Below are 72089 nucleotides of genomic sequence, written 5' to 3'. Positions count from 1 at the left end.
CATTGGCAATTAAAAACAAGCTATTGGCATTAGTTTTGCGGATTTAAACAAATTAGGCATTGAGCTTTGGTTTCGGAAAGGATGTGGTCTCGATCGATGCTTCCCTAGCATGCTTGGAAGCAGTTCCAAATATATATACCAAATATCTATGACGAAAATCCGGTAGCATTTTGCCTTATTTTTGTGGCTGAAATCTAGTAGCACTTCTTCTCAAGTGCGTCATAGCACACAAAACACTATTCTCACCAAGCTTTCACTTGATAATATGGCAACAGAGGTGCCCAATTTTCGTGGTGAAAATCTGGCAGAGTTTCGTATTTAGTATGCTATAGCGCACCAGCAGGGTTTCATGCCTGTGTTTATAGCATGTGCCAACATGCTCATGCTAGAACTAGCCGAAGCCCTTCAAAGCATCAAACTTATTGATGTGTGTCACATTCACGGGGAACCAATGTCACTTGGTGACATGGATCGAGACAATCACACCACGATGATCGTGCATACAATATAGTGTGAATATGCACCTACAACAATGGCCTTGAGTACATACCCATAATACAAGGTCGAGTGCACTCATGACTAGACAGGGTCGCTCACATAACCATAAGAGTCAATCATACAAAGTGCATGATTATCCACGTACAAGCTTATATAGATATACGTACATCATGCACAATATTATCACACAGAATAGGAAAGTAAAGCATACATTGCCAACATTCCAAGGGTATGGCCCTACATGGTATAGGAAATGTTATAAAGCAAGATAAAGCAAAGGGTGTAGATTATAGCTAAAAAGCTACATCTACACCCTTAAAACCTCAAATCCAAGGTCTTAAGGCCAAGGAGAGGAAAAAGAGTGCAAGAACACTACCTCTTGATTGTTGAGAAAATAGAGAAATCAAAGGTTTTTTGATGTGTTTAGGAGAGAATATGGAGAGGTAAAGAGAGAGAATCTGCCCAAACAATGCTCCAAAAATGCCCGGAACCTTCTTTTTTTTGGGTCTGATAGGGGTCTAGGGGTATTTATAGGCCAAAAATGACCCTTCGGCTTCCAACAGCCACCGGTTAGGTCCGGCAGCCCTTTAGTGGTCGCTGGGCTTGATGCTGACATCAGCAATCCTAGCTTCTTCCTCGGTTTAGCTTCAGATGCATATTTGAAGGCCATCCCAAACTCTGATTGAGCTTATCTTGGTGTCCTTGAGAAGGTTTGGATGTGTACTTTCCAAAATACTAAAGAAACTAAAATTGTGACTGTCGGGTCTAAAGTTATGGCCTTGAGAAGTGAGCTGATGCGCTTAGCTTGATTTTTAGGATATCTCAATCATTATAACTCCAATTTTCGACCCATGAATAGTTGTTGGAAAAGGAATTCAATAATCTTTGCAATGAAGTTGACACATAGCCAGAACTAATCTATCGTCACAAAGATGGAACTCAACATCGTCACAAAGATGGAACTCATATGTCATCGCAAAGATGGAACTAATCTCCCGTCACAAAGATGGAACTCAATAACCATCACAAAGATGGGTGCTAAGATACCAATGTCACATAGACTATAGTATCTAGCTAGGTAATCACACGTCACGACACAAGGGTAAAACATAAACAACTCACAAATTACATGAATTCAAAACACAATTCATTTCAACTACAAAACCTTTTAATATTCAAAGATATTCATAAGCTTCTTAAAGCCTTCAAACTCATTTCTTGTCAAGAAGATCTTGTATCAACTCTCCCAATTATCAAAGCATCTTTAAATTTTGCAAATAATGCAATAAATCCATAAAATCCATTCTCAAGAATTTAATCAAAGATGTTTTTCTTTTCCATGCCAAATACTCGTGCATTTTCCTATATGCAATATTAACTATGATGCACTTTTCATAAATAGTCATATACATTAAGGTTACAACACAATAGTTTTTAGGAAAATATAGTTTCCATAAGTAATTTCCAAAAATGTGTCTAACCCAAAAACAACATTTATGCAACATGGTTATTTTCCAAAAATTCCCATTAAAAAGCTACTTACCTCACAACCCACAAAAGCCTAGTTCCCCAAGCTCCAAAGGAGATTGATAATAGCTTAATTTTGCATGTTTATATCATTATTAGAAAGCATTATCATATTTATTTTGAGTTAATTCACGCATTTTAGTTGGTTTTGAAATAATGTTGAATAATCAATTTTGTGTCTAATTGAATTTTAATGTGTAAATTTGTCTTTTGTATGATAATGAAATTAAATAAGTACATTTGTGCAAAGAAGAAATTAAGCTAATGGACTTTATTTTTACACGGGACATGATGAAGTCAAAGAAGGCCAATCTAATTAAATTCAAGTCTAATTAGAGTAAGGAATCAAAGGAAATCTACACCAAATCCAAGTCCAATTTGGATTAGGATTCCAGCCCATACACCAGATAGTATTTGGAGCATAACTTTTGACTCAAATATCCAATAGAGATGATTCAAGTTGGGCTAGAAATTTAACTTAAAGCGATACAACTTTGTAGTTTACCAAAAGTCTGAATTCTAAAGTTAAATTGGCCGAAAATGTTGGTTAAATGAAGCCTAAATCCTGAGATTTTCTCCAAAGAGGAGTTCAACTTGTAATAGGATTTCTAGACCTATTTAAAGGCTCTTTAGGGAAAAATTCAGGGGAGAGCTGCTGTAGAACATAATTTAGGTTTTCTTAAAATTTCTTTACAATTTGTAGAGTTTTATTTGTGTTATGGCTTGGTAGAAGCCTTGCTTAGGTAAGGGGTGAAACCCAATTGTTTATTGGTATGTTCTTAGCAATTATTTTATGGTTTTAATGCTTATGTTATTATGTTTTTGATTGATTTACTCATCTCGAAAAGTGTTTAGTTCTGTATAATTCTTTGATTTATCGTAGACTCCGGCACATTAAGTGCTCAGCATTCCCTGCAAACTAATTTACTAGTTTTGTTTTGCCTAAAATCAATCAATTTCAATAAACTATCTTAGACAATTAATTCTTGAGGTTTTATTGTTAAATCATCCAACTAAGATCATCCTTCTTATGAATTTTAGTTGAATTATAATAGAAATATTGTTAAGACTACCAATAGATGTATTGTGTTTGAATCCCTAAACCTTAGCGCCTTAATATATTGTTATTTTCTCTCAATTTAAATTAATTTCACTAAAACATAAAAAAATCTCTTTAATTAAACTTTATTATTTTAGTTTTATTCTCTTTTGGTTTGCTAATCAATTCACTTTCCCCTATGGATTCTACCCTTGCACTTGGAACTTGAGATGATTTGCATTTGGTTTTATTTTATATTAAAAAAAATATATTGGGTTGTTTTTAGTGATTTTTGTTTTTGATTTTAGTCCAATTTTCAACCACCAAAAAAAAAAAAAGTTTTGCTTTAGCAAGAGTTTTAAGTCAAAATTCTTTATGATAGTTCCATCTAAAGAATTCCACTATTTTTTATGCTCAACTATTATGCACATGCACTTTAGCCACATGAACATGTTTCTTGGTTGAGAGATAGAGATGACTTTGAAAATCTTGAAAATAAAATGTAGAGACTATAACCCAAGTGAGTTCTTGAGCCATTCATTTTTTAAAGGGTTATTTTCTTTTAATCTCATTTTTCATTTGGAAGCACATAACTTTGTTGTTACTTGTCAAGGGTGTTTTTGCATGTAACCACATGTCTTCCATTGGAGGTGTGACTTTGCTAGACCCAGTTTTTTTTTTTTTTTTTTAGGAGTTCAATCCAGAACTCAACATTGAGCTGCATAGACCAATGGCTTCCAGTGCATTTTTAGGCCTACAAAATAGATAAAGCCCAAAGTCTTAGAATCATGATAATGGTTGAAATAAATAAATAATATGTTTAGCATAATAGATTTGATTAAATGGTGAGATGAACATTATTTTTATGTGTGTTAAGTGATGTCCATTAGAATGATTAATTAATTGTCATATGTCCAATAATGGGATGAGTCCAATAGTCCATATCCAGCTATGATAGAGTTCATGTTCAATATAATAAGGTTTGTCCAGCAATGGTCCATGTCCAAATAACATATATCCAACAATGGTTTATGTCCAAATATTATATATCTAGCTGTGGTTTATGTCCAAACATTACACATCCAGCAATGGTTCATGTCCAAGTAATATATGTCCATCGATGGTATATGTCCAAATAATATATGCCCATCGGTGATTTATGTTTGAATAATATATTCAGCAATGGTAGATCAATTTATTAATATATATGTTCATTAATGAGGTATTAGTGAGATCATGTTTTATTAAATAGTGAGATGATATTAAAGTAACTTGCATCCTGCGGTACAATGATAATGAGTTAACATATACTTAATAATGCAATTTCAAAGATGGAGAAAACATTAAATTATCTTTTATGTTTCTGACTCTAGTCGTATAGCATCATTTTATTCTTTATATGATTTGTGACTCTAGCCGTATAGCATTGGTGAGCTGATAACATTCAAGTGGCATAATAATAAAATAGAATATACTTAATAATGTAAATTTGGAGCTAAAGATATAGTGACTTATCTTCATAGTTTGTGGCTCCAGCCGTATAACATCAGTGGACTTATAACATTTCAGCAGCATGATAAAATGAGTCTAGCGACACGGTATGATATTGTGAGTCCTTTTATAGTGAGTTCATGATTGAAGGGGAAAAATAGGTGCAACTGGAGGGAAAGAGAATATGTCTAGCCGTGTACATAGGTTGGTTAAGTTTATCCCCTTTATCATGCGCTTAAATGATTTTTCCCATGTAATTCTTTTTTAGTTTTTAGTCAAATATGAGTGATATTGTCTTCCATGAGAAGGGCTTTTAGAACTATAAGTTTGTGTCTTTCATATGAAGGGTTTTTAGCATTATAATTATATGGCTTCCATGAAAAGGGCTTTTGTAACATGTTCTTGGAAGAGTGTTTGATATATTTTAAGATGTACTATGACTGTTGGAAATGGTCAAGAACTCCCTGTCACTCATATTGGTAGTGGTGAGCTATGTACTTCCTCTCACAACTTTAAACTTGATGGTATACTTTGAGTTCCTAATCTTGCTTCCAATTTGTTACTTGTCCATAAACCTTGTTTGCAAAACAATGTTGTTTTGCTATTTTGATGCTTATAGATTCTCTATCCAGGATTTACCTACGTGGAAGATCCTTTACGAAGGTTTGAGTAAAGATGGTATCTATCCACTTCTTGCACTATCTTCTTTGTGCTCATCCAATTCCACTGCTTATTCTACCTCCCAAGCTCATCAATCTCTATAGGCTTTTGTTAATTTTGCTCAAATTTCCCTTTGGCATAACAGACTTGGGCATGCAAGTGCCAAACTACTTCATTCTGCTATTCAATCTGTTAATCATGCTTTTACATTCAATAAGACTGAAGAATGTTGTTCTTCTTGTAAATCTTGTATAAGTGCAAAGATGCATAGACTTCCTTTGAGCAAACATGAAATTTAATCTACTTCTATGCTTCAAATTGTGCATTTTAATGTCTGGGGTCCAGCACCCATCTCTTCTTTGCTTGGTCATAATTACTATGTTGTGCTCATTGATGATTTCACTAGGTTTAATAGGTTCTTTCTTCTTAAAAAAAAAAAGAATGAGTTAGTTGTTGTGTTTAAGCATTTTAAGAATCTAGTGGAAAATCAATATTCCTCAAAAATCAAAGTGCTTAGGCCTGACAATGGTAAAGAATTTGTCAATTCCCAATTCCAAAACTTTTGTTCTGATCATGGAATCCTTCATCAAACCTCTTGCCCACACACTCCCTAATAGAATGGCATATAAAAAAGAAAACATAGACACATTGTGCAAACTAGTCTAGCTTTATTATATCCATCTCACATGCCATTGAATTTCTGGTCTTATGCTTTTCAACAGCCTCTTTTCTTATCAATAGGATTCCCACTTCTATCTTGAACTTTATTTCTCCTTGGGAAAAGATCAATTCTATTTCACCTCCTCTTTCAGCTCTTTAGACTTTTGGATGTGCTTCCTACCCATATCTTAGACCCTATAATAGGCATAAACTTCAACCTAGTTATAGGGAGTGTGTTCCTAGGCTATCCTCCTTTATCCAAAGGGTACATGTGTTTGGATCCCATTACCAATAAGGTCGATTCTAATTGTTATTGTTTGTTCAATGAAAATGTCTTTCCCTTTGCTGTTAACCCTAACCTTACAAATGCTCATATCCCTTTCTCTTCTGATGTTTCTTATGATCAATGGTTTTTTGCTAGCACTACTCCAGCTGGTTCACAATCTACCTCTTCTTTTTCTTCACCATCTTCCATTCCTGATTCCTTTCCTTTTGACCTTTTCGATCCTCATTCCCCATTTCCTAGGTGCTTGATCCTCCACTGGCTTCTTTTTCTACTTCTTCATCCTTTTAGTTCTATGCCTACTACCACTTCTCTTCCTAGTTCTTCCTCAACTCCTTCTAGTTCTATAATTTCTGTTTCTCCAATTGCTATATCTGATCCATCTAATTCCATTGTTCCTGTCAATACTCATTCTATGCTTACAAGATCAAAACTTGGTATCCATAAGCCTAAGGTCCTTAAGGTTGCCACTAATTACAACTACCAAGAACCTCCCTCCTTTGCTGTGGCTTTTAGACATCCTCAAGGGGTGGCTACTGTGGATTCAGAGTTTCATTCTCTTCTAAAGCAGCAAACATGGTCCCTTGTTCCCCCTTTTGCTAATAAGAACATTGTCACTTGTAAGTAAGTGTTTAAGCTTAAAAAGAATAGTGATGGGACAATAGCCAGGTATAATGCCAAGTTAGTTGCTAGAGGTTACCTTCAACAGTATGGCTTGGACTATGAAGAAACTTTTAGTCTTGTAGTTAAATTTACTACTGTTAGATTGCTCCTTGCTCTTGCTATGAACTATGGTTGGGTTTTGAAGCAGCTAGATGTAGGAAATGCCTTTTTACATGGAATTCTCAAGGAAGAGGTGTATATGGCCCAACCTCAAGACCTCAAGGCTATGTGGATCGATCCTATCTTGATCATGTTTTTCTGTTGCATAAGGCCATGCATGGTTTGAAACAGGTCCCTCAAGCTTGGCTTGAAAGGTTTAGTACTCAATTGTTTCATGTTGACTTTGTTACTTCTGGTGTAGATAGGAACTTGTTTATCTATAACCATGATGATCATATTATCTTCTTGTTGCTCTATGTGGATGATATTATCGATACTAGTAATCATCCCAACTTTATTGCCTCTGTTGTTGCCACATTAGGTCAAGGCTTTGATCTTAAGGACCTGGGCGGATTGCATTACTTCTTGGGGCTTCAGATTGATTATACTCCTGCTAGGCTATTTATGCATCAAACTAAGTATACACTTGATCTCCTTCACAAGTTTTCCATGTTTGATTGCAAGCCTTGCAAAACACCTTGTACTCCTAATGTTCATCCCTTGCCAATGACAGTCCTTTATTGCCTAATCCCATTGTCTATAGGAGTATGGTGGGGGCTTTACAATATCTTACTTTCACTCAGCCTGCTCTATCCTTTGTTTTGCAACAAGCTCGCCAGTTCAGTTCATGAGTTTCCCTACTTCTAATCATCTTCTACTTGCTAAGCGTATTTTGAAGTATTTGCAAGGGACAATTCATCAAGGCTTGGCTTTCACTCTCAGTCTTTTCACTCTCTCTGCCTACAGTGATGCAAACTGGGCTGGTGATCCTATGGATAGGAAGTCCATTTCTAAGTACAGGGTCCTAGCCAACTGAACTGTGTTGGATTCGTATATTGCTCAAGGATTTTGGTGTTTTTCTTCAAAATTCTCCAATTCTATGGTGTGATAATTTCTCTACTCTCGCATTGCCATTAATCCTGTTTTTCATGCTCGGACCAAGAATATAGACATTGATTACCACTTTGTCTGTGAGAGTCCTTCGCTATGATCTTCAAGTTAAATTTGTTTCTTCTCATGAACAATTGGCTAATATTCTGACTAAGGGCTTGGCATCTCCTTGGTTTCACTGGTTGGTTTCCATGCTCATGTGGTGTTTCCCCATGACCTTGAGGGGGGATGAAGAACGGAAGACTAGAAGACAGTGGAAACCATGTTGTCTTGAATCCCAATGATCAAACGCATTGTATCACTTGAAATTCCTAAGTTTTATAGTCAAGGGCTAAACGCATCGTTTCATTTATGTTTAGTTATTAGTTTTTAATCCTTGCTTTCTCACACGTGTAATAGGTGGTTAATTTGTTAATTTTGTTATAACAGAATCCCACCGTTTCAGCTAAGCTTACTCTCCTTTGTGATTATATAAACAGAGATGAACTCAATGATGTAATTAGCTAGCCATTTTATGCAATAGAGAAATCTTCCTATTTAGTTTTCTTCAATAATAATAATAATAATAAAAAGAAAAAAAGAAAAAAGAAAAAAGAAAAGGGGGGGCTAGAATCATCCACTTTATTTGAAGTGATAGATAAAAGGAATATTAAGAGATGCCGTGAGCCTATGACTTTGAGTTTCTTAAAGGGCAAGTTAGGGGAAAATTATTGGTTTAGAAATTAAAAATCAAACAAATTTTGACTGAGGGTGCTAATAAATGCACCTAAAAAATCGTGTGTTGAACTGTCACTCGAATACAGACATCACCATTAGTGAGTAATTGACATTAAACAAAGATGGAAGTAGAAGTACAATCTTCTCGGCCCTGCTCTACCTATACCTCTTCAATCGATGAAGGTAGAGCATTGGTCTACAAGTCAATTTAACGTGCCATCACATATTTCATTATTGTTATTATTTTGCTGAAATATTTCATTATAGCAGTTTAGTCCAAACCAGAATAATAAATAAAACTAATTAAATAAAAAATCAAACTTTGTTTGACTCCTTGTTGAGAATAAATACAAAATACACAATTTATAACAAAGTATTCTTTTAAAAGATCAAGTTGCAAGCTTGTGCATTCAGGTTAACTTAAAGGGTGTTTGGTAATGTTATTCTACTTATGTTGTTTGTATTTGTTAAAAAATATATGTGAGTGAAAAATTGTGTAAAAATATATGTAATGTTGTTTAAACACTGAAAACTGTTATTCTAGTTACATTACTAAACAGATTTTTATTAATTCATTTTGTTTATATGGTATTACAGGGCAACTGTATTTTAAAAAAACTATGTATTATCTCTTGAGGTGAAACAAAGCTTTTCCTAATGAAGCCTGTTATCTTTCCTTACCACTTTAGCTTGGCCCTCATGATTCGTGTCATTACGTTGAGTGCTTGTTCGGCATTAGCTTTTTAAACTTGCGTGTTAGCTTATTTTGTGCACTATTTGCAAACGCCACGTGGTTATTTTTTAGGAAAAAAAAGCTTATTTCAAGTTTCGGCTAGCTAGCTTATTTCTACCACTATTACATTTGCGTGTCTCAATTAGATTTTTTTTGGTCAAAAAGTCACTACTTCATGAATCTTACTCCTTGGTTTTCTCACAATTTTGTTTATTGCGGATCCACTATTTTGTTTTGGCTATAGTAATTTCAGTCAAGAAAAAAAAAAAAAAAACAATTTGACACTTTTTTATTTTGTTTTTTGTTTTTTGTTTTTTTCCTATAATATACTTTTAACCAAAAACTAAATAAATTGTTCCTAATAACCCTAATTCCAAATTTGATACACATAGGCTCCCCAGGCTAGCTAGCCTATATAAAGCAGTGCTAAGACTTGTCTTTCCAATTATTAATCACTCATGTCTTTTTCTAATGAGTGTATTTGCTCATGTATTCTGGAGGATTCTTTAATTAACTTACTCATCTCAATATAATGAATAAACTCATCCTCAACCACTGTTGCCCATTCTAACAAATGGTTTCCGCACCATCATAAAAAATACATCCAAAGAATTCTCTATTATCAAGACAACTGCACAAGCCGAAAGTGACGGTAGGAAATTCAATTCCATATAAATCAATGAAGATATAATCAACAAGTCATTAGTTTTTTAGTTGTTTCTTGATTGCAACTGCAATTTAAAATGTTTAAGAATTTCTATTCATAACCAAAACAATTGATGAAACCAAAAATCGTCAATTGGGTCACTCGTTTAATCTAAAACTTTTAAGGGGCTTCTAAGAACTGCAAGTCAAATGACCTTGCATTATTAGAGCATCCACACCAGCTCTTCTATAAATGTGTAAAATACACATTTTGACCATTTTTACATATTTTGAACCAAAAAACATACTACATTAGTCCATTTAAAATCATGTAAACTCATCTAAAATTTTCAACGAGCTACAGTACCCGTGTAAATTTACACGGGTACTTTAGCCTGTTTATCCCTTAAAATAATATTATCTGTATAGTATAATAAAAACCTCATTTTTGCTCTTTTTTTTCTCTCTCCTCTCACTGAGCACACCAACGCCTCTCTCAGGTCTCAGCTTCCCTCTCCCTTTTGAGTTCTTCCTCTCATATTACAGTCTGAATTCTTTTGCTCGTTCTTGTAAGGTTGAATTTAATCAACCATGTGTTGGCTTTATTCCGTGACATATTTGCTTGTAATACAGCACTTAGAAACCCTGTATTTAGGTGGGAATTATATAAGGGTAGTGTGTGAGAGAGTGTGAAGAAATACTCAAGATTGTGTAGTGAAGCAAGGACTCGCGGTAGGATCTCGCGGGTGACTCGCGGCTGCAAGCTGCCAGAAGCAGCACACGCGCAGAGCATGCAAGGGAGCTGAACAGTCATGCCAACTGAAGCACTACAGGACAAAAATCCAGACTAACCACTCAGTTAGCTCGTGGCTTGAACTCGCGACCCAGTCAAGTCGCAAGGTCAAGTCGCCAGCCAACCCTGTTTTAGAAAATCTGACTCTTCGCATTCCATTCTCACACCAGTATAAATACCCCTCATTCCCACAAAATATGTGTGGCTATTCAGAAAGAAAAAACCCTAAGAGAGGTTTCTTCAAAACACTCACCCAATTAGAGAGAGCTACTCATTCTTAGAGAGAAATATATGTAGTCTCTTCTCATTACCTCTCTCATTGTCATACCTATTCCAAACACTACCCACACCCATTTAGAGTGTGAGTGTTTTTGGAGTTTTGGAAAGCATTGGAAGATGCCAAGGATGGCGGATGCTATGGATTATAGCAGAATCCGGTAAGCTAGAAAAAAAAAAGGTTCGGCGCAACCTCGTTGGAGCAAGAAGTTTTGAAGGCTTAGGTACATCGGGTAGATTAAGCCTGGAGGGTTTATTGCTGTTCATGTATTCCAACTACATTTTCTAGTGGATTATTGACCGCTTGGAGGGCGGAAGAGAGGTTTTACGCCAAGGGCTTTGGTTTCCTCTTCGATAACACATCGCGTGTTGTCTTTGTGTTTGCATCTTCCTTCCCTTTTAATCTTTGCCTTTTATTATCTGCTGTGGGTTGTGATTTTAATTTGGTTTAGATTGTTTTCCAATTCTGTTTTATAGCTTTTGTTCATTTTCCGCACACTAGTTGTTTGACATAAAGTTTGAATTGGTTAATTTGTAAATTGGGGGTCTAAACGTTCAAGGGTGTTTTTACACTATTTGAATTTTCAGTTCTTATCAAGCCACGTGATCGCCGATCATCCATTGCCGCTGATCATCGAACCACGCCAATCACCAACCACGCCGATCAAATCATCAAACTAAGGCCTTTCCGATCATCAAACCATGCCAATCAAATCATCAAATCGTCAGTGGGTTTCAGGTTGGGTGGGTGATGATGGCTTGACTGGGTTTCAGGTTTGGTAGGTGATGAATGGGTTTGGGATTGACTAGGTTTCGGATTGAGTGAGTTGGTTTTTCTTGATGGTGCTGGTTGTGGAAGATTGGTGAATTAGTGGCCGGATTTTGTTGTTGTGGAAGATCAGTGAATCAGTGGCTGGATTTTGTGGAACGGTGGCTGGCTGGGTGTGGGTGTGGACGGAGAAGACGAGGTGATGAGTTTGTGCCAGAGAGGAGAGGGAATGAAATAATAAAAATTCTAAAAAGAATGAATATTTTATTAAATGAATGTGTAGAATAGATAAACTGATATGGGTGTTTTGTAAAAGTGAATGTGTAAAATAGAAAAAGTAGGTTTTTTTCTTGCAAAATAGACAGAAAATTTACACAAGCTGATGTGGTTGCTCTATAGTAGACCATCATGGAAAAATATGTAACCACTCATGCACATTCAACACATTAATGACAACCGTTACTCATCAACCTTAAACTCCTATTAAGACAAAGACTATTACACACAGGAAAATAATTACCTGCAATTATGTACATGAAAACATTTATAAGCACAACAGCTACCCAAGCTACCTATAAAATGGACAATCTGTCCATTTACTAAGGTACATAAAAAATACTACAAAATGCTATCTATATACAAAATATACGGGTGAATACTAACTCAAGCATCGAAGACTCCTCCACCTGGACTCACCCCGGTGGTCTCTTCAACCAATTTTATTTTTCATGCAGATCTCAGATGCTCGTCGAAGGCTCTTTGGACAAGTGACCCAACTAATGATTTTTGGTTTCATCAACAATGATACTAAAATAAATACTTAATAGCGAAAATGGCCTATCATACCGTCGATTTGTTTAATATATGAAATTGAATTAATGAAACTCCCTGGTTTGAGTTTTTTCCTATATTTATGGAGTGTGCTTATCTTGTTGCGCAATCCTTTATTTTCGTTTTATAATTTAATTTTTTTAATAAATATATATATATATATATATATATATATTTTAACTTTGGTGTGATTGTGTTTTTAGAGAAATATTCGAAGAATATAACTGATTGGCTAACGAACTAAGAAATCCATGCGGTAAGCCTACCACAGTGGGAACTATAAATTGATAAATTTTGAATAGCAAATAGTGTAAATTTGGTGTGCTTAAAAAGTAAGGTGATGAATAAATTTAAATAAGTCCCTAATAAATGATACAAGAGTTAGATGCTGTGTAATAAAATTCAAGAGTTAAATGCGTGGATAAGTTGAGATTGTGTGCTAGAAGAGTCCTTAGAAAGTCGTTCATTGCGGGCTAGCCAAAGTTGCCAAATTGACATGACAAAAAGAAGCTTCCAAAGTACCTTATGTGTCTGCTCAGAATGATTGGAGTTTGAGTTTATTTTGAACCAATTCTGAAGTGGCTCTTGGAAGAAATTTAAGGTAAAAATCCAGGAAGATGGTGCCAAAAATGAATTGCCCATGGTCAATCACGTAACACATGTAGAGAAGTCTCAATTTGGTTGCATCTAGGACAAGTTTGATCAATCCCACTTTGATGTAAAATTATAAAGTTTCAAGTGCGAAAACGATCATTAGTCACCACTTGTTCTTGTTCATGCAAGAACTTGTAGGCTGAGTAAACAGAGCAGATACCATTATTTCTAGACCAAACTAATTTACCTTGAGGAGAGTGGAATTGAGCAATAGGAATTCCTTTAGTAATATCCTTAGTTTGGCCAGGTAGTTGTAGGGTGAGATCTTTCATACTGCATGTGTGATTTTGTTTCCGCATGTCCACAGTTCTGGTTCCCTCGTGTTGCTGTTAAGGCCATGCTATTTGGTTCCTCAATGGGCCACCCAGTACCCAAGAGTCATACCATATGTTTACAAGATTACCTTCCCCTGTGATCCAATGCATACCTTTAATCTTAAAAAATATCTACTTCCCAGGTGGAAAGCTTTCCAAATGTGTGAAGCCAAGGGGGTCGTGTGGCTATCTTGAAGAGATATATGTGGAAAATATTTACTCTTTAATACTCTAGCCCATAAAGAATTTGGGGTTTTTCAGAGTCTCCAAGCTTCGTAGTAAGCATAGCAATATTCATATCTCGTATTTTTTTTTTTTTTTTTTTTTTTTAATTTTAAACCTCCTTCCTTTTTAGGCCTAGTGATCATGTCCCAACCACCTATGATTTCTAGTGTCCCCCCACAAAAAGTTACAATTCATCCTATGTATCGTTTTACATATTATTTGGGGGATCATAGCTGTTTGCATGGCATATATAGGAATAGCAGAAGGGGTTGATTTGATTTAAGTTGCCCTACCTGCTATAGATAAGAATTTAGTAAAGATAGGTGTTCCTAAATAAGTTCCCAGGTTGTTGATTGTAGGGATCTCAAATATTCCTTGAATAATCTCCTTAGCCCGCCTACTAGTATTTGGAGAAAAAGTTATCCTGGATTTCTAGGTACTAGTAATCTGTCCTGAACAAGCACTAAAACCGATCCAAAATATCCTTTAATTTTTGACAACCTTGTTGCTTTGCTTTCACAAATAAGAAAATATCATCTGCAAAGAACAGATGTGAGATTCTAATTTGTCCTCAAAATGTAGTAGTTTGTATCTGTTTTTTCCTAACTGCATCTTCCAACATGATAGATAACCTTTCCAAACATAAAATAAAGAGATAAGGAGATAGTGGATCCCCTTGTGTAATTAACCTACTGGGTAGGAACTCCGGCAGGACTACCATTCCATAAAATCTTAAATTAGGTGGATGTGATCGTATTCATGGTAAGCTTTCTAAGGGATTCAGGAATATGGAAGAATTCGGGTTTTTCTCTAATAAAATCCCATTTCAACCAATCATATGCTTTGCCTAGATCAAATTTCAACAAAGTAAATTTGAAGGCCAAAAAACAGATAAATCTCCATGTGAAATATTTGAATGGCTTCTTCAGTAATGCCATAAATTTGAGTATTTCAGTCATAATTTGATACAAACTCCATTTCTATGACATATAATGAATTATGGTGTCAAACATATTTGAGAAAGAAAATATTACAAAAAATTATATCTCTGATTATATATATGTAATCAGGAATTGAAAATGATGAAGAAAAGTATAGACCAATTCTCATCTACCCTGTTTGATAGCCTTACCAAGCATGGGTTTAGAAGCACTCACTGGTGAATTATCTATGTAACCCACCATGCTTGAACTTTCTGAATAGTCATAATAGATGCTAACAGTTCCTCTAGCTGCAACATCATTTCTTAAGCTTCTAGGATCATCAGATTTCCAGTCAGTCAAATATCCAGGCTTTGAAGTTACAGTGTTCACTTCAATGTCTCCTAAAAGCATTGCCACCACACGCGACATTGATGGCCGTAATGTAGGTGATGATTGAGTACACAAAAAAGATACTTGGATTACTCGTTTTACTTCTTCCTCATCGAATTCTGATAATTTGACATCGACAAGATCGACTTCACGGTTGTCTTCATGTAGTTGCCAAGCCTGAGAAAGATATTTTGTTACCAGGCTTCAGAATATAGTATATTCAATGAGTCAACCTTCTAATTGTTCAGAATATAGTACAAAGGTGGAGGAAAGGAGAAATCCAATTGTTCAAATGAGTCAAGGGGTTCAGCATATAGTCTCAAGGTATTGGCTGTGACAAGGACAGAGCTAGGATTTAGAGTGGTGGTGGTGTTTTTTTTTGGGGGGGGGGGGGGGGGGGGGGGGGGGGGGGTGGGGGGGGTGTGGTTGTTGGAGAGGGCAAAGTATGAAAAAACAAATTCATGAAAACAAACTTTTTAATATATTACAATACACTAATCTACTAAAAGGGAACTCGGCCTTCTTTTTGTTTTAATAATTTATCTATGATTATATACTAAATATTAGTGTATAAAATCAAGAATCCGTCAAGAGATCATCTTCCATTTTGATTTTGTAAGCCAAAGCCAATTTTACATCACTAGATGTGGTTGGGCTATTTTAAGAGAGGATTAAATCTTTTTTTTTTAAGGTTCAAAAAAGGAGGAATTTTTATTTTATTGTAAACTATAATATATTGGTACAAAGTGTTAAAGATGAAGGCTTCTGCAAGTTCAGCTCTGGTTCAGTTGCTACAAGTTTTGTGCAGTATGACATGTAGCTTAATTTGTCCAAGTTTGAATCTTATGTAAAACCATTCGTCTTTAGGTCTCTGTATTCAAGTAGTTAGAGTAGCCACATCTCATTTTGTGATTGGTTATTTCAATAGTTTGCTAGATTGTTAATTTCAGGCAGTGCAAGTCAACCATTTAGTTTTTCCTTCTCCTTTCTACTCTGTTCTGTGTGTGTGTGTATATATATATATACACACATTAACAGAGTTCTAATGTTCATCAATTCAATGAAAACAATTTCAGTTTTCTCTCATTCCAATCCAAAGTTTAATACAATTACAAAAAGAGAGTGGATTACAATCAATACAAACACAACAAATAACATTGTAAACATCTTTAAACCACGACAACAAAGCAAATATTAAATCTTTTTTGAAGCCATGTACACCAATGTATCATGGAGATCGTGAATCTAAGATGGATATTAACTTAATCATTAGTATTTTTCCTATCCTTAAAATCTTAGGGGGACTGATAAGTATATTTACATATGAATTTGTAAAATTGTAAAAGATCTAGACAAATCCAGCTGTTTTCTTGATTGTTCCAAGGATCATCTTCATTTCACTTAAATTTGTTATTTTTACTCTCATATATCCATACATTTCATGCATTATAAAGTACACTCTTGCATATCAGGTTTTGTATATTTATTACATGCTTGAAATGCTTGATTAGTTAGGTTTCATGTATTGTTTCACTTTTTCTTTCATTAGATAATGATTTGTTTATGTTGAATATTAATCATTCTAATTATTTCACATGGATATCTCTAGACTCTAGTATTCTTGTGGAAATGTGATGTTTTGCTCTTTTTTCTTTTTCTTTTATAAAAAATTGATTGTAACAATATGAATATATGTTATTCAAGGTTGTTTTGTGGTAAATTGTTTATATTGCTAATAGACACTAGAAACCAGTTGTAGGACTGAGTGGGGCGAGAGCCTTACGCTTTCCCAATCCATAACTTAGCACCTGAACTCAAATAGGGGGACATAGATCATAGGTATTGTTCATGTCCCATGTATTGCTTTTGTCATTTTCTATTTTTAAAATTTTAAATTGTGTTTAGGACTAAAGTAGCGTAGCTTTATTTTCAGATTTAATTATGGTCAAAAGCCATGTTTTTTATTCTTATTAGAGATTCAATGCATCGTTTTTCAATTCAGTGCAATTTTGAGGTTTTCAAAATTTTTTTATATGAATAAATAAAGTGATAACTCCATATAATAAGACTCCCATTCTTTGGGAAGGAAAAGATAATCCTTACAGCATTAGTAAAGCACTAGCCTGAAACTAAAATTTTGCTAACAAAATCCAAAAAAAAACTAGCATTGGGATAGCTACAAGATAGCAGAAACATCTTTCAACTACTTTGCATAGTCAAAATAAATTTTTTAATATATAAATTTTTTTAATTCTCTCTCCAACTCAAACGACTACGCATCCAATTAAAGAAAGATAGCAACCTTCTATATGCAACACATAAACATAGTTCATACCCATTCAAGAAGATACATCTTTTCTTCTTCCAAGCTTGAGTCTGAATTTCGCCTCCCACTAACCATCTCTAGAGCCACTATGCCGAAGGCAAACACATCAGTCTTCTCTGTAAGGTGTCCACGCATGGCATACTCCGGTGCAAGATATCCACTACATTAGTAACACAATTATATGCACAATTGAATATTAACATAACTAAAAATGAAATAAAATAGTAACTAGCTAAGCTTTTGGGGTCTTACATAGTCCCTGCAACACCGGTGCTTATGTGACTCTTGTTATCATCGTATAGCTTGGCCAAGCCAAAGTCTGATATTTTGGGGAAGAGATCAGAATCAAGCAAGATATTACTGGCTTTCACATCTCTACGTACAATTCGAAGTCGTGACTCCTCATGAAGATAAGCTAAACCTCTTGCTACACCCAAGCATATATCATAGCGTGTTGACCAATTGAGATTCAAACTTCTTTCTCCTGTCTCATGCAAGCATAAAAATTTAAACTACTTACTATACATAAATATATGTGCACATAAAGTGAGATAGAGCAGCAACAAAGATGTGTTCTTATACCAAATAATGCTTGATCAAGGCTTTTATTCTCTAGATGTTCATAAACAAGGCGTCTTTTATCTGCCTCAACACAGCATCCATACAATTTCACAAGGTTACGGTGTTGCACAGCAGACATAATAGCAATCTCAGTGACGAACTGGTTCTTTCCTTGGTGTGATGCAGCAGACAGTTGCTTCACAGCAACTACTCTTCCATCATTAAGTGTTCCCTATTTTGCATTGAGTTTCAATCACAAATATTAAAGAAAATAATTAAACGATAAATCATTACTCATCAAGAGATAATTTTGATCTACTAGTGTATATAGAAAATGAGAACCTAGCCAATGAGGTGGGTGGCTCCAATAGATGTAATACACATTTCTTATCTAATTGATGGCTCAAATACAATCAAACTATGTTGAACAAAATTGCATACATTCATTTACAGAAAAATTTACATGGATAAAACTCAATGTTGTTTTGTGTGTGTGTGTGTGTGTGTGTGTGTGTGTGAGGAATGGCTATTTATACCCTGGAATTGGAGGCCAAACCTAACCGTTTTCAGTTTTTAACTGATACCATTAAAATGGAAAGTATATGAAAAGAATGACTAGATTACCACATATAAATATTTGGTCTACAATTTCAATATATGGAATCAAAAACTTTCGCTTTCAGATCATTATTTTCTCCAATGCATAGTTATTAGACATAGACTGAAGTTTGACCCTATGTAGGTTTTGGATCATTGGGTTACTGATTGAACCACAGTTTTAATAAAAAATTAAAAAAGATTAACAACAATTTGGGAATGTGAGTGCATTAGAACTAGAGAAGAAATAGAAAAGGGCTTAAGGATTTGTGTTATGAATATTCAATTATTTTCATTTATGTACTTCTACAACAATCACAACTGCCAGGATGTTAGAAATCATAAGCAATATGAAATAAAGAAAAAATATATATAGAAACAAAATTGAAATAGATGATTTTGCATTGTGATTCTTTACTGCTGGGCAATTGCAACATATGTCTAAAAGCTCCTGGCGATTGCAATATATGTCTAATTTCTGTTAACTTACTTCAGATTGCAGACCTTATGGCACCGACATAGATTTATGCACACAATGTTGTTAATTGCATAGGAACTTACCTTATTGACAGGCCCAAATCCTCCTTCTCCAAGCTTGTTAGCTGGATTAAAATCTTCTGTAGCTGTTTTTAGTTCAGCGTAGCTGAATGTGAATGGTCTGACATCAATTCCTAAGAGCTCTGCAAATTTCAACATAAACGCAGGTTGTAATTCTAAATCCATTGTTTAGTAATCAATTTTATTAAGTTGTGCGCAGAAATTGCGGGATAATTTTAACTTGCTAAATTGAGGAAGCATCCCCATGTTAAGCATTAATTATCAATGTGGTTTGTTCTAGAATGTTGTTGGATTGAAGATGGGGCTTCATTGGTGAAGTAACTCATGTTTCTCCTTACTTTTCCATGATATGCATGTGTGTGCACGTACATATGGGCATGTGTTTTTTATTATTTCCAGACATAGTAGAAGAAGCTTTGGTATAAAAACCTCTATGAAGCTGCAGTTTATATGTGAACGTGATATTGAATTGAAGTTGAATGTGCAGTGTTATGTACGAAACATAACGTGCAGCACTGAGAGGCCAACTCACTAAATAAATTAGTAAAATAAGAAAAAATTCAGTAATTTTAATTCGTAGACTAAATTGAATGAAGTCCAACAACTACCATAAACGTGTAACATGATTTCTGGCTCACCTTCTTCATTGTCATTGGTTTGAAGTCGTTTTCTTTTGCGGATGATATAGAAAACTATGAAAACAGATAGAATGCCTCCAACACCAATACTGATACCCACGATCAGACCAATCAAATTTCCATTGCTACTCCTAGAACTGGGTGTAAATTCTATACAAAAGAAAGGCAGTCAAAAACATGACACCAACATTAAAGGAAAGCAGTACCTCATCTTCTTATTGCATCTACAATTTTTGCATTATGGTACCTGTAGTAGCATTTGGGACTAAGAATGGGTTGTTATTGATGGCACTTATGGCTGAAATAGAAGGTCCATAAGTACCTTCAACAGGTACGCAGCAAGTCCCTTTCCCAGCCCAAAAGAAATGGATTTCAAGATAGTTTTCTGATACCTGAGCCGGAAAATCCCTCTCAATGCCTATGTAAGATCCCCCGGCTTCCTTTCGTATGTCAAAATCTTGTGAGACAAGATTCCCCTGACATAAACATATTCGAAATTTCAAAGGCTTCAGTCAGTTTATCTTTTAAGTAATCGAGAATATCAACTGAAAGGTAAAGCTGATAAAATAGAGAACTCTAAATTTCCTACTGTAACCCCAAAATATACAGGGACTAAAATAGTATTTTTAACATATTCATTATTGGGCAGAACCGCAGAAGTATAATAAGGGTCCGTTTGGATTGAGTTTATTGTTGCTGAAACTAAAAACTGAAAATTGAAAACTGAAAATACTATAGCAAAATAATTTTTAAATGTGTGAAAAGTACCGTGGGATCCATTTTTAATATTTTTTAATGCGTGAACAGTATTGCTACAGTACATGAACAGTACTGCTACAGTGCAAAACAATAATTTTTGTCCACCAAAGTCAACATATGCGGGCAAAAGAAGAGAAAAGAAAAAAAAAAAAAAAAAAAAAAAAAAACAAAGAAAACGCAAAACCAAAACGTGGGTGCAGGAAAACGGGGAATCCAAACGCCCTCTAAGTATTTGTGCCAAGTAGGGGTGGTAATTTTTATCCATATCCATAAACCCACTAATTACCCATCTTATTTGGATAAGTTTTAACTCAACCTATTTGAATATTTGTGTTAAATGGGTAAAAACGCATTTGGTTATTTAATTAAATGAGTCTAAATGGATAAACCCACTAATACCCACTAAACCCATCTAAAATTTAAATAAACAACATAAAATCTAAATTTCTAGAAAATGACTAAAATACCCCTGAAACTTAGAAAATGACCAAAATACCCCTAAATCCCAAAAAATGACCAAAATACCCCCGAAACTTAAAAAATGACCAAAATATCCCCAAAACTTAAAAATTACCAAAATACCCCCAAAACAAAAAAATGACCAAAATGCCCCTGAAATCCAAAAAATGACCAAAATACCCCAAAATCCAGCAAATGACCAAAATACCCCCGAAACCAAAAAATTACCAAAATACCCCTAAAACCTAAAAATTACTAAAATACCACCAAAACCCAAAGAATGACAAAAATACCCCCGAAACCTAAAAATAACCAAAATACCTCCAAAACCCAAAAAATGACCAAAATACCCCTGAAACCCAAAAAATGACCAAAATACCTTTGAAACCCAAAAAATGACCAAAATACCCATAAAACCTAAAAATGACCAAAATGTCTCCAAAACCAAAAAATGACAAAAATACTCTCGAAACCCAAAAAATGACCAAAATTTCCACAAAATCCACAAAATGACCAAAATACCTCCAAAATCTCTAAAATGAGCAAAATATCCCCCAAAACCTCTTAAATGTCCAAAATATCCCCAAAACCCAAAAATGACCAAACCCTCAAAACCCACAAAACGAGAAAAATACCTCCAAAACCTCTAAAATGAGCAAAATACCCCCCCCCCCCAACCTCTAAAATGTCCAAAATATCCCCAAAACCCAAAAATTACCAAAATACCCTAAAAACCCAAAAAATGACCAAAATGCTTCCTAAACCTAAAAAATGACCAAAATACCCCCTAAACCTTAAAAATGACTGAAATACCTCTGAAACCTTAAAATTACCAAAAATACCGCTAAAACCTAAAAAATGACCAAAATACCTCTGAAACCTGTAAAATGATTAAAATACCCCAAGACCTAAAAAATGACTAAAATAACCCCAAAACCTAAAATAATGACCAAATGACCAAAATACCCCAAAAATCTAAAAAAATGACCAAAATATCCCCAAAACCTAACAATTACCAAAATATACCCTAAACCTAAAAAATTACTAAAATACTCCCTAAACCTAAAAAATTACCAAAATACTCCATAAACCTAAAAAATGACCGAAATACCTCTAAAACCTAAAAAATAACTCAAATACCCCCGAAACCTAAAAAAATTACCAAAATACTCTGAAACCTAAAAAATGATCGAAATACCCCCAAAAACCTAAAAAAAATAACCAAAATAACCCCAAAACCTAAAAAAATTATCAATAAAAACCCTTGAAACCCAAATTATGACCAAAATTCCCCTAAACATGTAAGATGACCATAATACACTTGAAACATCTAAAATTACCGAAATAGAGGTTTCAGGGTATTTTGGATGTTTCGAGGATATTTTGACAAATTAAAGGTTCTAAGAGTCTTTAATTCATTTTATAGGTTTTGAGAGAATTTCGGTAATTTTTTAGGTTTCGGGGTTATTTTCATCATCTTTTAGATTCTAAGGTTATTTTAGCCATTTTTTAGGTTACGAGGGCATTTCTGTCATCTTTTAGTTTTAGGGTTATTTCGGTAAATTTCTAGGGTTCAGAAGTATTTTGGTAATTTTTAGGTTTTGGGGTATTTCGGTAATTTTTTAGGTTTCGGTAGTATTTTGGTCATTTTTAGGTTTCGAGGGTATTTAGGTCATTTTTTGGGTTTCAAGGGTATTTGGTATTTTTTGAGTTTCGGGGGTATTTTGGTATTTTTTGAGGTTGTGGGGGTATTTTGGTCATTTTTAGGTTTTGGGAGTATTTTGGTAATTTTTTGGGTTTCGAGAGTATTTTGGTAATTTTTAGGTTTCGGGGGTATTTTGGTCAGTTTTTAGGTTTTGGGGGTATTTTGGTAATTTTTTAGGTTTCGGGGGTATTTTGGCCATTTTTTGGGTTTCAAGGGGTATTTTGGTTATTTTTAGGTTTCGGGGGTATTTTGGTCATTTTTAGGTTTCGGGGGCATTTTGGTCATTTTTAGGTTTTGATGGTATTTTGGTCATTTTTTTGGGTTTTGAGGGTATTTTGATCATTTATTAGGTTTTGGGGGTATTTTGGTCATTTTTAGGTTTTGGAGGTATTTTGGTCATTTTTTAGGTTTTGGGGGGTATTTTGGTAATTTTTAGGTTTCGAGGGTATTTTGGTCATTTTTTGGATTTCAGGGGTATTTTGGTCATTTTAGTGGTTTTTAAGCATATTTGTTGATTTTAGAGATATCAGGGGTATTTTGGTCATTTTAGAGGTTTCATGGGTATTTTGCCACACAACCATACACTGTCAAGGCCTCTCCACGTGCATGGTTGTGTGGCAAAACAAAATTTAAACACAAACTTTTGCTATTAAACTACACAGATTAAGTAAAAGGACACGTTTGGTAAGCTGTAATGATAATTACATAACAATAAGAATAAAAATATATTTTAGGAAATATCTTACTTATATAATTATATTTCCTAAAAAATAAATTATTATTTTTTTTTTAATTTGAAAGAGGGATTAGTTATTTTTTATTATCATAATTGTTATGTGCTTATGGAAAATTTATTTATTTGAAAATATATTAATTTCAAAAATTAATACACCTACTAAAGAATAGCTATTACAACACTTTTAGAGAGTAATAGTTATTCCTCATTAAAAAATAGTTATTCGTAAAAAATAATTATTCTCTGTAATAAAAACATAATCAGACTACTAAATAGTTAAACCACAAGAATAACTATTACATTCCAGGGTCTATTACAGTCTATCAAACATACTGTTAGGTTGAATTTAATCAACCATCTTATTGGCTTTATTCCATGCCAAATTTGCTTGTATTTCAGCATTTAGTAACCCTGTATTTAGGTGGGTTTGTTGTAAGGGTAGTGAGTGAGATAGAGTGTTGATTGCTCAAGAGTGTGCAAGAAAACAGAGACTCGCGACTTGATCTCGCGGGTGGCTCGCGGCTGTAAGCCGCTAGACGCAGCACACGTGCCAAGCATGCCAAAAGGTGAACAGTCATGCTAGTTGGAGCACTACAGAACAAAATAGAACAACTGGCCATACGGTTATCTCACGACTGGATCTCGCAACTCAGTCAAGTCGCGAGGCCAAGCCGCGAGCCACCCCTATTTTGTAAAACCTGACGTTTCACATTCTCCTCTCACCTCAGTATAAATACCCCTTATACCCACAAATGAAAGAGAGCTTCTAGAGAGAATTTTGAGAGAGAAACCTTAAAGAAAAATAAGATTGATTCACCTACAATCTATACATTAGAGTCTCTTCAAATTCCTCAACTCTCTTCCTCTCCATTGTCAAATCCTTGAGAGGCATTTTACCAAAACCTTGTTCTCACCATATTCATCACTGTGAAAGGGCTGTTTGGTTTTCTGGGAAGCAGTTAGGAAGGAACCAATCTACATTGGTTGATGCTACTGTTTAGTAGCGGAATCCGAGAAGCTAGAAAAGAAAAAGGTTCGGCGTAACCTTGTTGGAGCAAGAAGCTTGGAGGGCTTAGGTGCACTGGGTAGATTAGGCTTGGAGGGTCTATTGCTGTCCATGTATCCCAACTACATTTTCTAGTGGATTGTTTACCGCTTGGAGGGTGGCGGAGAGGTTTTTCGCCGAGGGCTTCGGTTTCCTCTTCGATAACACATCGCATGTTGTCTTTGTGTTTGCATCTTCCTTCCCTTTATCTTTGCCTTTTATTATCTGCTTTGGGTTGTGATTTTAATTTGGCTTAGATAGTTTTTCCAATTCTATATTATAGCTTATGTTCATTTTCCGCACGCTAGTTGTTTGACATAAAGCTTGAATTGGTTAATTTGTAAATTGGGGGTCTAAACGTTCAAGGGTGTTTATACACATATTTGAACTTTCAATTGGTATCAGAGCGGGTGCACTTGTTGTGGTTTATTACCTGAGTGCGATCCTAGACCCCTGTGTTGTGGTAGCTGTTATGGAAAATACCATGCTGAATTGTAGTTTAAGTGTTTGTGAAAATGACTCTATGCATATGTTTGAAGGGTGTCTTACCAATGAACTTATAGAGTTGTTAAAAACCAAGAAACATGCTAGGATTTTTGTTCACATGCTAGAATATTTTGAAAATCAGAATCATATCTTACACAGTAGCATATCTGAATCTAAATCATTAATTGAGAAATATAAAAGAAAGAATAGAATGTTGTGTGAGATGATTGAGAGTCTGAAAATGAAAGGTCAATCTGATAGAAGCATAAAAACTGATGATGAGTTTTTGTTTGAAGGTCAAGAATGTTTGTCTCATGTGAGCCTATTTGTGCATACCTCATTGAAGGTGTTTAATGCATGCTTGTGGTATCTTGACAGCGGTTGTTCTCGCCATGTGACAGGGGATAAGTCATTGTTTAAGACACTCAAAGAAAAGGTTGGTGACATGTGACTTTTAGTGATGAAAGTCATGCTCAAGTCCTAGGCAAAGGGACTATTGAGATACCTGGATTACCGCTGTTGAAAGATGTGTTGTACATAAAAGGGCTGAAGGTAAATCTGCTGAGCATCACTCAAATTTGTGATGATGATTTCCTGGTACAATTCTCTAAGAAGGGATGCTTGATCATCAATGAAGAAGGGATTCAGTTCTTGGAGGGAAATCGGACTACAGACAACTGTTATGGAGTAGTTCCCACAGCACCCATCTCGTGTAGAAGTGCTCGTGTTGATATGTTGGAACTTTGGCATCACAGATTTGGGCATGCGAATTTCAAACAAGTAGCTAAAGTGTCCAAACTTGAAGCAGTTGAGGGACTTCCTAAGTTTGGAAAGGTGAAGAAGACCATTTGTGGTGCATGCCAAATGGGAAAGCAAACAAAGGCAAGTCATCACAAGGTGAATGTGATTGCTACTTCTCGGTGTTTGGAGTTACTTCATGTTGATCTAATGGGGCCTACCAGAACTGAGAGTCTAGGAGGAAAGAGATACATTATGGTCATTGTGGATGATTACTCAAGATACAGTTGGGTTGAGTTCCTTAGAGAAAAATCAGAAGCATGTGAGAGGTTGGAAATTCTGTGCAAGAAACTACAAAATGAGAGAGGGGTCCCTATTGCCAAAATTAGAAGTGATCATGGGAGGGAATTTGAGAATGCAAGATTCGAGTCTTTCTGTGAAAAGAATGGAATCAAAAGAGAATTTTCAGCCCCCAAAACTCCACAACAAAATGGAGTGGTAGAGAGAAAAAATCGAGTGATTCAGGAAATGGCAAGAGTCATGTTGCTTAACAAGCAAATACCTCAAAAGTTTTGGGGAGAAGCTGTCAACACCTCGTGTCACATTGGCAATAGAATATTTTTCCGAGTAGGAACAAAGAAGACCGCCTATGAGATTTGGAATGGAAAGAAGCCTAGAGTGAAGTATTTCCGGGTGTTTGGAAGCAAATGTTATATCCTAAATGATCGGGAGAATCTTGGGAAGTTTGATGCGAGAAGTGATGAGGGTATTTTTCTTGGGTACTCTACTACGAGTCGGGTGTATAAAGTTTTTAACAAGAGAACTAAGACAGTGATGGAGTTCATCAATGTCAAGATTGATGATGCCTTATCTAAGGTGGAGATGATTGATGATGGAGAAGGGCCGAGCACCAAAGAACCCGATGTTGAGGTCGAAGCTCTTGATATAGAAGTTGAAAAACCTACACCAGAAGAAGAATCGACTCCCATCAACCCAAGAATGGATACGAGATCGATGTCTAGAACATCAAGTCCTCTTACTCCTCCGAAAGTCCATCCTCCCATCTCTCGAAGTGATGAAGTCTCCACATCAAAGAAGCCATCTTCAAGAGTAATTAAGAACCATCCAGAAAGCAACATCATAGGGTCTCTAGATGAAAGTCTTCACCTCAGAAAAGGAAACATCTTGTTGGCCAATCATGTAACATATCATTGCTACCTTGCTCAATTTGAGCCAAAAAGGGTAGAAGAGGCCCTTCAAGATGAGAATTTGGTTGAGTCAATGCATGAAGAGCTGAATAAGTTTGTGAGGAATGATGTGTGGGAACTTGCTCCAAGGCCTGAAAATGTTCATGTCATAGGCACAAAATGGATTTTCAAAAACAAAACCGATGAAGATGGAGAGATAATTCGAAACAAATCTCGGTTAGTAGCTCAAGGATACACTCAAGTAGAAGGAGTAGACTTTGATGAATCCTTCGCTCCTGTGGCAAGACTCGAATCCATTTGAATTCTCATGTCCATTGCATGCACTATGAACTTCAAACTCTATCAAATGGATGTAAAGTGTACATTTCTGAATGGATACCTAAATAAAGAAGTGTTTGTTGAGCAACCAAAAGGATTTGAGGATCCTCACTTTCCTGATCATGTGTTGAGATTGAAGAAAGCCCTTTATGGTTTAAAACAAGCACCTAGAGCTTGGTATGATCGGCTTACACATTACCTCCTAGATAGAGGATTCAAAAGGGGATATGCTGACCGAACTTTATTTGTCAAAAATGATGAAGATTATCTCCTTGTGGCATAAGTTTATGTTAATGATATAGTGTTTGGGGCTACCATTGAAGATCGTGCTATTGAATTTTCTGAGGAGATGAAGAAGGAATTTGAGATGAGTATGGTGGGGGAACTCATATTTTTCTTGGGTCTTTAAGTCAAACAATAGAAGGAGGGTATATTTGTTTCACAAGAGAAGTATGCTAGAAACATTGTTAAGAAGTTTGGACTAGACTCCAAAAAACATGCTTCCACTCCCATAAGCTCATCTACTAAGCTGAATGTTGATTCTTCTGGAGTAGAAGTAAGTCCTACCTTATATAGGAGTATCATTGGGAGTTTACTCTATCTTACAGCTACTAGACCGGACATTGCATTCAGTGTTGGTGTTTGTGCCAAATATCAAGCTAATCCAAAGGAATCTCACCTGACTGCAGTTAAGCGAATCATTCGATATGTTAATGGAACTTCAAACTATGGTTTGTGGCATTCAAAAGACTCAAATGCTTGTCTTGTCAGGTATTCAGATGCTAACTGGGCTGGTAGACGATCGAAAGAGTACTTCAGGAGGCTGCTTCTACCTTGGTAACAATCTTGTCTTGTGGATGAGCAAGAAACAAAATTTCGTATCTCTATCTACTGCTAAAGCAGAATACATCGCCGCTGGAAGTTGCTGCACTCAACTTCTTTGGATGAAGAAATTACTTCATGATTATGGAATTTCTCAAGAGACAATGTGTGTCTTTTGTGACAACACCAGTGCCATCAATCTTTCCAAGAATCCTGTCCAGCATTCAAAATCTAAACACATAGAGATACTGTAAGGTTGAATTTATTCAACCATCTAATTGGCTTTATTCCGTGTCAAATTTGCTTGTAATTCATCATTTAGTAACCCTGTATTTAGGTGGGATTGTTGTAAGGGTAGTGAGTGAGATAGAGTGAAGTTTGCTCAAGAGTGTGCAAGAAAACAGAGACTCGCGGCTGGGACTCGCGGGTGGACTCGCGGCTGCAAGCCGCCAGAAGCTGCACACGTGCCAAGCATGCTGGAAGATGAACAGTCATGCTAGCTGGAGCACTACAGGACAAAACAGGACAACTAGCCATACGGTTAACTCGCGACTGGATCTCGCGACTTAGTCAAGCCGCGAGCCACCCCTGTTTTTGTAAAACCTGACGTTTCGCATTCCTCTCCCACTCCAGTATAAATACCCCTTTTACCCACGATTGAAAGAGAGCTTCCAGAGAGAATTTTGAGAGAGAAACCCTAAAGAAAAACCAGATTGCTTCACCCACAATCTCTACCTTAGAGTCTCTTCAAATTCCTCAACTCTCTTCCTCTCTATTGTCAAATTCTTGAGAGGCATTATACCAAACCTGGTTCTCACCATCATCATCACTGTGAGACAGTTGTTTGGATTTCTGGGAAGCAGTTAGGAAGGAGCCAATCTTCATTGGTTGATGCTATGGTCTAGTAGCGGAATCCGGGAAGCTAGAAAAGAAAAAGGTTCGGCGCAACCTCGTTGGAGCAAGAAGTTTGGAGGGCTTAGGTGCACTGGGTAGATTAGGCTTGGAGGGTCTATTGCTATCCTTGTATCCCAACTATATTTTCTAGTGGATTGATTACCGCTTGGAGGGCGGCGGAGAGGTTTTTCGCCGAGGACTTCGGTTTCCTCTTCGATAACACATCGCGTGTTGTCTTTCTTCCTTCCTCTCTATCTTTGCCTTTATATTATCTGCTGTGGTTTTATTTTGTTATGGCTTAGATAGTTTATAACCAATTTCATATTATAGCATGTGTTAAGTTTCCGCACACTAGTTGTTTGACATATTGCTTGAATTGGTTAAGTTGTATTTTAGGGGTCTAAACGTTCAAAGGTGTTTTGTACACGTTTTTGAACTTTCAATTGGTATCAGAGCGGGTACACTTGTTGTGGTTTTATTACCTAAGTGTGATCCCAGACCCCTGAGTTGTGGTTGTTGTTTTGGTTTATACCATGCTGAATTGTAGCTTAAGTGTTTGTGAAAATGACTCTATGCATATGTCTGAAAGGTGTCTTACTGATGATCTTGTAGAGTTGTTAAAAACTAAGAAACATGCTAGAGTTATTGCTCACATGCTGGAATATCTTGAAAATCAGAATCTTGTCTTACACAGTAGCATATCTGAATCTAAATCATTGATTAAGAAATATAAAAGAAAGAATAGAATGTTGTGCGAGATGATTGAGAATCTGAAAATGAAAAATCAATCTGAAAGAAGCATGAAAACTGATGATGAGTTTGTGTTTGAAGGTCAAGAATGTCTGTCACATGTGAACCTATTTGTGCATACCTCATTGAAGGTGTTTAATGCGTGTTTGTGGTATCTTGACAGTGGGTGTTCTCGCCATATGACAGGGGATAAGTCACTGTTTAAGACACTAAAAGAAAAGGTTGGTGACTATGTGACCTTTGGTGATGGAAGTCATGCTCAAGTCCTAGGCAAAGGAACCATTGAGATACCTGGTTTGCCTCTGTTGAAAGATGTGCTGTTCATAAAAGGGCTGAAGGCGAATTTGCTGAGCATCACCCAAATTTGTGATGATGATTTCCTGGTACAATTCTCTAAGAAAGGATGTTTGATCATCAATGAAGAGGGGATTCAGGTTTTGGAAGGAAATCGGACTACAGATAACTGTTATGGAATAGTTCCCACGGCACCAATATCGTGTAGAAGTGCTCGGGTGGATATGTTGGAGCTGTGGCATCACAGATTTGGGCATGCCAACTTCAAACAAGTAGCAAAAGTCTCCAAACTTGAAGCAGTCGAGGGACTTCCTAAGTTTGGAAAAGTGAAGAAGACCGTTTGTGGTGCATGTCAAATGGGGAAGCAAACTAAGGCAAGTCATCACAAGGTAAATGTGATAGCCACCTCTCGGTGCTTGGAGTTACTTCATGTTGATCTAATGGGGCCCACCAGAACTGAAAGCCTAGGGGGGAAGAGATACATTATGGTCATTGTGGACGACTACTCAAGATACACTTGGGTTGAATTCCTTAGAGAAAAATCAGAAGCTTGTGAGAGGTTGGAGATTCTGTGCAAGAAACTACAAAATGAAAAGGGGATTCCGATAGCCAAAGTTAGAAGTGATCATGGGAGGGAATTTGAGAATGCAAGATTCGAGTCCTTCTGTGAGAAGAATGGAATTAAAAGAGAGTTTTCAGCTCCCAAAACTCCACAACAAAATGGAGTGGTAGAGAGAAAAAATCGTGTGATTCAAGAGATGGCAAGAGTCATGTTGCTTAACAAGCAAATACCTCAAAAATTTTGGGGAGAAGCTGTCAACACCTCGTGTCACATTGGCAATAGGATTTTCTTTCGAGTTGGTACAAAGAAGACTGCATATGAGATATGGAATGGGAAGAAGCCTAAAGTGAAGTATTTCCGGGTATTTGGAAGTAAATGCTATATCTTAAATGATCGAGAGAATCTTGGGAAGTTTGATGCAAGAAGTGATGAGGGTATTTTTCTTGGCTACTCTACTATAAGTCGAGCGTATAGAGTGTTTAACAAGAGAACAAAGGCTGTGATGGAATCCATAAATGTCAAGATTGATGATGCCTTACCTAAGGTGGAAATGATTGATGATGTAGAAGGGCCGAGCACCGAAGAGCCTGATGTTGAGGTAGAAGCTTTGGATATAGAAGGTGAAGAACCTATACCAGAAGTAGAATCGACTCCCATCAACCCAAAAATGGAAACGAGATCGATGTCTAGAACTTCAAGCCCTCTTACTCCTCCAGAAGTTCATCCTCCTATCTCTCGTAGTGATGAAATTTCCACTTCAAAAAGGCCATCTTCAAGAGTTATCAAGAATCATCCGGAAAGTAATATCATAGGATCACTTGATGACGGTCTTCGCCTCAGGAAAGGAAATATTCTGCTAGCCAATCATGTAACATATCACTGTTATCTTGCACAGTTTGAACCAAAAAGGGTTGAAGAGGCTCTTCAAGATGAGAATTGGGTTGAGTTAATGCATGAAGAGCTGAATCAGTTTGTGAGGAATGATGTGTGGGAACTTGCTCCACGGCCTGAGAACGTTCATGTTATAGGCACAAAGTGGATTTTCAAAAACAAAACTGATGAAGATGGAGAGATAATTCGAAACAAGTCTCGGTTAGTAGCTCAAGGATACACTCAAGTAGAAGGAGTGGATTTTGATGAATCATTCGCTCCGGTGGCAAGACTCGAATCCATTCGAATCCTCATGTCCATTGTGTGCACTTTGAATTTCAAACTTTATCAAATGGATGTTAAGTGCGCATTTCTGAATGGATATCTAAATGAAGAAGTATTTGTTGAGCAACCAAAAGGATTTGAGGATCCTCATTTTCCAGATCATGTATTAAGATTGAAGAAAGCCCTTTATGGCTTAAAACAAGCGCCTAAAGCCTGGTACGATCGTCTTACACATTATCTTCTAGATAGAGGTTTCAAGAGAGGGTACGCCGATCGAACTCTGTTTGTCAAAAATGATGAAGATTATCTCCTTGTGGCACAAGTCTATGTTGATGACATAGTGTTTGGGGCAACTATCGAAGATCGTGCTACTGAATTTTCTGAGGAGATGAAGAAGGAGTTTGAGATGAGTATGGTGGGGGAGCTCACATTCTTCTTGGGTCTTCAAGTCAAACAACAGAAGGAGGGTATATTTGTATCTCAAGAGAAGTATGCCAGAAACATTGTCAAGAAGTTTGGACTAGACTCCAAAAAACATGCCTCCACTCCCATGAGCTCTTCCACTAAACTGAATGTGGATTCGTCGGGAGTTGAAGTAAGTCCTACATTGTATAGGAGCATCATAGGGAGTTTTCTCTACCTTACAACCAGTAGACCGGACATTGCTTTCAGTGTAGGCGTTTGTGCCAGGTATCAAGCTAATCCGAAGGAATCTCATCTGACTGCTGCTAAGCGAATCATTCGATATGTGAATGGTACTGCAAACTATGGTCTGTGGTATTCAAAAGACTTAAATGCTTGTCTTGCTGGGTATTCAGATGCTGACTGGGCTGGCAATGTAGACGATCGGAAAAGCACTTCAGGCGGCTGTTTTTATCTTGGTAACAATCTTGTCTCGTGGATGAGCAAGAAGCAGAATTCAGTGTCTCTATCTACTACAGAAGCAGAATACATCGTTGCTAGAAGTTGCTGCACTCAGCTTCTTTGGATGAAGAAATTACTTCATGACTATGGAATTCCTCAAGAAACGATGTGTGTCTTCTGTGACAACACCAGTGCCATCAATCTTTCCAAGAATCCTGTCCAGCATTCAAAATCCAAACACATAGAGATACGTTACCATTTCATTCAGGATTTGGTAGAGGAAAGAGTTGTGTGTCTTGAGTTCATACACACCGACAATCAAAAGGCGGATATCTTCACCAAGCCTCTCGATGGTCCACGGTTTGAATCACTCTGTAAGACCATTGGTGTTGGTACAATTCCTTGACTCTCTTGTGTGTTGTGTGCTTCACATATTTATAATATGTTAAGTCTGTCAGTGTTGGGGCACACACCTCTTTGATTAGCTTTTTGTGCAACATGTTTCTTGTTTGTTTGTCCATTTGTGAATACTGTTGCTTCTTTTTATGTTTGTTCAATCATTTTTGTTTCTTGTGTCAAAAATCCAAAAATCACATAAAAATTAGAAAATCAAAAAGCTTGATTGACTTTGTTGAGTATTGTCTCAAAACTTGTTTTGCCTTGTACCTTTGTGCTAATGGCTTTGTGCATTTTCGAGCATTGCTTGTTTTCATGCACTTATATCACTGTGGGAAAAATCTTGAAATCTATGTGATTGTTGTAAATAGATCTTCAAACTTGTCATGAATGATTAGTGAATGGTTATGTTGATCTTGAGACATGCATAGACTTGTGTCTATATATCTTCCCACTTTTTATTTTTGTTTTGCTAAAAAGAGCTTACCAAATGTAAATCTCCAAATGAAAAGAGATATTGACCTGCAAAAGCCTGTCGCACATTCTAGTATTTGACTAGGAAAAAGGGTAAGCGACCTTATATTAAAGTGAATGTTCATTCAAAAAGGCCAAAGGCTTGTTCATTAAAGTGAAATGTCAAATATCACTCTCACAATGAGAGGTGATTGCCTCAAAAAGATCAAAAAGATCAAATGTTGATTGAAAGTGGAGTCAAATGATAAGCTCCATGTTATGATTATCAAGTTGTGTGGGAGGTCATATATACATATTTCTATAATTCAGATGGGTCACATGATCTAGTGCTAATTGTGTATGCCTTGGTTGAATTGATCATTGAAGCTTCACATTAGACGAAGGACTATCTCATTGTTGATATCCACACATAACACACAAGTTTATGTTCAATAAATGCCATATTCATTTGTTTGATTGTACTTGATAAAATGTGTTTTCACATGCTCAATCTTTGTTAATTCAAGCACAAAAAGATTTTTGAGTGTTTTAGGTGTTTTTGGAAAGTATTTTGTTAAAAAAATCTGAAAATTTCAAAAATCCAGTTTTGCCCTGTTTTGGCGGCTCAGTCGCGGGTATGTCAAGTCGCGAGACTCAGTCGCATCTTCGCTGGTCATTTTTGGCGACTTGTTCGCGAGTGGAAGGTCCAGTCGCGAGGTTCACTCAGAGATTTTCGCGGCTCAGCTCCACTCACGGGTAGACCTTCCAGTCGCGAAAAACACTTTTTGTCCTTGAGTGTTTTGGCGGCTTGATCTGGCGACTTTTTGGCGACTCGATTCAGTTGCGAAAATCGCGTGTTTTGGATATACAGGGGCAGTTTTTAAACTTTTTATTTTTCCCTCGATCTTTTTGTGACTGTTCATTGTCTTTCTCATCTGCTCTTACACTTTGTCACCGTGCCTCCATTTTCGATCTCCAATACTTGCCTCTTTTCAGCTCAAAATCGTCGACTAACAGGTATGGTTTTCTGTCCTGCACTCTATTTTACTTGTTGTTATGGTTTTCCCTCTGGTTTATTCACATTTGATTGTGATTTTGTGATGGGTTTTTAGCTCAACTATTATTCTTTGTCCATGCTTCGCTTGGATGCTTGTGTTTCTATTTTTGAGCTAGTTTATGTTGGTGGTTGTGTTCTTCATCATGTGTTTAGCTAGGGTTAGCTATTTTTGTCTAATCTGCTGTTGATGTCGTGTTTCACTATGATCCTATGTGGTATCATGTTGATGTGTTGTTGAATGTGGGTCCTTTTTCAGCTGATTATGTGGTTCTATTTGGTCTCCCTATATTGTGTAGTTCAATTTGGGCCATTTGTGTCCCTTATTGCTATTTTCTGACCATTCTCATCCAGCTATTAGGGTTTCTTCATTGTCCTTAAAATTCCTCTAACCCACTGCTAATATAGTCTGTTGGATTGTGTTCTGTCATTTCCCTTGTTCATAATGCAGACTGGTCATGTCACCATTCAAGAAAGCTGCTGTGAAAGGAGGTAGTTCCAAAGGGAAGGAACCAGTAATTGATGTTGATGATTACCCACCTCCACCAAAAGGGACTCGCTCTTCATCAAAGAGATTCGATCCCAACAAGTTCAGATCATATGCAGCCTATCAGTCTTATGAAAATTTCTTTCTACATGCCACACCATTACTAGAAAGAGCTTTGGATCAGTCCTCACTTCATGACACTGACATTCCGAAATGGTTTGCTCACAAGGATTGGAATTATCTTCTCTCTGATCCGGATGACGTGTATGAAGAGTTGGTAAAAGAATTTTATGCTAATGCAATTGTGGAAGGAGATGAACTTAAGTGCTGGGTTCGGAAAAAGAGCTTTTCTGTCTCTCCTTCATATCTGGCAGAAATTCTACACATCAACAGACCCATTTTCCGACATTCACCAGTTTATGATGATCTCTGTCCTGATGAGGAGCTTCTCAAAGAAAGTCTTGGTCAAGACTTGGAGTTCTCACCCAATGGCAAATCCATCAGTGTTTCCTCTCTTTCTCCAAAACTGAGAGTGCTTACAATTATGATGTTTCATAATTTGTACCCCTTATCAAGCACTGGGTATATGAACCTTGGACGTGCTTTGTTTCTTCATGATCTAATCTCTGATATGGAAATAGACATCTGTGCTCATATCTTTCATGTTCTGCGCAAAACGGTTCTTCGAAATGAGTCTCGGATATGCGTTCCTTTCTGCAGTCTCATTTCACGGATCTTGAAGCTCAAGGGAATTTATCCAACGGCTGATGAGTCTCCTATCCCCAAACTAAGTCCAATCAACATGCGTACATTCAATGCAAGCATTGGACATAGTCGGAAGAGAGCCAAACCAGAAACTTCTGCTTCTCACAGTGACTCTCAGTTTAGCACTCTCTCCCTAGATGAGAAACTTGATCGCATTGTACCCTCTGTCCACGAGTTGAATACAAAGATGTCTGGACTCACAGCTTCTCTACACCATCAAAGCACTCGATGGGATATGAAGTTTACTTCTCTTCAAACTCAATTGGATCAAATTCAGAGAAAGCTGGAAGAGGATGATTAGCCTATTCCATGACAAAAAGGGGGAGTGATATAGGCATGATCAAAGGGGGAGAAGGCATGATCAGAGGGGGAGAATATTACTTAAGGGGGAGTGTCTTTACATTCTTCTTCAGTTTCAATTTTTTTCTTTAAGTTGATAGATTGTGTTTTGTAAACTGTTATTCAGGATTGTTGTGTGTTTGTACCCATGTGCTTTTGTAAGCTTTTAGGGTTAATGGTTTATGCATAGTTTGTAGGCTATATGGTATGTACCTTGCTTTATGCAGCCTTTATGCTATGTTGAAATCAATACTTTAATCTAAATGTTCTGCATTTTGGTTTATGTACTGTCACTCTTGTGCCCTTGTAGGATTGTTCCTAGATGCATATGCCTTGTGTGTTATGCATTGGTTGAGTGTGGAGCATACAAGTGTCTTGCCTTGTGCTTGTTAACTTGTATGTCCTTGTGTTCATTCCAAGTGTGAATGAGCACTGTGATCACTACCTTGTGGTGTTCACTTGGTTGATCAAGCCATGGTTTGTTTATTAACTCCATCTATGCTTGATCACATATTGCCTGTTTCATATGCATTTATAATTTTTTGCTTACAATGATCATGGTGTATTGTTGTGTTTCAGGAGTATTATGTTCATATGATTCAAGTGCTTCACAGCTTCTAGAGTTAGGTGTGAGTGAGTTTTGTTCAACTGTTCCCAACTCACATGTTAAGTCTAGAGTCTGTTTTAGGGTTTTGTCACGGAATAGCCAAAGGGGGAGATTGTAAGGTTGAATTTATTCAACCATCTAATTGGCTTTATTCCGTGCCAAATTTGCTTGTAATTCAGCATTTAGTAACCCTGTATTTAGGTGGGATTGTTGTAAGGGTAGTGAGTGAGATAGAGTGAAGTTTGCTCAAGAGTGTGCAAGAAAACAGAGACTCGCGGGTGGACTCGCGGCTGCAAGCTGCCAGAAGCTGCACACGTGCCAAGCATGCTGGAAGATGAACAGTCATGCTAGCTGGAGCACTACAGGACAAAACAGGACCACTGGCCATACGGTTAACTCGCGACTGGATCTCGCGACTTAGTCAAGCCGCGAGGTCAAGCCGCGAGCCACCCCTGTTTTTGTAAAACCTGACGTTTCGCATTCCTCTCCCACTCCAGTATAAATACCCCTTTTACCCACGATTGAAAGAGAGCTTCCAGAGAGAATTTTGAGAGAGAAACCCTAAAGAAAAACCAGATTGCTTCACCCACAATCTCTACCTTAGAGTCTCTTCAAATTCCTCAACTCTCTTCCTCTCCATTGTCAAATCCTTGAGAGGCATTATACCAAACCTGGTTCTCACCATCATCATCACTGTGAGACAGTTGTTTGGATTTCTGGGAAGCAGTTAGGAATGAGCCAATCTTCATTGGTTGATGCTACGGTCTAGTAGCGGAATCCGGGAAGCTAGAAAAGAAAAAGGTTCGGCGCAACCTCGTTGGAGCAAGAAGCTTGGAGGGCTTAGGTGCACTGGGTAGATTAGGCTTGGAGGGTCTATTGATGTCCTTGTATCCCAACTATATTTTCTAGTGGATTGATTACCGCTTGGAGGGCGGCGGAGAGGTTTTTCGCCGAGGACTTCGGTTTCCTCTTCGATAACACATCGCGTGTTGTCTTTGTGTTTGCATCTTCCTTCCTCTCTATCTTTGCCTTTATATTATCTACTGTGGTTTTATTTTGTTATGGCTTAGATAGTTTATAACCAATTTCATATTATAGCATGTGTTAAGTTTCCGCACACTAGTTGTTTGACATATTGCTTGAATTGGTTAAGTTGTGTTTTGGGGGTCTAAACGTTCAAAGGTGTTTTGTACACGTTTTTGAACTTTCAGATACGTTACCATTTCATTCGAGATTTGGTAGAGGAAAGAGTTGTGTGTCTTGAGATTATACACACCGACAATCAAAAGGCGGACATCTTCACCAAGCCTCTCGATGGTCCACGGTTTGAATCACTCCGTAAGACCATAGGTGTTGGTACAATTCCTTGACTCTCTTGTGTGATGTGTACTTCATATATTTATAATATGATAAGTTTGTTTGTGTTGGGGCACACACTACTTTGTTGGCTTTTTCTGTAGCATGAGTTTGATTGCTTGTCTATTTGTGCATACTTTTATTCTTTTTTTATTATTTTATTTTTGATCAATTTTTTCTTCTTTTATGTCAAAAATCCAAAAATCACATAAAAATTAGAAAATCAAAAAGTTTGATTGACATAGTTGAGTTTTTGTCTCAAATCTTGTTTTGCCTTGTACCTTTGTGCTAATGGCTTTGTGCATTTTCGAGCATAACTTGTTTCTTTGCACTATTATCACTGTGGGAGAAATCTTGAAATCTATGTGATTGTTGTAAATAGATCTTCAAACTTGTCATGAATGATTAGTGAATGGTTATGATGATCTTGAGACATGCATAGACTTATGTCTATATATCTTCCCACTCTTTATTTGTATTGTTTTGCTAAAAAGAGCTCACCAAATGTAAATCTCCAAATGAAAAGAGATATTGAGCTGCAAAAGCCTGTCGCACATACTAGTATTCGACTAGGAAAAAAGGGAAAGTGACCAAAAATTAAAGTGAAAGTTTATTAAAAAAGCCAAAGGCTATCTCATCAAGGTGAAATATCTATTATCACTCTCACAATGAGAGGTGATTTTCTCGAAAAGATCAAAAAGATCAAATGTTATGATTGAAAGTAGAGTCAAATGTAAAGCTCCAAGATATGTTATCAAGTTTTGTGGGAGGTCATATACACATATTTCTATAATTGAGATGGATCACTTAATCTAGTGCTAATTGTGTATGCCTTGGTTGAATTGATCATTGAAACTTCACATTAGACTAAGGACTATCTCATTGTTGATATCCACATACAACACACAAGTTTATGTTCAATAAATGCCATATTCATTTGTGTGATTGTACTTGATGAAATGTGTTTTCACATGCTCAATCTTTGTTAATTCAAACACAAAAAGATTTTTGAGTGTTTTAGGTGTTTTTGGAAAGTATTTTGTTCTAAAAATCTGAAATTTTCAAAAATTCATTTTGCCCTGTTTTGGCGACTTGGTCGCGAGGGTTACTCAGAGATTTTCGCGGCTCAGCTCGCGACTTCCTCGTGGGTAGACCTTCCAGTTGCGAAAAACACTTAGAAAATTTTTCAAAATTTTGTCTTTGAGTGTTTTGGCGGCTTGACCTAGCGACTTGTTGGCGACTCACTTCAGTCACGAAAATCGCGTGTTCTGCAAAATGAGCTCATTTTCAACACTTTTCTCAAAAAGGGGTTCTCATTTGCCTGTCTTGCACTCTGTGTCTGTTCATTTTTTGATCTTGCTTTCACTTGTGCATCATAATTGTGGTAATCTTCAAATTCTTTCAACAACTTGTTACCATTCAATCTATCCTCAAGGAAAGGTATGGGTTTTGTTCTATACTCTTTGTTTTGCCTTTTCCTCATGTTTTTGTGTTCTCCTTGGTATTCATATTTCTCTAACCTGTGCTTGATCACTTTGGTGTATGATGTTCTCATTTTTGTGTGGTTTTAATCTGACCCACTCTATTGTGTAGCTACATTTGGGTCATTTTTGTCCCTTATTGCTATTTTCTGGACATCTCCATCTAGCTTTTAGGGTTTCTTCATTATCCCTAAATTGACACTAACCCACTGCTAATAATGTCTGTTGGATTGTGTTCTTTCTTTTCTTCTATTTATGATTTAGACTGGAAATGTCACCATTCAAGAAAGCAGCTGTGAAAGGAGGCAGTTCCAAAGGGAAGGAACATGTCATTGATGTTGATGACTACTCACCTCAAACAAAAGGGACTCGTTCTTCATCAAAAAGATTCGATCCCAACAAGTTCAGATCTTATGCTGCCTATCAGTCTCATGAGAATTATTTCCGAAATGCTACACCATTACTAGAAAGACCTGTTGATCAATCATCACTTCATGACACTGACATTCCGAAATAGTTTGCTCACAAGGATTGGAATTACCTTCTCTCTGATCTGGATGACGCGTATGAAGATTTGGTAAAGAAATTTTATGCCAACGCGATTGTGGAAGAAGATGAACTTAAGTGCTGGGTTAGAAAAAAGAATTTTTCAGTCTCTCCTGCATATTTGGTAGAGATCCTTCACATCAACCGACCAATGCTTCGACACTCACTGGTTTATGATGATTTTTGTCCTGATGAGGAACTTTTCAAGGAGGGTCTTGGACAAGACTTGGAATTCTCATCCAATGGAAACTCCGTCAGTGTTTCCTCTCTTCCTCCAAAACTGAGAGTGCTTACAATTGTGATGTTTCACAATTTGTACCCCTTATCAAGCACTGGGTATATGAACCTCAGACGTGCTTTGTTTCTTCATTATTTAATCTCTAATGTAGAAATTGTCATCTGTGCTCATATCTTCCATGTTCTGCGCAAAACAGTTCTACGAACTGAGTCCCGAATGTGCATTCCTTTCTGTTGTCTCATTTCAAGGATCTTGAAACTCAAGGGAATTTATCCAACGGCAGATGAATCCCCTCACCCAAAACCGAGTCCAATCAACATGCGTACATTCAACGCAAGCATTGGACATAGTCGTAAGAGAGCCAAACTGGAAACTTCCGCATCTCACAGTGGCTCTCATTTCAGCACTCTCTCCCTTGATGAAAAACTTGATCACATTGTATCCTCTGTACATGAGTTGAATACAAAGATGTCTGGACTCACATCCACTCTACACCATCACAGCACTCGATGGGATATGAAGTTTACCTCACTTCAAACTCAATTGGATCAGATTCAGAGAAGGCTAGAAGAGAATGTATGGCCTATTCCATGACAAAAAGAGGGAGTGATGGCCTGATCAGAGGGGGAGTGTTTCTGCATTCTTCAATTTAAGTTGTTATATTAGTTTAAGTTGTTATATTTTCTTCAGTTTAAGTTGTTATATTGTTTTGTACTCATGTTACTTATGTAAGCTTTTAGGGTTAATGTTTTATGCATGTTTGTAGGCTTTATGGTTTGTACCATGCTTTATGCAGCCTTTTATGCTTTGTTTAAATCAGACTTCTATCTAAATGTCTTGCATTTTGTTTTTAAGTACTGTCACTCTTATGCCCTTGTAGGATTGTTCCTAGATGCATATACTTAGTGTATTATGCATTGGTTGAATGTTAGGCATACAAGTAACTTGCTTTGATCTTGTTAACTTGTATGTTCAAGTGTTCATTCCAAGTGTGAATGAAAACTCTGATCACTACCTTGTGGTGATTACTTGGTTGATCAAGCCATGATTTGATACTTCACTTCATCCTTGCTTAATCACTTTAAGCCTGTTTCATATGCATTTCATACTTTTTTGCATACAATGATCATGGTGTATTGTTGTGTTTCAGTAGTTTCATGTTCTTATGATTCAAGTGCTTCACAGCTTCTAGAGTTAGGTGTGAGTGAGTTTTGTTCAACTGTTCCCAACTCACATGTTAAGTCTAGAGTCTGTTTTAGGGTTTTGTCACGAAATAGCCAAAGGGGGAGATTGTAAGGTTGAATTTAATCAACCATCTTATTGGCTTTATTCCGTGCCAAATTTGCTTGTATTTCAGCATTTAGTAACCCTGTATTTAGGTGGGTTTGTTGTAAGGGTAGTGAGTGAGATAGAGTGTTGATTGCTCAAGAGTGTGCAAGAAAACAGAGACTCGCGGCTTGATCTCATGGGTGGCTCATGGTTGCAAGCCACCAGACGCAACACACATGCCAAGCATGCCAGAAGGTGAACAGTCATGCTAGCTGGAGCACTACAGGACAAAACAGGACAACTGGCCATATGGTTATCTCACGACTGGATCTCACGACTCAGTCAAGTCACGAGGCCAAGTTGCGAGCCACCCCTGTTTTGTAAAACTTGACGTTTCACATTCTCCTCTCACCTCAGTATAAATACCCCTTATACCCACAAATGAAAGAGAGCTTCCAGAGAGAATTTTGAGAGAGAAACCCTAAAGAAAAACAAGATTGATTCACCTACAATTTATACATTAGAGTCTCTTCAAATTCCTCAACTCTCTTCCTCTCCATTGTCAAATCCTTGAGAGGCATTTTACCAAAACCTTGTTCTCACCATATTCATCACTGTGAAAGGGCTGTTTGGTTTTCTGGGAAGCAGTTAGGAAGGAACCAATCTACATTGGTTGATGCTACTGTCTAGTAGCGGAATCCGGGAAGCTAGAAAAGAAAAAGGTTCGGCGCAACCTCGTTGGAGCAAGAAGCTTAGAGGGCTTAGGTGCACTGGGTAGATTAGGCTTAGAGGGTTTATTGCTGTCCATGTATCCCAACTACATTTTCTAGTGGATTGTTTACCGCTTGGAGGGCGGCGGAGAGGTTTTTCGCCGAGGGCTTCGGTTTCCTCTTCGATAACACATCGCGTGTTGTCTTTGTGTTTGCATCTTCCTTCCCTTTATCTTTCCTTTTATTATCTGCTGTGGGTTGTGATTTTAATTTGGCTTAAATAGTTTTTCCAATTCTATATTATAGCTTATGTTCATTTTTCGCACACTAGTTGTTTGACATAAAGCTTGAATTGGTTAATTTGTAAATTGGGGGTCTAAACGTTCAAGGGTGTTTATACACATATTTGAACTTTCACATACCTTAAGTAACTTCCTCAAAATTGCATACTTCCTTCGGTTCATGTTCTCACTTCGTATTGCTAAGTCTTCTAATCTTCAATTTAGGAGGGAAAAAAATGTACGGTGAATCCATTATTTATCGATTTAAAAAAAATAATATATCGTATTTTTGGAGGGGGGCCAACTAATCGATTTGGAGGAGTAAAACGTGTCTTGAAATCAAACGAGTTTTTCCATTTCCCATAAAAGTGGTATCAAAATTTTCCTAAAATAGATTGTTAACCATTGTCTTAGGGTACCCGTTGGCATGACCCATGTTAATAAAATGACAATGGTTCACAGAGGTCAAATGGTATTTTTCTTAGGTTGTCTTTTCCATAGTTATGAATTCTATTAAGTTCCATCCCTAATAGCCAGAATTTTCCATTCTAATTAGTTAACCGAAACAAATTACCATTCTATTCCATCTCATTCCAACTTCAACTTATTTCGCTCCATTCCACTTGTTTCGGTCCATTTCACTAAATTCCACCCAGTATGGTAATTTCTGCTGGCATGTAAATAAATCATTTTTTTTTTCCGAAACCCTTTTTTTTTCTTGTGAGAAAATTTTATTACTTCACTTACATATGACATTTTATTATTTTCCTTTAACAATGTATTTTTCTTATTTACTTTACTCACATATGACATGGTTTTTTTTCTTCATTAATATAGTCATATGTAACATGTTATATACTTATATTATGTAATAACAATATTAAGTATGTACATTATTTTATTTTGAAATCAACTATATAAGTACAATATTCTCAAAAAAAAAAAAAAAAAAAAAAACTAAATAAGTACAAGATACCCCAATCATAATAAAATATTTAAACAAAAAGCACAAGAATATAACCTTAATCATAACATATAGTTCTCTTTATGCCTTTGAAGGAATGATTATTATCCTATCTCCAAATAGTCCAAGAAAGAAAATGAGGTGTCAGATTCCAAACTTAACTATCATCCTATTATACAACCCCATTAAAGAGAAGTGGTCTATGAAAGGGATGGCAAAAAATTTCCAGCCTGCTTGACCTATCTAGCCCTACACGGGTTTTCTTTACTTCGAAAGGGTGATAGTGTGGGGATGTTTGGGTTGCCCTACCTGAATGTGTGTGTGTGTATAGGATTATAAATATTAGGGTTGAAACAAGGTTTTTAATGAATAATTTTTATAATTCTATAATCTATATCATTATCATTGATAAATTTGTTATCTCATTTTTGATTAAAAGTAAGAATTTTAGGATTCTCGATCCAGTTCTTCAGACTTTCTGTTGGGAATCTGATTATGTAATTGGGGAGAAGAGAATTGTGTAGGTCACTTCAAGAGGACCTTGGCCTCCGAGAGAGAGAGAGAGAGAGAGAGAGAAGATTGTCTAACAATATTATTCATCAATGAATTATACATTCAGTTCTTATCCCTATATACTTGTAGGTAGTCCTTGCTTAACAACTAATAGAATGTTTGTTAGTTAACTAAGTAACCACTTGCCTATCTAACTCCTAATCAACCAATCAACCAATTAATCCAATGGTAACTAAACTACCTGTTACAACAGTCATAGTACACATGTAAATGATACAATGCAATTGAGGTTCCTAGCATTACCCCTCCCATTAAAAGCACCTTGTCCACAAGGTGAGGGAAAGAGAGCTGTAGTTGATGAAGAGATTCACAAGTAGGATTTGCAAGAGAAGAGCCTAACCATTGAATCAAAACTTCAGTAATGACCCGAGACCTTAAGATTTGGTCCTTGTCTGCAATACAGCAACAGGTTCTAAAATCACTTGTCCTGATTCATCAACAGGTGGTAAGGTAGGAAAGAGGTGTAACATGTCAGCCAAACTTCATCTTCAAACAAGATACATGAAACACAAGGTGAATTCTAGACTCAGGGGGTAAATCCAGCTTATATGAAACATTGCCAATCTTCTGTAGGACTTGAAAGTGACCAAAATATCTTGGTGAAAGGTTCCATCTACCCTTGTAAGCCAAAGTCTGCTGTCAATAGGGCTGCAACCTCAAAGAAACCAATCACCTACTGTAAAAAACCTTTCCTGCCTATGTTTATCAGCTTGGAACTACATTCAATCTTGTGTAGCAGCTAAATGAACCTTCAAAGTATCTAGAAAAACTTGTCTCTAACTTATCAATGAATCCAAGGCATCCACTCTAGTTGTACCTGGAATTTAAGCTTGGAGCTTAGGGGAGTAAAACCATACAAAGTCTGAAAGGGAGTAAACTTCAAACTGGTGTGGAAGGAAGTGTTGAACTAGTACTCAGCTAAAGGAAGCCAAGTTGCCCACTAATAAGGTCTATCACTGGTGAAAACTCTGAAATATTGTTCCAAAATCTTATTTACAATCTTTGTCTAACCATCTGACTGAGGGTGGTAGACTGAGGACATAGCCAAATCAGTGCCCTAGAGCCTAAATAATTCAAACCAAAACAAGGATGTAAAAGTAGCATCCCTATCACTCACTATAGAGGTAGGCGTCCCATGTAACTGGAAAATGTTTTGCATATAAAGAGAAGCAATTTTAGCTACATTATAAGGATGGGAAACTAGAACAAAATGTACATACTTAGCCAATCTATCCACAACTACTAGAATCACCTAAAACCCCATAGATTTAGGAAGGCCTTCCACAAAGTCCAAGATCACATCAGTCCAAGGAGTAGTAGGAATGGACAATGGTTAAAGCAACCTAACTGGAGAAGAGGTACCAGATTTGATCCTCTAACATACACCACAATCTCTATCAAATTTCTTGAGATCAAACTTCATTCCAGGCTAGTAAAACTCTCTCTTAGCTCTTTGATAAGACTTCAAGAACCCTGAGTGACCAGCCAAAGGGCTACTATGAAGATGGTGCAAGACCAGCCAAAGGACTACTTTTATATATATATATATATATATATAATTTTTACTTGCTAAACTCACACTGAAAATTGAAAGACAAAGAATACAACGATGACGAACGTGTGTGCTTTAAACTTTAGTATAAGGTAATAAATCCCATAACAACTAATTTCTCAATCAAAATATTTAATCCATTACAAAATTTTTTATTCTTAACAATAAAGATTACTTTTTTTTTTGTTTATTTATTGTAATTTTCATTCAGGGTTCTAAATGTGTCCTTATTGAATTGTTCCATGAAATTTTGGTCCTAGAAACTAGAATCATGAAGGAGAGGTCATGGAGCTATCATAAATTAACCTGGTCATAATATGCTCTTAAAAGAAATCTCATGTCTTTACTCACATATATCGTTACTAAAAGTAAAAAAAAGATTGAATTTGTCAGTGGTTCACAAGGCTTTATAAAAAAGGGGACTGTACTTGAACTGTATGTCCCAGGTTGAAAAAGAATTTCACTAGGCTTTATGATCATTAATTGGCAACTCACCATTAATGGTCCGATTGGATTGAGGGGGAGGAGGGAGAGTAGAGTAGAGTTGGCCCAAAATTAGCCTATTTTAAGCCAATTCTACTCTATTCCTTTCCGTTCCCCCTCCCTCCCCTCTTAATTCAAACGGGCCCTAAATATAAACTTGTCACTTATAGAGAACTTGTATGATATTAATTACTAATATTCTTGAGTAGTCATTCAATCTGCCACCTTTACAAAGCTTAAAATTTTAGCAATCCACAAATTAAATTCACAAACAAACTGAGGCAAAATCATTTCATATCATAATCCTTTTTATTTGTTTGTTAGTTTTAAAATTAAAAATCCTTAAACAGTTTGGCAAAATTTGGTAAGTGACCAGAATATGGTATATGTAATATTACAGAACCTACACTGCAAAATATTTTGAGCATTTTCAGTATATGAATCTTTCTTTTCATGGTTGAATTTTTGATGGCCTTGGTTTTTTTTGTTTTTTTTTTTTCAGGAAGGTTTCTGACTTGGATGTTGTTGGTGTAATTCCAGAAGAACTATGAAGTTTGACTTTCCTCTTCAATCTGTATGATTTCTTCTTTATATGTTTATTTACTTGCGTTTTGCATCAATATAGATTCAAAGTTCAAAAACGTGTACAAAACACCTTTGAACGTTTAGACCCCCAAATTACAACTTAACCAATTCAAGTAATATGTCAAACAACTAGTGTGCGGAAACTTAACATATGCTATAATATGAAATTGGTTAAAAACTATCTAAGTCATAACAAAATAAAATCCACAGCAGATAATAAATAGGCAAAGATAGAGAGGAAGGAAGATGCAAACACAAAGACAACACGCGATGTGTTATCGAAGAGGAAACCGAAGCCCTCGGCGAAAAACCTCTCCGCCACCCTCCAAGCGGTAAGCAATCCACTAGAAAATACAGTTGGGATACAAGGACAGTAATAGACCCTCCAATCCTAATCTACCCAGTGCACCTAAGCTCTCCAAGCTTCTTGCTCCAACGAGGTTGCGCCGAACCTTTTTCTTTTCTAGCTTCCCGGATTCCGCTACTAGACCGTAGCATCAACCAATGAAGATTGGTTCCTTCCTAACTGCTTCCCAGAAATCCAAACAACTGTCTCACAGTGATGATGATGGTGAGAACCAGGTTTGGTAGAATGCCTCTCAAGGATTTGACAATGGAGAGGAAGAGAGTTGAGGAATTTGAAGAGACTCTAAGGTAGAGATTGTGGGTGAAACAATCTGGTTTTTCTTTAGGGTTTCTCTCTTAAAATTCTCTCCGGAAGCTCTCTTTCAATCGTGGGTAAAAGGGGTATTTATACTGGAGTGGGAGAGGAATGTGAAACGTCAGGTTTTACAAAACAGGGGTGGCTCGCGGCTTGACCTCGCGGCTTGAGTAAGTCGCGAGATCCAGTCGCGAGTTAACCGTATGGCCAGTTGTCCTGTTTTGTCCTGTAGTGCTCCAGCTAGCATGACTGTTCATCTTCCAGCATGCTTGGCACGTGTGCTGCTTCTGGCGACTTGCAGCCGCGAGTCACCCGCGAGTCCCAGCCGCGAGTCTCTGTTTTCTTGCACACTCTTGAGCAAACTTCACTCTATCTCACTCACTACCCTTACAATAAACCCACCTAAATACAAGGTTACTAAATGCTGAATTACAAGCAAATTTGGCACGGAATAAAGCCAATTAGATGGTTGAATAAATTCAACCTTACAATCTCCCCCTTTGGCTATTCCGTGACAAAACCCTAAAACAGACTCTAGACTTAACATGTGAGTTGGGAACAGTTGAACAAAACTCACTCACACCTAACTCTAGAAGCTGTGAAGCACTTGAATCATATGAACATAATACTCCTGAAACACAACAATACACCATGATCATTGTAAGCAGAAAATTATAAATGCATATGAAACAGGCAATATGTGATCAAGCAAAGATGGAGTTAATAAACAAATCATGGCTTGATCAACCAAGTGAACACCACAAGGTAGTGATCACAGTGCTTATTCACACTTGGAATGAACACAAGGACATACAAGTTAACAAGCACAAGGCAAGACACTTGTATGCTCAACACTCAACCAATGCATAACACACAAGGTATATGCATCTAGGAACAATCCTACAAGGGCACAAGAGTGACAGTACATAAACTAAAATGCAGAACATTTAGATTAAAGTACTGATTTCAACATAGCATAAAGGCTGCATTAAGCAAGGTACATACCATAAAGCCTACAAACTATGCATAAAACATTAACCCTAAAAGCTTACAAAAGCAGATGGGTACAAACTCAAAAAAATCCTGAATAACATCATCAAAATATATTAGAGTTTAAACCAAGAGTATAAGTAATGAGTTAGAAACAACTATACACCAAAACACAGTGTATCAAAAAAAACAAAATACCCAAAACATAAGCATATATAAACAAAGTTTCTGATTTTGATAACTTTGACAACTCCCCCTCAACACATTACTCCCCCTTAAGATTTGCTTTTCTGCTTTTCATCATCAATGACATCTCCCCCTTTTTGACCGGAATGGCCAAAGGGTCACTGGTCATGCTGAGTGGTGAAGCTGTTAAGTTTTGCAGACAATACATCAATCTGGTCCTGCATGGCTCTCATCCTGTCAGAGTACTCAGTCTGGACTTCTCTGATCCCATCAAGTCGTTCCAGAATGATTTGGAAAGCATCTGGAGGTGTATCAGAAGAAGTTGATGCTCTAGACCTTTTGCCACTCCTTCTGGGTGTGGAGGTTGATGCATGCTCTGCTGCCTCTGCTTCAGTATCCATTGGGACACCCTCTCCTTCATCACCTTCATCTTCTTCTCCTGGAAGCCTAACACTTATCCTTTTGCAGGTAAGCTTGTTAATTGCAGAGGGTGTGGACATGAGACTGATGTCTTGAGGGATTGGAACACCCTTCCTTCTAAAAATCCTCATTAGCAAACTGGGAAAGATCAATTTTGGCCTGGAGGTTGTTCTTGTCTCATCCACAATGGTGTCATATATGTGGGAACTTATGTCTATGAAATTCTTTTCTTTGAGATCCATCAGAAAAACTGCTCTAGCACAATTGATTGTAGTCAATTTCTTAATGGGATAGAGGTTAAACATCATGATTATTGTTAGACACCTCATGTCCACTGGAAAGGCAGTGGTATTCAAACATTTCCCTTCTCTCTGCCCACCTATCCTTTGTTGAATAGTTTCAATAGAAACACTCATATCCTTGTAATTGATAAATTCCTCATCTTCCAATCCTTCAAGCCCTAGTACATCATCTATGACATGAGCATCCAAAACGAATTCTTTACCTCTAACCCAGCAACTTAATTCATTCTCCTTTATCACAGCATTTGAGTAAAATTCCCTAATCAGGGGTTCACACACAACAGGGAAATCGCTCAGAAGCTTTTCCCATCCTTTTCCTTCAAAACAGCTGGGGATAAAGGTTTGTCTTAAGTCCTCCAAATCGACAAATCTTTCTTGAATAATTCCTGCATTCAAGAAGTTATCCTTGTATCTCTCAAAGTGATGAATTGACCTAAACAGTTTAGAATCCATTTTTAATCTTTTGTCAGCCTTCTTTGTAGTAGATTTCTTCTTCGGAGGTGAGGGAGCCATCTGTGAACAATCAGAAAAGGCCACAACAGCATAGAACAATATATGTGCAGAACCAGTCAGTACCATGTAATTAACAAAGAGATATCATCCATACAAATGAACTTTGAACACTTAAACAATAAGTTACTTAGATCAATCACATGGATAAACCAAGCCTAAGATAGGAAACACATGAACAACATGGAGAAACTATCCTAAAGGCAGATATAAGTCATTGAGACATATAATGGAAAAAAATGATATGACACACAATCAGTATTTTGAGACTAACAGAAGCTCCCAACAGATTAACACAATAGAACAAGCACATTCAGCACAGTAAAAACACACAATATCCAACGGAACATTTTGAAACAACACAACAGCTCAAAGTTCAGATAAAATAAAATAATCACTTAGCTAAGCACAGGATGAAGAGCAATAAGGAAACAACTAAGATCAAATCAAATTCTAGCAGCAGCATTCGCAAGCTAAGCATGAACAAGGAGCAAAAACCGAAACACAAACCCATTTCTAAATCACAAACATATGCGAAAAAATAAAGGGAAAAGCACAAAATCAAGTAGAAAAGGGTGCAAAAACTGAAAACCCATACCTGTGACTTGAAGATTTGAGCTACAAGAGTGCAACAATGGAGATTGGAAATGGGAGCACGGAGTGTTTGGGAGGGAGATAGTTTAGAGAGAAGATGAACAGTCACAAACGTTCGAGGGAAAGACTGAAAAGAGGTTTAAAAACTACTCCTGTTTCTGCCAAACACGCGATTTTCGCGACTTGATTAAGTCGCCACACAGTCGCCAGCTCAAGCCTCCAAAGCACTCAAGAACAAAAATTTGAAAATTTTTCTAAGTGTTTTTCGCGACTGGAAGGTCTACCCGCGAGTGAGTCGCGAGCTGAGCCGCGAAAATCTCTGAGTGAACCTCGCGACTGGACCTTCCACTCGCGAACAAGTCGCCAAAAATGACCAGTGAAGATGCGACTGAGGCTCGCGACTTGACATACCCGCGACTGAGCCGCCAAAACAGGGCAAAACAGGATTTTTGAAATTTTCAGATTTTTCAAATAAAATACTTTCCAAAAACACCTAAAACACTCAAAAATCTTTTTGTGCTTGAATTAACAAAGATTGAGCATGTGAAAACACATTTCATCAAGTACAATCACACAAATGAATATGGCATTTATTGAACATAAACTTGTGTGTTGTGTGTGGATATCAACAATTAGATAGTCCTTCGTCTAATGTGAAGCTTCAATGATCGATTCAACCAAGGCATACACAGTTAGCACTAGATCATGTGACCTATCTTAATTATAGAAATATGTATATATGACCTCTCACAAAACTTGATAACATGACTTGGAGCTTTACATTTTACTCCACTTTTAATCATAACATTTGATCTTTTTGATCTTTTGAGGCAATCACCTCTCATTGTGAGAGTGATATTTGACATTTCATCTTAATGAACAAGCCTTTGGCTTTTTGAATAAACATTCACTTTAATATAAGGTCGCTTACCCTTTTTCCTAGTCGAATACTAGAATGTGCGACAGGCTTTTGCAGCTCAATATCTCTTTTCATTTGGAGATTTACATTTGGTGAGCTATTTTTAGCAAAACAAAAATAAAGAGTGGGAAGATATATAGACACAAGTCTATGCATGTCTCAAGATCAACATAACCATTCACTAATCATTCATGACAAGTTTGAAGATCTATTTACAACAATCACATAGATTTCAAGATTTTTCCCACAGTGATATAAGTGCATGAAGACAAGCAATGCTCGAAAATGCACAAAGCCATTAGCACAAAGGTACAAGACAAAACAAGTTTTGAGACAAAACTCAACAAAGTCAATCAAGCTTTTTGATTTTCTAATTTTTTATGTGATTTTTGGATTTTTGACACAAGAAACAAAAAGATTGATAAAACAAAATTAAAAAATATTCACAAGTAGACAAGCAAACAACCAACATCAAAAACAGCAAGCAAACCAAACAAACAATGTCACAAAGCATAGGAAGTATTAATGCATGGACATGTTGTAATGCTTATGCATGAGTACCCTTTTTCACCCACACGTCACTTGCGTTTGGGGTGATTTTCTTATAGGATTGGGCACGGGAGTTAGGGCTTTCAAACCTTCGTGAGAAGCTTTCCAAGCAGTTGGTGAATGCACCAATCATCTTCATCACGTTCATCATTCCGGGATCTCCATTTTGATCTCTAGATTGATCACCTGCCCAAATTCTCCTATCATTTCTGGGTCCTCCTGACCTTTGAGGAGTTGCACTGTTCTTTGCTTTCAGCTTTTAGTCGAGTATGCCCTTGAAGTCCGCAATAATGGCACACATAAGTTCCTCTAGGACTTCTTTGTGGTCGTGGACGTGACTTGGCACGAGATTCAGACCTGCCCACAGACTGATTACGGGGATTCAGCATCCGTTGGTTCACCACATTCTTCTTCTCCTCCACCTCGAGCTTCTCACCAGTAAGGTCAGCTACAACTAGATCTTTGGCCTTTACAAACTTCACTTCTTTAGTGACATTTCCAGATGAACTACTTCCTCCGGTATATCCCAATCTGGATTTGTCTGAAAAGCTCTTTTGAGATAATATAACATCATCTAGCTTCTTGGTGGTGACCCTCTCTATTTTAGCATTCGCTTGCACAACCTCATTCTCAAGAAATCTCACTTTTGTGTAAGCTTCGGACAACTCACCATTCAGTGTTTCTAACTCACATTTGGCCTCCCTATATCGAATTAGGAGACTTTTGTAGTCCTCCTCAGCCTTCTTCATTTTTCTCACAGCAGCCTTGGCCACCCTTGTGTACTCACTCGACTTCTCCAAGAGTGAGTTATAATTCTCTTGAAGATTTGCTGTGCTTTCATCTTCTTCAGCATCTGATTCTTCAACAATTCCTAGTGATTCATCATCACTGTGTTCTCCAAGTTCTCGTACAAGCAGATTTAACTCATCCGAAGACTCAACATGAGCAATAGTCATAAAAGCTGAATAGTTCCCCTCTCCATCACAGCTCTCTTCAGATTCTGAGTCAGACGAATCCGAGTCACTCAAGGTCGTGGCATACACTTTACCTTTCGATTTCAAATAATTCGGACATTCCTTCTTAAAGTGTCCATGCCCGTTACATTCAAAACAAGTGACACCTTGTGTGGGTTGGGATTCTTTTCCATCTTTCTTTTTGAAATCCCTCTTCTCCCTTCCAGAACTTTGGAATTTTCTTTTATCATCAAATTTGCCATTATTTTTGAATTTCAAGAACTTTCTGAAATTTTTGACAAGGTAGGCTACATCTTTGTCAACCACATCTTCTCCCGATGAGTCTTGATCTTCCACCTTCTCATTAATGGTCTTTAGAGCAAGAGATTTACTCTTCCGTTGATTGGGCAGCGACATCTCATAAGTCTGCAGAGAACCAACCAGCTCCTGTACTTTGATGTCATCAAAATCCTTGCTCTCTTCAATTGCTGTCACTTTAGCACGAAAACTTTCCGGCAATGATCGAAGGATCTTCCTTACAATCTTTGAGTCCTCCGTTTTCTCCCCCAAGTTGAACTTACTGACAACCACCTCATTTAACTTTCCATAGAAAGAGTCAAAAGACTCATCCTCACTCATTTTGAGCTCCTCAAACCGAGTGGTCAGCATTTGTAACTTGGTGTCTTTCACTTTCTTCGTGCCTTCATAAGTGGTTTCCAGAATCTCCCATGCTTCTTTGGCAATGGTAATGTGAGAAATCCTGTGAAATTCATCTGGAGACACACCACAGAAAATAGCATTGAGTGCTTTACTGTTAGCATTAGATGCAGCAAGTGCTGCCTTATCCCATGTGGATTTGGCTGCCTCAGGTTTGGTCCAACCAATCTCAACAGCATCCCAAACGGATTCATCAATAGAACACAGAAAAGCTCTCATGCGAACCTTCCAAAAAGCATAATTACTACCATCAAAATATGGAGGTGCATTTAGGGATTGAGACCTATCCATCTCAAAAGGGGGTCAAGGATCACACGATGGTAATGAAACCAATAGCAGTGTACCCGCTCTGATACCAATTCAAAGTTCAAAAACGTGTACAAAACACCTTTGAACGTTTAGACCCCCAAATTACAACTTAACCAATTCAAGCAATATGTCAAACAACTAGTGTGCGGAAACTTAACATATGCTATAATATGAAATTGGTTAAAAACTATCTAAGCCATAACAAAATAAAATCCACAGCAGATAATAAATAGGCAAAGATAGAGAGGAAGGAAGATGCAAACACAAAGACAACACGCGATGTGTTATCGAAGAGGAAACCGAAGCCCTCGGCGTAAAACCTCTCCGCCGCCCTCCAAGCGGTAAGCAATCCACTAGAAAATACAGTTGGGATACAAGGACAGCAATAGACCCTCCAAGCCTAATCTACCCAGTGCACCTAAGCCCTCCAAGCTTCTTGCTCCAACGAGGTTGCGCCGAACCTTTTTCTTTTCTAGCTTCCCGGATTCCGCTACTAGACCGTAGTATCAACCAATGAAGATTGGTTTCTTCCTAACTGCTTCCCAGAAATCCAAACAACTGTCTCATAGTGATGATGATGGTGAGAACCAGGTTTGGTAGAATGCCTCTCAAGGATTTGACAATGGAGAGGAAGAGAGTTGAGGAATTTGAAGAGACTCTAAGGTAGAGATTGTGGGTGAAACAATCTGGTTTTTCTTTAGGTTTCTCTCTTAAAATTCTCTCTGGAAGCTCTCTTTCAATCGTGGGTAAAAGGAGTATTTATACTGGAGTGGGAGAGGAATGTGAAACGTCAGGTTTTACAAAACAGGGGTGGCTCGCGGCTTGACCTCGCGGCTTGAGTAAGTCGCGAGATCCAGTCGCGAGTTAACCGTATGGCCAGTTGTCCTGTTTTGTCCTGTAGTGCTCCAGCTAGCATGACTGTTCATCTTCCAGCATGCTTGGCACGTGTGCTGCTTCTGGCGGCTTGCAGCCACGAGTCACCCGCGAGTCCCAGCCGCGAGTCTCTGTTTTCTTGCACATTCTTGAGCAAACTTCACTCTATCTCACTCACTACCCTTACAACAAACCCACCTAAATACAGGGTTACTAAATGCTGAATTACAAGCAAATTTGGCACGGAATAAAGCCAATTAGATGGTTGAATAAATTCAACCTTACATAGATTACCTTTTTTTTCATGTAAGCTAGGATTGAACTTAAACTTTGAAACTGTAGTTCATTAGTCGACCACTTGAAATTCATACTAGATGTTATATGCTAGTTTTCTAGGATGGCTCATTTTCTTATAGTCTGCTAAATGTGCTAAGTTTTCTACATTTCTTACAGGAATTTGTCCCAAAATTACTTGACAGGTAGCCTGTCTACGTCAATTGGCAATCTAACTAGCATGCAATACCTGTAAGCCCATCCGAATTTTGATTTGAAATTCATAAAACTTGGAACTTGGTGTACATCTTATTTTAGTTAATCTTACCCTTTTTTTCTTTGCTCTGATGTTTAATAAATTAGGACTTTAGCCTTTAATGCATTATCAGGTACGCTTCCAAAGGAACTTGGAAATCTTATGAATTTAATATCATTGTAAGTTACCCTCATTCAAAATTTGTAAGTCATCTATATGGCATTTTGGTGGCCTTGTTTTTCCCAGATACTGTGGCCTTCCACTACTACCATTTCTTTGTAGTAATATATTGGATTAAGTGTTTCACAAAAAGAGGAATTTAGTACTCATCCAGATGCAAGTCTATTCCTTTGTTCTCTACATTTCTTATAACTTAAAAAAAAAAAAAGGAAATTATCCTGGAACACTGCATATCATATTCTTGGTGCAAAATAGAATCAAATCATTGGTTTACATTTTATTTATTGTTTTACATGTTAATTTTGTAGGTCTCTTTCAACAAACAAATTCTTTGGTTCTCTGCCATCTGAGCTTGGGAATTTAGTGAAATTAGAAGAGTTGTAAGTTCTACAACAATCTAACCTTCCTTTTTCATTGCATTTGTAGCTAGTTCTTGCTATTCATAGGATTGTAACACCACATCTTGAACTATCATAGTATCACTGTAATTCCGTTGGACTACACGCTTTGATTGTCATCAGCAGGGTGGTTACTGTTAGCTTTATCGTTTGGCCATCAGACTAGGCTAATCAAGTCTTTAATACCATCTTGCATGGCATAAAAAGAAGTGTTAGTGAATGGTTAGACCCTTAAATACCTGAAATCCACAAACTAGGGATGTGGATTCCATTTAAAAAAGAAAAAGAAAAAAGAATAGACTGATATTTTATTGATAACTTACTTTTATAATTTACATTTTGCATTTGGGGACTGATTTAAAGGCCCGATAGAATTTAATTGTTAAGATAAAATATTCTCAAAAAAGATTCTAACTAGTATTCTAATTTTCTTTTTAACTTTTGGTTTTTAAATTCTTTAACTGCTTTAGTTGAGTTGTGAAAATATGAGATATTAGGATTGAAAGAGATAAAAAGAAATGAGAAAATTGGAGAGAGAAATTTGAGAAAAAGGTTTAGGCTACACTAATAAGCCCTTCACCTGCTAATACAAAAAGTAACTCCAACACTCCCACTCAAGTTAGAGCATATAGATCAAACATGCCTAGCTAGAAAGACAATCGTTGAAAAGTGGTATGAGGTAATGGTTTTGTGAGGACATAACCAAATAGATAATCAAAAGGAACAAATGAAGAGAGACAAACTATTTCTTCACCAATAAATGTTGAATGAAGTGATAATCAATCTCAATATGTTTGGTATGCTCATAGAACACCAAATTGTTAGCAATAAAGATAGTAGCTTGATTGTCACAATACATATGAATAGGAGTAGAAACATCGATATCTCCTATGCGTATCTGCTATGCATATGCATAGGAGACATTGAACCCATAACATCTCAGAAGTAGTATCAGCCATAGCTTGATATCAACTTTAGCACTAGAAATGGAAATAACACTTAGATTCTTACTGTGCCAAGTAACAAGATTACCGCCAATAATGGTAAAATAGCTATAGGTGGACTGTCTATCAAAATGACTACTAGCTTAGTTAGCATCACTAAATACTGTCACTTATAGAGAAGTAAGGGCTTGTGCGACAATCCTCATCCTAGAGCACTCTTTAGATAACTCAAGGGCTTGTCCTTCATTGTGAGATTGATGAGGAGCATGCATATACTGTCTAAGCACATCAATTGTATAAGTGATATCAAGATGAGTAATGGTGAGGTAATTCAACTTCCCAACACATTGTTGGTATCGTGACATTAGGATAGATATCACCTTGTTCACCATCAAGTTTAACAGTAGAGTCCATAGGATTATCAATAGGTTAAGCAGACCGGTCTCAAGCAGAAGACCAAACATAAATTTTCTCTGAGACAAAATAATGCCTTGAAAATAATGAGCAACTTCAATCTTGAGAAAATGAGGGAGAGCAACAATGACCTTGGTATGAAACTGTTTGCCCAAATAACTTTTTTAAATCAGCAATACCTATGGAGTCACTGCTGATGATATTAATATCATCCACATACACAATCAAGACAATAATTCTAGTGGTGGAGTGACGGACTAGCAAAACGATCAGAAGTAGAGTGTCAGAATCCATACCCTACTACAACTGCACTAAGCTGATCATTCCATGCATGAGAAGATTGCTTTAGTCTATACAAGGCCTTTAGCAAGTGACATACAAGGTGATCACTACTAGCAACAATATATCCAGGGGATGATTTATATACACTTCTTCATAAATTTCTCCTTGAAGGAAGGCATTCTTTATATCAAGTTGATATGAAGGCCAGGAAAAACTAATTTCAACAGATAGTAGGATTTGAACAAAATTGATAAATGCCACAGGTGAGGAGGTTTCCAGATTATCAACACCATATGTTTGTGTCCACTCTTTTGCTACCAATCGTGCCATAAGGTGCTCAACATAACTATCATGGAGGTACTTAACGGCAAGGTTTTCCTGATTCAAAAAAAGAGTGGGGTAGGTATTTATCAGTGATGGAGTCGGGTGAAAAGGAGTTGGGGATTTGTGATTATACTGGGAGGCTAAGATTATGGGGCTGGGTGAATCAGGTTATTTTTGGTGTGGTGGAAGCACTGGTGCCTCTGCAAGTTGAGTGTCCACCAACTAACCATGACAATCTCAATCAGGCATGGCGGCAACACCTAGGCCAACATTAGGATACATGTTCATATAAGGATACCTTAATATTTAGAAATGTTAGAGTGGAGATCATGCAAACTGAAAAGGAAATATCTGTCAAGTGCGTGATATGAGGATAAACGTACAAGGAAATATTTGTCAAGAGCAAGATATGGGGGTCAATGAATTTTTTGAAATTTAACTTAAGCTCATTATGGCTTGTGGGCCTAGTGGTGAACAGGAAGTGAAATAGACCGGAGCTATGGATGACAGCCCACAAGACAAGAGGCCTCCTACTTGAAGGGAAAACCACAAGCCATGGGCTTGGATCAATTAACGGCCAATATTCAATATGAACATGTATAAAAACATGAACATGCATTCTAACATATGGTGTTGTGGTGTTGCGATGAGGTAAGTGAAAAAATGACTAACATGATCATTCACATGCACATGACATATAGGATGTGATACATGATGGGATGCAATGAGATGTGTGATGATATGAAATAAAATGTATGATGACATGGAATGTGATACATGATGTGATGAGATGAGATATATGATCAAATTAAATGGAAATGAATGCATGATGTATGATAGTGTGTGTGTGGATGTTTGTACATGACAGGCCATTAAGGGATTCCTTGATAGAAGAGGAGGAAACAAGATCAGGTATGTGTAAAATTAGAGAAAAATACCCTTCTAAAAGAAATAAGTTGGAGGCAAAATTGAGAGCTCTTTTGTTGAAAGAAGGGGGGCAATAAAAATGCAAGTACTTTTGACGGGTGAGCAGACATCTCTAGACTTGTAATTGCATTTTCGACCAAATTTTTTGCAAGGTTTTTTTCTCCCAAGGCCGGTAAGACCTTTATACCTTTCCTTTTGCATTTATTTTCATGTTTTCCTGCATAAACTCATGCATTTTAAGGCGATTTTCGGAACTTTTCACTATTGGGATTTTTGTTGAATCAATCCTCTTTTTCTGAAATTGATCATTGGGTTTTGCTCCAATATTGTTATATTCATGATATATGTTGGTTAATTTGATCAATTTGGGGCTTTGTGAAAAATTGAAAATTCTAGGGCTTGTAATTAACCTGAATTGGGGATTTTGTTCAAATTTGGTTAAATTGATGAAATTGGCTTGTTGATTTGATGTAATTGGTCATTATTTTCTGCAATCTATCTTGTATGATGATCAATTAGTCAAATTCTTTCAAATTGATCAAGTGGTTTTTCAAAATTTTGGGGTTTTTGTGTTAAAAACTCTATGCTCAAGCCAAATTTGTGAATTTGAACTTATTTGAACTTAATTGCACTGCATTAGGACATGCATTATGCCATTTAAATTGTTCATGCATCATATAGAGTTTTGTTCCATATTTTTTTTGTACTAACTTGCAGTCTGCCCTTGGTATTTTTTTTGTTTTTTTGTTCCTTGTGCTTTGTGTTTTGGTCCTTATCCTAGCACCATGCCTAGGAAAACTAGAGCCCATAGGACCCCTTCCACTTCCTCTGAGTCCCCCTCTAGGAGTGAGGTGTTTAGGAATGATAGAAGTTGAGAAGCCTTTGAGACTTTGAACAGTAAGCGTAAGATTTGGACTGAGCATGCTGTGATTGTAGATGAGATTGATCCAGCCATTAGGGCTAACTTTGAGTCTAGAGGTTGGTTGTCTCTCTTAGAGATAGATCATCCACCCCTGACCGCCTTGATTAGAGAGTTATTCTCGAACCTCTCTTGCCACATTTATGATTCCAACACCCTTGTTAGGAGTTGGATACGAGGTGTTGAGTTCACCATTACCCCTCGGGTAGTGCCTGAGGCTCTTGGGGTTCTGGTTGTTCGGGAGCCTGACTATCCTAATGATGAGTCTCCTTCCTTAGATGTTGTTATGTCATACATCACTGGGTCATCTATCCAGTGGGGTTCAGATCCTCGGATCACATCCGTTGAGCTTATCGAGACTGCCTATCTTTTCTTTAGGATAACGTGTCATTCATTGTGGCCTATTTCTCATTTCCACACCATCCCTCTAAAGCGATGTGTGTTTTTGTATGTGTTCGTTTCTGGTGCGTCTATCAGTTTCCCTCATCTGTTCCTTCATTCTTTGAACGAGGTTCATAGGAGTTCTGTCGTAGGGCATGCGCTTATTCATCCTATTTTCATTCATCGGATTTTGTTGTTTTTGGGTCTAGATGGTTTCCCTTCTGGTAAGCCTGTTCATGTCGTTGCTCCCATAGGTGCCACCTTTCTTCGACAGAGGGCTGCTCACTTGAGAGTTGCTCCTTCGCGTCCTAGAGGTGTGTCATCTAGTGCTGTTCCCTCTCCTCCCTCTTCTACAAGTACTGATGCTGTTGAGACGTCGAGTGCTACTGCTGCTGATGATGATGCTCCTCCACTGACTAATTCGGATGATTCAGACATTCGACGTACGTTGGATTATGTCTTGACCATTCAGGCGGCTCATGGACAGATTTTGGTGGACGTGCTTGATAAGATCCGTGCCCTGCGTGCGGAGTTGGCACAGTTTAGACGCTCTTCCACACCACCTCCCTTTTGATGATGGATTTTGTTTTCCCTTTGGCATTCCGTCACAAAAAGGGGGAGTACATTGTAGAGTTTTTGTTTTCAGGGGGAGAGTATTTTGTTGGTTGGAGCTTGTGGAGTTTAGATTGTATCTAGGTGCTTCACATTGTATTTTATCTTTTTAGCTCTTGCCATGTTTTTTATGAGATATTCATGTTAGGGGGAGTATTATTTTTTGTTACCTTATATGTTTCTTGTTTCAAACTGTTTATTGATTTATATTTATGAGTTATTCATTGATATATATATCTCTATTGTGTGTTGTTTGAAATCAAGAATTTAATTTGTTTACTTGTATTTTTTCCACACATGCGGTTATGCATTTTGTTTAGTGTTTTAGGAAATATACAGGTTGATTCAATTGAGCTGCTGTCTACATTTGCAACTGATGGATAGTAGTTAGGATTGAATTTGTTTTATGAGCATTATTTCTGTAAAGGGCTTTTATTTTGTAAACTTTGAGTTTCTAGTTGTGTTTTGTCACGGATTGCCAAAGGGGGAGTTTGTTAGGTTCTAAAGACTTAGGTATTTATGTATTTAGAACTCTAATGTGTATTGTTGGCAAACCATGATCAAAACAATGTGTTTAGAAGTGTTTTAGTCTTGCTCAAAGTTGTGTATTTTATGCAAAGTTGGAATCGAGCTAATGCAGAAAGAATTATGCATTTCAGCTTGACTCGATCGATCGAAGCTTTGGCTTGATTGATCGAATCTCGGGCAGAATATTTTTTTCTGCAGATTTCCAACTTAGCCCTAGTTATTTAAAACGTTTTAAGGTTTTCTAATTTGTCCTAAGTATAAAAGGCAAACCCTAGCCACGTTTTAGTGTTGCTCATATTGCGGTTTGTGTAAATCTCTTGTGAGATCTAGAGGAGCTTTCCTTTACACAAACTTAGGGTTTTCAAGAAGAAGATTTTATCTACACCTTGATGATCAACTCGGTTGCTGCCATTAAAGTTTAAAGAAAACACAAGTGGTTATGCTTGTATCTGGTGGTGAATCCAAGAAAGAAGGAGTCCGTGGATTCGGAGCTTGCACATGGTCGTGTCAGTAAGTTCTACTGATTGGTAGTAATAAGAAGTCGAGCATGGGGGCTTGTAAGTCTTATTGTATGAACTTCGATTCTTTCAAGATAGTGGATTCAAGTTTACCTTGAGGATAGCTAGGTCAAATCCTTCCCAAGTTTTTACCGGTTTGGTTTCCTAGGTAATCATATCTTGTGTTATTTATCTTTCCGTTACTTTGCATGATATGATCTTTGTGATTGTGGTAACCTAGATTTGTTAAACTGGACTAAGTAACAACTTGGCTAATTACCTAGGTTAAATCAATTGTGTTTTAAGAGGTCTAAAAACCATCAAAAAGTAAGATGTAAGGTTGAATTTATTCAACCATCTAATTGGCTTTATTCCGTGCCAAATTTGCTTGTAATTCAGCATTTAGTAACCCTGTATTTAGGTGGGATTGTTGTAAGGGTAGTGAGTGAGATAGAGTGAAGATTGCTCAAGAGTGTGCAAGAAAACAGAGTGTCGCGACTGGGACTCGCGGGTGGACTCGCGGCTTCAACCCGCCAGAAGATGCACACGTGCCAAGCATGCTGGAAGATGAACAGTCATGCTAGCTGGAGCACTACAGGACAAAACAGGACAACTGGCCATACGGTTAACTCGCGACTGGAACTCGCGACTTAGTCAAGCCGCGAGCCACCCCTGTTTTGGAAAAACCTGACGTTTCGCATTCCTCTTCACTCTAGTATAAATACCCTTTTAACCCACGATTGAAAGAGAGATTCCAGAGAGAATTTTGAGAGAGAAACCCTAAAGAAAAACCAGATTGTTTCACCCACAATCTCTACCCTAGAGTCTCATCAAATTCCCTCACTCTCTTCCTCTCCATTGTCAAATCCTTGAGAGGCATTATACCAAACCTGGTTCTCACCATTATCATCTCTGTGAGACAGACGTTTGGAGTTCTGGGAAGCAGTTAGGAAGGAGCCAATCTTCATTGGTTGATGCTACGGTGTAGTAGCGGAATCCGGAAAGCTAGAAAAGAAAAAGGTTCGGCGCAACCTCGTTGGAGCAAGAAGCTTGGAGGGCTTAGGTGCACTGGGTAGATTAGGCTTGAAGGGTCTATTGCTGTCCTTGTATCCCAACTGTATTTTCTAGTGGATTGATTACCGCTTGGAGGGCGGCGGAGAGGTTTTTCGCCGAGGTCTTCGGTTTCCTCTTCGATAACACATCTGGTGTTATCTCTGTGTTTGCATCTTCCTTCCTCTCTATCTCTGCCTTTACATTATCTGCTGTGGTTTATTTTGTTGTGGCTTAGATAGTTGTTTAATCAATTCCATATTATAGCATATGTTAAGTTTCCGCACACTAGTTGTTTGACATATTGCTTGTGTTGGTTAAGTTGGTTTTTGGGGGTCTAAACGTTCAAAAGTGTTTTTGTACACGTTTTTGAACTTTCAATTGGTATCAGAGCGGGTACACTTGTTGTGGTTTAAATACCTAAGTGTGATCCTTGACCCCTTGTGGTTATTTGCCATGGATTGTGCTTTGTATGATTCTTTGCATGATTTGGTTGGTGATGAATGTAACATGCCACGTGTTTGTGAAAATGTCTCTATGAGTGTTAATCCTCATAAGTGTGATGACATGTTATTTGAATCTATGGGTGTTGTTGACAAACTCTTCAAGAAAAATGCTAAGAAGTTTCAAAAGAATTTGAGCAAGTTATTTTGTGAAAAGGATGATTTGATTGCTAAGCTCAATGAATCCAACAAATTGGTTGAGAAATATAAAAAACTTGCTGAAATTTCTCTTGAAAAGCTGAAAGAGTTTGAATGTTTGAATATGGACTTGGATGCTAAACTTGTTTTGTCTAACAAACTTGTTGATGATCTTAAATGTGAAAATGAATCTCTTAAGATGCATGCCAAGTGTTTGATTGCTGAACCTATTGTTAAAAAGGATGATAATGTTTGTTGCAATCATGTTGTGGTACCCGATTTTGTGCCTAGTGTGTGTTCTACCTTAAAGGACAAATCGGTGTACATTCCTCCACATAAAAGAAATCAAAAGGTGGAGAGAAAGGCTGTTAAGTCAAAGCCTTCGTTTAGGTCTCAACCTAAGGCTTTGGATGGATCTAAGTTTGTTCCAACTTGCCACCATTGTGGTGTGATTGGTCATATAAGACCTCAATGTCATAAGTTGAAGAGGGAACAAAACCATATTGCTAGATCCCTTCCCAAAAGGCCTAGTGGACCTAAACACATTGTGTGTCACCATTGTGGTGCCTTTGGTCATCGAAGACCTCAATGCTCTAAGTTTCATGCTTTTAAAAGAATCAAAAGAAAAGAAAAACTTGAGCTTCTTGGAAGTTGTGCTAAAAAGGATAAACCAGATTTGAGTGATAATAGCATGTTGTTAAAGAAAGTGTTTAATGCTCTTAACTCCTTGTCTATGTGCATCTCCGGTTCTCATTCTTCCAACCCTCGTCTCACTTCTCATGAGACACTCATTCCAAACAATTGTTCTGTTTGGATGAGGAAGGGTTCCTATGGTTGAGCTTTTGCTCCTTTGGTCCTTGATCTAATTCTTTCGATCTTTGTAGGACCCTTCATGCATTAGATGCTTCATTGTCATGCATTTGTGCATCATGCATATCTTTATATGCATTGTTTTGTTTTTGTTTTGATCTTACTTTTATGTCTTTGGTTTGTGTGTGTAAAAATCCAAAACCACATAAAAAGTAGAAAATCAAAAAGCTTGATCGACGTTGTTGAGTTTTTGTCTCAAAACTTGTTTTGCCTTGTACCTTTGTGCTAATGGCTTTGTGCATTTTCGAGCATTGCTTGTTTATTTGCACTCATATCACTGTGGAAGAAATCTTGAAATCTATGTGATTGTTGTAAATAGTTCTTCGAACTTGTCATGAATGATTCGTGAATGGTTATGTTGATCTTGAAACTTGCATAGACTTGTGTCTATATATCTTCCCACTCTTTATTTTTGTTTTTGCTAAGAAGAGCTCACCAAATGTAAATCTCCAAATGAAAAGAGATATTGAGCTGCAAAAGCCTGTCACACATTCTAGTATTCGACTAGGAAAAAGGGTAAGCGACCTTATATTAAAGAGAATGTTTATTCAAAAAGCCAAAGGCTTGTTCATTAAAGTGAAATATCAAATATCACTCTCACAATGAGAGGCGATTGTCTCAAGAGATCAAAATGATCAAATGTTATGGAGTCAAATGTAAAGCTCCAAGATATGTTATCAAGTTTTGTGGGAGGTCATATATACATATTTCTATAATTGAGATGGATCACTTGATCTAGTGCTAATTATGTATGCCTTGGTTGAATTGATCATTGAAGCTTCACATTAGACTAAGGACTATCTCATTGTTGATATCCACACACAACACACAAGTTTATGTTCAATAAATGCCATATTCATTTGTGTGATTGTACTTGATGAAATGTGTTTTCACATGCTCAATCTTTGTTAATTCAAGCGCAAAAAGATTTTTGAGTGTTTTAGGTGTTTTTGGAAAGTTTTTTTTTAAAATCTGACATTTTTCAAGAAACCCAGTTTTGCCCTGTTTTATTCAACCATCTAATTGGCTTTATTCCGTGCCAAATTTGCTTGTAATTCAGCATTTAGTAACCCTATATTTAGGTGGGATTGTTGTAAGGGTAGTGAGTGAGATAGAGTGAAGATTGCTCAAGAGTGTGCAAGAAAACAGAGTGTCGCGACTGGGACTCGCGGGTGGACTCGCGGCTTCAACCCGCCAGAAGATGCACACGTGCCAAGCATGCTGGAAGATGAACAGTCATGCTAGCTGGAGCACTACAGGACAAAACAGGACAACTGGCCATACGGTTAACTCGCGACTGGAACTCGCGACTTAGTCAAGCCGCGAGCCACCCCTGTTTTGGAAAAACCTGATGTTTCGCATTCCTCTTCACTCCAGTATAAATACCCTTTTAACCCACGATTGAAAGAGAGCTTCCAGAGAGAATTTTGAGAGAGAAACCCTAAAGAAAAACCAGATTGTTTCACCCACAATCTCTACCTTAGAGTTTCATCAAATTCGCTCACTCTCTTCCTCTCCATTGTCAAATCCTTGAGCGGCATTATACCAAACCTGGTTCTCACCATTATCATCTCTGTGAGACAGACGTTTGGAGTTCTGGGAAGCAGTTAGGAAGGAGCCAATCTTCATTGGTTGATGCTACGGTGTAGTAGCGGAATCCGGAAAGCTAGAAAAGAAAAAGGTTCGGCGCAACCTCGTTGGAGCAAGAAGCTTGGAGGGCTTAGGTGCACTGGGTAGATTAGGCTTGGAGGGTCTATTGCTGTCCTTGTATCCCAACTGTATTTTCTAGTGGATTGATTACCGCTTGGAGGGCGGCGGAGAGGTTTTTCGCCGAGGTCTTCGGTTTCCTCTTCGATAACACATCTGGTGTTATCTCTGTGTTTGCATCTTCCTTCCTCTCTATCTCTGCCTTTACATTATCTGCTGTGGTTTATTTTGTTGTGGCTTAGATAGTTGTTTAATCAATTCCATATTATAGCATATGTTAAGTTTCCGCACACTAGTTGTTTGACATATTGCTTGTGTTGGTTAAGTTGGTTTTTAGGGGTCTAAACGTTCAAAAGTGTTTTTGTACACGTTTTTGAACTTTCATAAGACACTTAAAGTTATCCATGATAACAGGGATCAATGATCAGCTCTTAGATTAAAGGATCTAAATACCAGAGCTAGCCCACTCTGATACCACTTGTACGTTTTTAGATCCCTTTAAAACTTGATTGTTTGACCTATATATATATCCAAGTGATTACTTAGATAAATTATTTAGATCTAGGTTAAAACAAAACAATCATATCATGTAAAGTAACAAAAAATAAAGAACAGAAAGATCTGATGACTTAGGAAAACCAAACCAGTAAAAAACCTGGGGAGGATTTAATCTAGCTATCCTCAAGGTAAAACAGATCCACTACGAAAGAATTGAAGTTTTACAATAGCGACTTAGACCATTAACATCCTATTGCTACCTCGAGTAGAAAACTTACTACCACGACCACGCAATAGCTTCGAGTCCACAGGCTACTTCTTTCTTTAATCCACAGCAACCATAAGTACTCCCGCTTGTGTTTTCTTTAAGCTCTTTATGCAACAATTGAAATGATCACCAAACTCTCGACATCAATCTTGATCTTAATAACCTTAAGTGTGTATGAAGGCAAAAACCTGTAGATCTCACAAGAGATTCACACATGCAGCATATCAACAACCTCTAAAATGTGGCTAGAGCTTTTCCTTTTATACTTAAGGCAAAACATAAAATCCTACACGTCATATGGGCTTGGGCTGAGTTGAAAATTCTGCAGAAAAAACATTCTGAACAAGCTTCAATTGATTAAGTCTAATTTTCAATCAATCGAGCCTTGCAGAAAGTGAATAGTAAGTTTTTGCAATTACTCGATTCTAACTTCACAATAAACAGACTTTGAGCAGTCTAAATCTAGACTCTAAGTTTTGATCATGGTTTGCCAACATTACATATTGAAGTTCTAAAACATTTAGATCCTAAATCCTTAAAACCTAACAAAAGTGAGTCTTCCAAATGCATTGTACGGTATTTTAAAGATTAAACTGTATATGTGGTTGTTTTTTAAGTGTCTTTTTTCCTAATGTGACAACACTTCCTTAATTGCAATGCATAGGGTCATTTTACATATTAATGAACTTTGCATCCAACATAAACTTAGTTATCATACTTCTACTACAGATATTCAAACTTTAATAACGTAGTATATGTTAGGTTCTAAGACTTTAGGAACTAAATGTATTAGAACTTCAATGTGTAATGTGTTGGCGAACCATAATCAAAACTTAAAGTCTAGATTTAGACTGCTTAAAGTGTGTTTATTTGTAAATTTGGAATTGAGTGATTGCAGGATTTATTTGTATAAATATGCAAGGCTCGATCAATCGAACCTTGTGCAAATTATTTTTTCTACAGAATTTCCAACTCAGCCCAAGCTCGGTTTGATGTGTAGGGTTTTATATTTTACTCCAAGTATAAAAGGAAAAACCCTACCTATGTTGTTGGGAAATTTAGACCCCAGTTGATAGAATTAACAAGTTTTAAACCCAAGTTGTTAATTAGATTTATTATGAACAAAACTTGTTAAAACAAACAAACAAACATCAATATCATGTCAAAATCATGCAGCGAAAAAATAAATAAGACAAGATATGATGACCCAGGAAAACCAATGAAACCAACTTGTTTCACAGTAAAAAAATCTAGGGGAAAACCTTCCCAAAAAGCAATCCATTATAGTAAAGAGAAGTTTCAGATCTAGTACAAAACTTTTGTCCCTAGACTCTACAATCCCCGAAGATGAACTTACAGCAGAAACCTTCTACCGCTTCAAAACCTCTGAACTCTTCAATATATGAACGCCACCCTTTGATGCACGAATCCCAATACGTGACTAACCAACTGCGTGGATCCCAGTACGCAACTTAATTACCAACTAGAAGAAGATGTTGGCTGCAAAGTTCTTCACTTCATCAACAATGAAGATTAAGAAGTACTTGGTTACAAAACCCTAAGGCGTAAAAGACGCAGTAGTTTCTTTTTAGAAAGAATAAGGCATCGGTCACCTTTTGCATATGTTCTCCTTGTATTTTATTATTTAGCGGCCTCTAAAATAAGCCTTATATAGGTCTAGGATTGTGAAAAAAGAAACCCTACATAAATACAAAAGCTTGGCCCAAAAATCAGATTTGAAAATTCTGATTTCCATAACCTCGATAGATAGCAGGTGTCTAGCTTTAAACCTCAATAGATACAACTATCGAGAAGCTATCGAGGAGCTGTCGAGGAGACAAAAGCTTTCTCGATCGATCCACCAGCTATCGAGAGGTGTCGAGCTATCTGTCTACAGATGTCGAGAGGTGTCAAGCTTTAATGAACATCTTTTCTTCACTTGTTTCTTAGTCCAATCTTCATGGCTTTAATACTAAACTTGAGCAACATGTTTCTTGAAGTATTAAACACATCCTAGATCTACCTAATTACAAGTAAAGTGCGTTTTATCAAAAGATTAGCCAATTATATAAAATAATGACATATGTTCCTAACAAGTGAAACACATATGTCCTAACAATCTCCCCTTTTGGCAATCCGTGACAAAATCACAACAAACAAATAAACATATGAGAGAAGTCATAAATCACTCAACTAATATTCACTTGTTGAATACAATAAAATCTATCCTAACACAAACTCTTGAAAAACTTTGCAAGAAGAGAGTTTATGGCAAGTAGACTTTGACAACCTGTATTTCTAAAACACTTTAAAACAAAACTCATCAAGGCATCTTTGTGTGAAACAGAAACAATAGATTGCATACAAGTAAAAACATATGTATAAAAATAGAAAAGAAACAACATATGTAAAGATAGGTGAAGAAAACATACATCATCGTATATATATATCAAAGATATGCACAATGTATGTAAACATGGTCACATGACCGGTGTACAAGAACAACAAAGTAAGCACTCCCCCTAACAAGATGAAACACATCTCCCCCTTACAAAGACATGTATTTCTCCCTCTAACATGTAGAATCTTAAAAAGAAACCACATATTCTCCACAAATTCTCCCCCTTTTTGTCATGATTGACAAAGGGAACAAGAAGCTAGAAAGCTTCACCCAAGAAATATAAAGATGATCAAGGGGGCAAAAGAAATCCATATAAATGCATGAATGTAATGAAACAAGATGCTATGGATGACAAGATGATAGAAAGATGCAAAACACACACACATACTAAACAAGTCTCACCAATTTTATATTTCAAAAACAAGTCAAGACAGTTTAGTAAGCATACATTAACACATGTAAAACCTTGTGATGGCCAAATCACATTGTACCTGCACATGTATGAAGAATAGCAAAGAATATTGCGTGTTGTGTGAGAAAAATATTGCAAGATTGCATAAGTGTATACATGTTATGACGATTTGAAATATGAGAAAATCCTTTTAACTCACACACAATCATAACTGCTTGATGAGGACTATCACCTTTGAGGTACATCCTATAACTCCCACATCTCCTAGAATACACGCTTGCAATCATTTTTAAAGCATTTTTTTTTTTTTTTTATCTTTTTGCTTTTGATTTTTCTTTTGCATATTTTTCTTTTAAGCATATCATGCATGGGCATATTAGAGAGAGAAAAGAAATACCCAATGATATTTGACATTCCAATTTTGATATGCTTAAGCACACAAATGTCATTGACACTACACTTTTGCTATGCCGAAGCATACAGGTGTCATATTATGATTGGTGGGCAACAGTGGTGAGATGGTTATTAATGCCTTTCTCTTAGGATTTTTTAGTCCTTCCCATCAAAAAGAGTGATATGAGTGTTAAGTACAATAGAAAACTTAATCTTACTCATCACAAACACGAGCCACAAAGTTCACTTGCTTAGTTGTGTATAGAGATGCTCATCTAAGTTACAAAAGATACAAAGTTTAGAAAACTTTGTTTCAATGGCCATTCAAGGTACACAAGTACCAATGTACACAAACACACACTGTTTTTGTATTTTTCCAATTTTTCCTTTTTATTTTTATTTTGAAAACAAAACAAAATAAAAACTAAACAACCAAACAAAAATAAACAACCAACATGAAAGCATGAAAAAAAGATGCATATGCATGAAGGCATGATAGAAGGGTGCAGATACATGAAAGCATGATTCCAAAAGCAGATAAGGAATTAAGCAATGAGAGTCCTACTTTAGATAGAAAGAATTAAAGCAGAGGACAAACAGAAAAGATAATTAAGTCTTTGGCTCCTTTCTCACCCACACAGCACGAGTCTTTGGCCGTGAAGATGAAAAGGCACGTGTCCTAGTATGTCTATTTAAGGACATAGAAGAATTAAGATTCTCTTGAAATTGAGTTAAAAAGCTCAAAGTTTTTAATAACTCTCCAAACAAAGGTGCAGGTCCTTAAGAGGAAACCTGTGACCGTTTGGACAATTGCTTTTGAGGATATAACTTAAAGCAATTAGGACGAATGTGTCCAAAAACACCATAGTGGTGACAAACATGAGGTCTAACAAAGGATTTAGAATTAGCCAGATCAGTTTTGGATTTCGTACCTTTATCACCTTTCTCAGATTGGGACACAAAGACAGTCCTTGATCCATAAGTCGTGGAAGAGAAGGGGCTAGAGGAAACAACATATTCTAAGCCAGTCTTGCCAGAACTAGGCTTTTGAGCACTCAATACCTCATCAAGCTTTGCACTAGACATCCTCTCTATTTGAGTTCTAGCTTGACTAAGCTCAACTTCAAGATTTTTGACCTTCTCTTCTAATAAGGTGTTCTCCACAACAAAAGTCTCAACTAACCTTGTAGTCTCATCTAGTTTGACTAACAGATCAGCCTTTTTAGTTTTTACCTCATTAAGCTCTTTTCTACAAAGATGAGAAGTATTTTCGGATTTTATGAATTTAGTGCATAGCTTATCATAGGCTTCCTGAAGGGTCAACTTCTTGGGTACTTCATCATCAGAAGAATCCTAACTGTCACTAGCACTCTCCACAATCACCTTATCGGTTGAGGCAGCAAAGGCCATAACATGATTACATTCACCCACATACTTATCAGAAGAGTCATTCTCAGTATCACTCCAGGTAGTAACCAACCCTTTATCTTTGGATTCCTTGGTCTTTTCCTTCATGAGATAGTTTGGGCACTCTATCCTCATATGACCAAAACCTTTGCACTCATGGCATTGGATGGGCGGTTTCTCATTCTTTCCCTTCCTTGAGGATTTAGGTTTCCTAGGAAGTTTGCCTTTATCCTTTTTCCTAAATTGAAGAAGCTTGATAATCTCATCAGTTATGAAACTTAGATCCTCATCCTCATCCTCATCTTCATCTTCACTTTCATCTTCATCTTTAGATTCCTTAATCTCTTCCTCTATACTCTTAAGAGCCAAGTTTTTACTCTTTCCACCTTTTCCCATTAAGCCTAATCTCATCTCATAGGTTTGAAGGTTCCCTACAAGCTCAGTCAAAGGAATTTGATCAATGTCCTTTGCTTCTTCAATGGTAGTGATCTTGGCATGGAATCTTTCAGGTAAGGACCTAAGGATTTTCTAACAATTTTGGATTCTACAATACATTCTCCAAGGTTGAAGGCAGAATTCACAATATCCTTGAGTTTAGCATCGAACTCATCACAGGTCTCATCCTCCTCCATCCTTATTTCTTCAAAACTACTAGTGAGTCTTTGGAGCTTCACAGTCTTTACTGCCTTGGTACCCTCATAGGTGGTCTTAAGAATGGTCCATGCTTCCTTGGCAACTTCTGTGGATGATATTTTCTTGAATTCTTCAT

General features: G+C 37.1%; 1 protein-coding gene and 1 long non-coding RNA gene across 3 annotated transcripts; one reads left to right on the top strand and one right to left on the bottom strand.

Annotated features, from left to right (window-relative positions):
- Positions 1 to 14716: 14716 nt before the first annotated feature.
- Positions 14717 to 42884, bottom strand: LOC126720672 (probable LRR receptor-like serine/threonine-protein kinase At1g56140). The gene is made up of 8 exons (XM_050423414.1): positions 42740 to 42884; positions 20069 to 20297; positions 19822 to 19971; positions 19187 to 19305; positions 18050 to 18260; positions 17720 to 17951; positions 17477 to 17627; positions 14717 to 15318 (listed from the first exon to the last, which is right to left on the bottom strand). Exons 1-8 carry the CDS (start codon positions 42779 to 42781, stop codon positions 14935 to 14937), a joined length of 1518 nt encoding a protein of 505 aa, XP_050279371.1. The 5' UTR covers positions 42782 to 42884; the 3' UTR covers positions 14717 to 14934.
- Positions 42885 to 46670: 3786 nt separating this feature from the next.
- Positions 46671 to 55829, top strand: LOC126724374 (uncharacterized). 2 transcript variants are annotated; one of them, XR_007654955.1, is made up of 4 exons: positions 46671 to 46744; positions 55192 to 55263; positions 55375 to 55446; positions 55756 to 55829. It is a non-coding gene; the product is annotated as an uncharacterized LOC126724374 (long non-coding RNA). The 2 variants fall into 2 exon arrangements; XR_007654954.1 differs by having other exon boundaries at positions 55192 to 55446.
- The last annotated feature ends 16260 nt before the right edge of the window (positions 55830 to 72089 follow it).

The sequence above is a fragment of the Quercus robur genome, chromosome 4, assembly GCF_932294415.1.
Source record: "Quercus robur chromosome 4, dhQueRobu3.1, whole genome shotgun sequence".
NCBI classification, from domain to species: Eukaryota; Viridiplantae; Streptophyta; class Magnoliopsida; order Fagales; family Fagaceae; genus Quercus; species Quercus robur.
This window is presented reverse-complemented; position numbering and strand designations above follow the sequence as displayed.

Coding starts and splice junctions, on each gene's coding strand:
- LOC126720672 (XM_050423414.1), bottom strand. CDS start 42,781: ATGAACCGAAGGAAGTATGCAATTTTGAGGAAGTTACTTAAG. Junction 17,952..18,049: donor CCTTGATCAAGCATTATTTG/GTATAAGAACAC, acceptor TGCATGAGACAG/GAGAAAGAAGTTTGAATCTC. Junction 15,319..17,476: donor AGATGTATCTTCTTGAATGG/GTATGAACTATG, acceptor TATCTTTCTCAG/GCTTGGCAACTACATGAAGA.